We start from the raw sequence: 72,089 nt of genomic DNA on the forward strand, positions 1-72,089 counted from the left end.
AAAAGCAACACAAAGTTATATGGGAAAATATGGTAGAGGCCTATTGGGTTTTCCTTAAATAGCTCTGTAACATGTTTTGTGGGCCACTCGGCTGGGAAGTTCCAGGGAGTGGTTCTGACCAAAGGTCAGTATTTAATATTTAAATAAAGCTTGCTATAAATTTGACTCAAAATTGTTAAACTGAGTTTTCTCTGGTGAATGTCAGGATTAAAAATGTGAAGAGTGGGGCTGGAGAGATGGCTCAGTGGTTAAGAGCATTGCCTGCTCTTCCAAAGGTCCTGAGTTCAATTCCCGGCAACCACATGGTGGCTCACAACCATCTGTAATGAGGTCTGGTACCCTCTTCTGGCCTGCAGACATACACACAGACAGAATATTGTATGCATAATAAATAAATAAATAAATATTAAAAAATAAAAATGTGAAGAGTGAACAGCCAGCATTTATTCATATCCAGCAAGCAACTGTCAAGCTTCTATTTAACATGTTAATTTATAAATCTTTGTTTATTCAAAATTTGCTACTTAACTTTATGCATATATATATTTATCTTATGACAATGTAATTTTTTTGGTGTGCCCCATTTTTCCATTTACAGTGTCTTATTTTATTTACTTATACCGAATAAATTTAGAAATCTCGTTATTAAGCATACCCATATTTTCAGATTTTGTCTTGTTTCATGAAGGGCTATGACCTTTAAACATAACTTTGAGTTATTCCATTTTCTGATTTAATTTTTTACCTGTACAAAATTACATGAGGGCATTTCCATGTATTTATGTAATATAGTTTGAACATATTCTCCTCACGCTCTGTCAGGATCCCCTTTCTCCTTCCCTTTATTCCTGTGAGTTAGTCCCCTTTATTTCCTGGTTAGCTTGCTCCTTGTCATTGGCATGCCTATGCTTCAATGTCCATGACATTTCTCTTTCTGAGATTGATGGCTCATCTAAAATGACTGCCACCAACCTCCTGCACATTTATTTTTTCTTCATGGTTCTGAAAATGTCTGTTGCGCATAAGAGCAACGTTTTCCTTATCCAGTTCTCTGTTGTTGGACATCTAAGTTGGTGCCATTATTTAGTTGTGAATAGCGCTGTATTAAACATTGAGGTCCCTTTTAAAATCAGCTACCTGTAAAGTTCTGTCTCATTTGGAGCACACTGGCATGACGCTGCTAGCGACGTATTGGAAGATGCTGGGATCACGGCTGCAGAGACAAGTTTGATGAACCAGTCACCTTTATTTCTCACAATAAACAGATTCTGAAACACTCATCTACCCAGATCATTCCACAATAGGCAAAGTCATGTATTAGAGGTGAGTGAGTGCCTGGGCTCTCAACAGGGCAAGTATCTAACTGATGTAGGTGCTATAAATACCAATGTTAGTGACAAGGGGGCCTTTATACCCTCTGGCTTTATTACTCAATACACCAATACCTTGGATCAGGTCTTATTTTTATTTATAGATGGAATGCCCAAGTAAGTCCTGTCCCATCAGGATAATCCCAAGTGTAGGTGACAGATGCCAGGCGACAGACAGATGGTCTTGATAAAGTGCCCTCCATGTTTTGCTCATATCCACCTATTCAAACAATTAGCATATGCATTTTTTTACTTCAGTGATGCCCAAGTTGCTTTACCCACCTAGGTGGTGGGTGGCCTGGGTTATTAGCTGGAAGCAGTTGGCATATAAATGTACAATCTCCTTTACAGTTTGTATGCTCCTGCGGTGGGCATGAGATTCACCGGCTCCCAGTTGTTCGTCAGGCAGCTTGAGCTTCGGTCGCCTGTGGTAATGGTTGTGATTTTCATTGGCTGCTTCCCCTTCTGCTTCTCTTTCCATGTCTTTCAGTGATTACCGTTCACAAAAATCATCCCAAATTGTGTCTTGTGGTCCAGCTCTGAGTAAACCTAGAATAAGACCACAGCCCCAATGAACTGAGAGACCCAGGCCTGCAATTGATCAGGGCATTTGTCTGAAAGGAATAGCTCACAAGTTGAATATGAAGGGGTTTTCCTGTGATGAAATGTGACATTTGCATCCTGGGTGGAAGCGCACGTGAGTCCTATTGAGAACAGAGTCTGGCATTCTGACGTTCTGGGGGCAGAATCTCTTTCCCCTGGGTTTGTTGTATAAGAGAATCCTAAAGAACAGATTGAAATTGGGGTCACAGACTGAGTTACTCAGACTAGGGTATGTGGTCTGGGGTATGTGGACTGGGGTACGCAGACTGGGTGCCAGATTAACAAATGTCAGTCTCCTACGGTGTCAGAATTCATCTTGTTTTAATTCAGACACCAAAGGTGTGGCAAGAAAGTGGCACCATTAAAGTCGTGCACCACCACACTTGGCATTTCCATACCGTTTGATCAATGGAACGTTCTTACTATTCTCAACTTTTCCTCCAGGCGAGGCACAGTGAGATTTAGATTGACGTGACTGACCTGGAGTGTGTGCACACCCTTCTCTCGGACATTCTTTCTGGGAATCTCCTAAGAGTAAACCTCGTTCGCTAAGCCAATTCTCTTGCACACCTTGAGTTCTAAGATTTAGGTCTCAAACTGAAGTAACATCTAATGCTGGCCAGGAAATACCCTAACCCAAAACACAAAGCGTCCCTAGATCCCCTCTGAGAGGAAACCTCAGAAGCCTCCAGCACCAGTATCTCCAAAGACACTCAACTCCTACTCTTTCTTGAGAAATACTGATACGCTCTTGAACCCTGGCTCTCCCATGAGAAGCCCCTACACACTCTTGGATTTCTCTTTCTCTTTTTCTGAGCTCCTCTCCTTCTTTTAACCCCCATTTTGAAACCTGTTGAAAAGTCTGCTGAACTCCAGCTCTGCTTCATACTAGTTCACCCTGAAATTCTTTGCTGAGGCAAAACCAAGCCTTCTGCTTTTGCTGGGTGGAGATGTTGGAAAAGCCCTGCTGGGCACTGTAGGAGGCAGCGGGGAACCGTGCTTCTGCTGCTGCCAATGTTGACATCGTTGTGGGTTTGTCCATCATCTGTATGAAGCATTGTTGGTGTGTTTCTTCAGTGGCTGTAGGTGCACTCTCATGCCCTTTGCTTGCATGTCTCTGTTTTCTCCCAGAGGCTCATGTAATGTGCAATGAATGCCATTGACACCAGAGAGAGAAATCCCCTCAGGGCTATCCGTACCATACTCCTGAGGCACATGAAACAGTACACAGAGAGTCCTGAAGGGCATCATTATAAGGACTCTTCCACCAATAGTCTAAAATACCCTTTTGCCTCCAGGAGAACAATTTGAGACTGCTTTGAAGCAAATTGACTTGGGGTGCACCCAGAGGAATCTGTTTTATTAAACAGCACATCCTGGATCCAAAACACATATTGTCTCTAAAAAGAATTTCTTCAGCTGTTAACAACATCATGGAGTCATACCTCATATATATATATCCTCCGCTTCAGTGACAGGTCTGTAGAGGAAAGCTGCAGGCACAGGATGGAGCCTGCTCCTACACAGAGGTTCTGTGTGTGGTAGGAGGCAGAGCTGAAAGGGAGGAGCTACCCAGGTTCCTTGGAGCCCAGACAATTCCATCATAAGCCTCATACTAGACAGGTGGAGCTACTTGACATGCAGGTATAGGATGTGGTATTTGCTACGTTGGTTTGGTCCAGTCTCTCCTTGCTGTGTCTCTCTCTACTTCTCACTGTTGGAACTAGGATTTTTACTCTGGGCTGTTGTGTACTGACAACATATAACTTGTGATTTTCCAATTCACAGACTTAGAGTGTCGTGTAGTTGGTGGACTGCTTAGTTAGCATACATAAAGACCTAGGTTCAATCCCCAGCCCACAGAAATTTAGCATAGAAGACACACCTGTAATCCCAGCATGTCGGATGTGGAAGCAGGAGGATCACAAATTCAAACTCATTCTTGGCTGCCTGGCAAGTTCCAGGGGAGCCTTGGGGTGGGTGGGAGAGAAGAGACTGCCTTGGACCTTTGAGTGTGAGGACTGTTACTGATTGTGGACTTTTGTGGTACAATGTGATTGAAAGCCTGTTGCCGGCAGGTCCCAGACCCTCGTGGAAAAGCTGTTGCTGTTTTGCTAAATGGACGTGACAGACCCACAGAATTATCCTCTACTAACTTGTTCACACCGAGAGGTTAGTGCTGTGTTAGCTTTGCTCAGAGAATCTCTTCTCTGCAGTGGTCAATGGTGTTATGGTTTTGGTCCCTTTAAGAGACAAGCCACACCCATTCCCCTCCCCATCCGCTGAGGCAGGCTGATCTTCAGCTTCCGGCCTGAGCTCTTTCTCTTTTCCATCTTCCTCTCAGAGAGGCAGCTTTGCTTCTGCCTCTCTCCCCACTTCTCTCTTCCCCCTTCTCTGTCTCTTTCTCCTCTTCTCTCTCTCTCTCTCTCTCTCTCTCTCTCTCTCTCTCTCTCTCCCTGTCCCCCCCTTCACCCTTCCTCCTCCATAACCCCCTGAATAAACATTCAACCTCACCCTGCATGTTGTGTCTATCCATGTTTCTGTCTTCTGCCTGCCCGCCCGCCATGTGTCTCCCTGCCTGGAACCAGCCATTGCCCGAGGACTAGCAGCCGTCTCTGCCTGGGGCCCACTGCCTGCTGCCACATGGCCCGCCACCACTGCTCTGAGACCAGCAACTGTCTCTGCCTGGGACTGGCTGCTCCAGGGCCCACTGTCTGCGGCCACATGGCCCGCCGCCACCGCTCAGGCCACCACTCTGGGACCGGCAGCCATTTCTGCCTGGGACTGGCTGCTCCCAGAGTCCACTGCCTGCCACCACATGGCCCGCTGCCACCATTTGGGACCTATAGCATTTCTGCTGCCTACTGCCGCGGGGATCTTGGAGCATTTTTTAAAAAAAGAACAGCAAATGGTGTCTGCCAAGATTCATAGCTGGTGAAAGTACTGGGAATAAGGGACTGGTGGAGTCTTAGCTGTAAATGGCATGCCTGCATCACTCCTTGGAGCTCAGGGAACATCGCAGAAGAGATGGAAAGAATGGAAGAGCTGGAGGGGGGCGGGGATTGGGGAGTGCTATACAACTTCCAGACACAACATAGCCATTGACCTCTTGAACTCCAGCAGCTGTGATTACACTGACAAGATCTGGACAGGACTGGGTATGTCAACAATCCATCTTGGAAGGGGGAGGTCCCCTCCCTCCCTCGCTTTGAGGATTTATATACACTTGATAGTTGATGGGGGAGGGGGAGATGTTGTCTTCAGTGGTGTAGTCACTGGTAAAGTGCCCATGCTCTTGGAAACAAACGTCACCTGTGCTCATACAGCCAAGCCTAATGAAACACACTGGGACCTCCCTCCACCCACCATGAAGTAGAAAGGAGACAGAGGAGAGGAAGGAGATTGGTGAGAGAAGGACTGGGGTAGAGAGGGAAATGGGAGGAGGGCTAAATATGATGAAAAACATTATACATGTATATGAAAATACCATAATGAAACCCAATATTATGTATAATCAGTATACTTTAATAAGAGACATCAAAACCCAAACCAAGCAAACAGATAAGGACAGGCTATGGAATGAGGTTGCAATGAAAGCATCCTCCTCTATGAGCTGGCCACCAGTCCACTGGGGCAGGGGCAGAATGGTTTGTTTTGAATGTGAAATGTCCCCAGGGATTCGTCACGTTGAGGAAAGCCTGATCATAATTTGAAGATGAGCCAGTACGAAGGGGAGCTGCCGTTTATCAAAGGGTGTTTTTCGCAGAGCTAAGAATGTCTGTTCACAGATGGAGATGCTGAGGGAAGAATTAAAGTGAGCCTGAGTGGATGACTGGGTCCTCAAAGGAAAACTGTACTCCATGGTCTTTACAACAGCAATAGGCAGGATTTGGGTCATTTACAACATTATTCTCTTAAATGAATGCTAAGGAATTCCAATGAAATCCCAGGGTGGTTTCTGATGGCCACCTCACAGGCTTGCAGTTGCTGAGGTGAAAGTGCAGACAGCAGGGTTGTAGGAAGCTAGGGTACCTTCACTGTCCACAAGGCTGATAGTCTCATCTGTGAAACTTCCAGAAAATGCCAGGGAGTAAGGGGAGGGTATTAAATACACTTTGGCCTTAAGTGTGGTTTATTGCTGTCGTAATGCTCTTGTTTACAGAAATGTTTCCATATAAAAGAAACACTGCCTCTTAAAAAGTTTAAATGCAAGCCTTATTATTGTACTTCTGAGTGTGGGGAGTGTGCTGGTGACGGCTGCTCTGTGTGGTCACTAGGCAGTGTTGGGAAGAAGACGCCTACCAGTAGACACAGAATGAAAGGAAGCTAAAAAAAGAAGAATGAGAAGATATGTAAATATCGTGACAGTAAAATAATGATCTCCCTAAATATGAAATTAAAATAATAACTGGATTTGATGCACTCTAATTATTTCTTCTCATCTAAAATCTCCCCAAACATATAATTTCAGGAAGAAATAGAGGCATATTCATCATTTATTGTTGCAACTACAACTGTTCAGGAATTGCAAACTGTCTTAAAATAGTCAGCAGATGATGAAGCAAGGAACTAGCACCCATATCATCCCCAAGTGTTTACAGTGAAAGAAAGCACCTTGTCTCTAAACACTGCAAAAGCTGGGCATGAGAATTTAGAAAGCTTGGAAAACAGTGTAAGAAAAATGTGTTAAAGTAAGTACATTTTGGTCAGAATGTGTTTGTGTAAATACAGCTAAAAGGAAGGGAATGTAGAGAATTAAAAAACCAAACTATTCATTTTAAAGTATTTGGTGGATGGTTGGATGATCTCCTTGACCTTTGTCCTAACAAATAATGAGCAATCTGGAGGCAGTGGCAGACTGAGCTTCATGGATGTGAGAGCTGTACTGTGCTACTCCAGGGCAATATGCAGTGGGCCTCCAGACACCAGAACTATCCCAAGGGCTGGGGCTTATTAAACACGTGGGGAAGTGTACTAAGAGACTGTAATATTTTTAAGGTTCTACTAAAGTCATGCAAGTTGTACCTTGGTTGTCAACCAAATCTTGGCATGAATTCAGAAATAAATGGTATAAATGAAAACATCTACTCAATATAGCAGTGTGATTTTTGAAGATATATAATTAAAATTCTGTTAGCACATTACATCAAATGAAATAGGATAGTGAAGTCTTTATACATAATGTTGAACAGATGTCCAGAGGAACTTATATCAAGAATATCAAGAATACTTTTTCTGTAAAATTTTCTGTGCAAACATAGTGCATCCATCAACATTCATGGAAGAGGTAAACAGCACACAAGGACACTTCTGGAGGTATATATCAAAATCAACTGAGCGTGTCGTTTGGTTCATATTCAACAATAAGGAATTTGTGGCACACCTTTTCAGAAAGCCAGATGTTGTAGTATGGTTTATTTTCAAACCACACACGAATAGTATTATGTTTCTATTTGCTTCTTTATCCTTTGGTTGAAAAAAAGCATGTTGGTTTAGGATTCAGCCTGGTTTATGAACCTAAAATTTATCTATTTATTTGTGAGAGGATTCCATGTCCTCTATTGGTGGAATAACACTTGTGATTCAGATTAAATCACTGAAAGAGAGGAGCAAAATCCTTCCCAAAGGCCATTCATGAACAAATGCCTTTCAAGGATGCAATGATTTTTTTTTTAAAAAAAAGCTCTTGTAGAATGAGGGGCTAAACAAAACACTGCTGTACAATCCTGAAAGTAGTTTGATCTGAAGTTAAGTTTCCTAGGAAGACGGGAGATAATTTCTCCATTGAAAATTTTATTTTCCCAGGTCTTATATAAATATAACTAATGAAAGCTAATCACATTTATTAAAGGTGGCCATATTGTCACTTGTTAGACGCCCCTTCCAAAATCTTTGGAATTCAGCAGATACCTAAGTAACGATAGATAGGAATCTTTAACATAACATTAAGACAATGAATACACTTTCTGTAGCCATAGACCTTTCCTTTGGATGAAGTAAATACATAAGTAAAAATATATTAGTTTTATCTGTTCAAACTTCCAAAATGAGGCATCCCAATTATATTTCAGCAAATACCTTTTGAGTTTATTTCTTAAAAATGGCATATTGGGAGGAGGGGAGGGAGTAGAAATTGGGATTGGTATGTAAAATGAAAAAAAGATTGCTTAAGAAAAAGAAAGAAAAAGAAAAAATGCCATATCCTCAGTGTATTAACCTAAATGTTAGAAGAAAACAGAAGACTCCCCCTGAGTGACTTTATTTACACCTTTGCATTTTAGCTTACTTCCAGTTAGCAAAATTTTACATGCATTCTACAGCTGAAATTAGACACACTGTGACGTTTACAATAGTCAGTGCACCTGCTCTTACGTAGAACAAAGTAGCTCATCAACAAGCTGGGCTCATCAATCACTCCTAGATCTTTGACACATGCTGGAAGTTATATACAGATGGTGTGATTCTGTAGCAATGGAGAAATGAGTAGTAAAAGAAAAACAAATCTTTAAAAGTTGCATATAATTCACTACTCCAGGGCCATTGTTTTCTCTCTCTTTATTTTGCCATATCCCATTTCACTTTAGTGCCCTTATTTTAACATTGAGTTTAAAAACAAGAAAAGATTCCTCTACCTTGCCATAGTAAATATACCTGTCTCTTAGAAGGCTTTGGTTCTTCTGAGAGATTTTAACTCAGGTAACACCACATGTCAAACACACAGAAACAACACATCATAAATAGCACATAACTAAATTTCAAAGCTAGAAAAATATATCATACCATAGCTTGTAAACTGTCTTTAAGTCAGAACACTTAGAAGTCAAGAGATTATTGACAGATCAAATGAAGAATTTCTAAGTCGTGTGCAAGAAAATCTTAGTTAAGGAGTGCGTTTGTCTAGCCACTTTCATTCTTCCCAAAACAGCATCTGCTCTGGGAAAGGGTCCTGGATGATCACTCCCCGTGACAGCAGAGCACTATCCGAAGAGAAGCACCAGTCTCTATTATCTCTAATAGTAGGGTATTCCTTTACTGAACAAACAATTCTGCTCTAACATCCCACTCAAGACAGTTTTATGTTCCAAAACCAAACAGGTTTTTCCCCCCTCAGATCCCCTTAAAATATTACCCTGAAGCTTAGCCACACTGCAGGCTCCCCTCCCTCCTCCCCACCCACAGCTCAGCCTTAGAAAACTATTTTATCTTTGAAACTGTGCACTAAAGAGCTGCACAGGAGCGAGTGTCACTTCCTGCTTAGACTGAAGGTTTAATACCGCCCCATCTGCTTACTGAGGAGGGGACTCAACACCAGTGATGGCAGCCGCATCATGGCCGCTTGCTTTGGTCTAAGGTAAACTTGGCAACTTTCCTTTATTATTAATTCACTACAGCAGCAAAGAGAAAAACATGAGCATTTGCCCTACAACCTCCCCAGTAAGCAACACTCTTCAAAATCATACCCATGAAATATAACTGGAACCTGAGACACACCTGTGAAACACAACCAGAGCCTGAAACACCACACTGTGAAACACAAACGGAAGCTGGGAAGTCTTTGACTCCACCGGAGACTTAATGAACTCAGTTTGGGCTAAATAAGTCTCACCCTGTTGCTATTGTCTGTGGATTTCCTTCTAGGACATTATTTCTTAATTTGAAAATTATTCCATTAAGTATATGGATGTGGTCAAGGTAAGGATAACTGGGGTCTTCTACATTTAACTATGTAGTTACAATTTCATTAGCCTTGGCCTGAATCTGTGGGAGGGTTTTTAATTTGGATTACCTCTGAAACAGACAAGGTATATGGGAAGAAAATGTCAGCCTCTCCTCACCTAAGCGAGCACAGCCACACAGCGAAATCTTTTCGGTTACTTTCTGAACAGCAAGAAGAATTCCTCCAGTTGCCACTTAAAGTCAATGCTTTTACACAACCACATTTTATTCATGCAACATGCTGGTGATACCCTACAGGGTACACATATTAAACAAATAAACAAACAAAACCAACCCTGTAGACCACATAGCCACAAATAAGACTGTGCCTCAAGTTCACCGTCCTTATTTCATCAGTGTTAATATAAGAAAAGTTTCCCAATGCGAGGGAGCACTCTGCCCCATGCAATGTTTCCATTATTCTCACTGTGGCTCCTCACCTCGCTCCACAGGTCTCCTATAACCTTCTCTGCGTCATAAATTGCACTCTTAGATTTGTGGGGCAGGAACTGAATGTCAGTCACCATGATGGTGGCGAACACTACTCGGGGACCCTGACTACTTGGTATACTGTACCGTACTGTACTTTGTGATTCGACTCCGAGCCATGCTAGGGGAGGCAGACCCAACTGTCTGGCTAAAGTGATGGTCGGAAGAGCTCCTCATGTGGCCAATAGTGGCTGTCCCGCCCATGCTGCTCATGCCCCCGCCTCCACTATAGCTGGTCAGCCCGGTGCCTCCACCACCTACTCCAGCTCCACTCAGCCCCACGCCACCAGCACCCATGGTACTGCTAACCAGGCCGCTGCTGCCTATGCCTCCAACACCACCTATTCCAGTGGTGCCGCTAATGCCACTTACACCGGCACCGGAAACCACCCTTTCTGTCACAATCACGTTGTGGGCATTTGATAGCTCAGGGCTCATGCTTAGGTTGCCCACCATGCTGGAGGTTGGTTGGATCACTCTTTCTGTCACAACCACATTGGAAGACTCCCTAGGAGCAGGGAGGGTCAGAGAGGTGGGTAGACTCGAGCCTGGGGCTATTACCCTTTCCGTCACTATAACATTGGATCCATCTCTTAAGTCGGGGATCTCTAACATTCCATGCAAATCAGCACCAGAGATGGGGCCCACTACCCTCTCCGTCACGACCACATTTGAAGCCTGTCGGTTATCATGAAAGTGGACAGAGGGCTTCAGAGTGCCAGAGGTGGTATATGACTCCATCACAGTGACATTACCATAGCCTAGAGGGTCAGGAATCTGCATAGGGTGCTGTACACCAGGGCCGGAGGGGTAGGTGTTCTCAGAAATTACTGTGGTCGTGCCATAATGTGGAGAGATGGGTGGGTGTCCACTAGTATGGGGCTCTGTTTGCTGGGGGTACATGGGCTCAGTGCTCTGAGGAGGCCAAGAAGGTTCGGGATCTGGATATGAGTCTATTTCTTTTCCCAGGCTGATGTCTGCCAGTTTCTTAAACTTGGGCCCCAGGGTATCCAGGAAGCTTTCATCTAAATCTTCTCCGATGAAGCTGCAACAGCCCACAGAGCCTGCGGGGGAGCCTACACCTTCGATGTCGTAGATGAGTAAACAGTCATTGGACGGGCGTCCTTCATCTTCATCAGCATAAGCATAAGCTTTCTGAATTTGCACAGGAGAGAGAAAATGAAACAAAGAGTAACAACCATTTTAGAGTTGAATGTATCTAAATTCTAATATTCACTAGAATTACTTTAAACATGATTTCCTGGATGCTTGAAAGAGTTCAGGTCGAAGTTGTTTTAGCTACAATTCCAGGACATTTTGATCTTTAAATTTTTCTGTAGATGAACTTGCCTTAAATAGTGCACTTTGAACACAAAAATCACATTCCAATATCCACATGCTTATTTTAATCAATAACTTAGAAGGAGGGACATAAAAATAGGGAGCACAAAACGTTAGTGGGAGGGACGGTTTTGGTCTAAAGGAATCCTTATAGTTGACGGGTTTCACTCGGGATTGCATTTTTTTTTTTCATTTAGGCAAGATGAATGCAATGATTCTGGATGCTAGTTTTGATATTTTTTGACAAACTGGAACAATTTGATTCTAGATTCAGGTTTTATTGGCAACATCATGAAAATAATTCTTGAGTTGGAATTATAAAAATAGGGGCCATAAACTAACAAACTTTTAGCAATGATAAATTATAAACTGTGTTAAAAAGAGCACAACAAAGTGTGCAATAAAGGTGGATCCTGTTCTGGATGAGAGAGTTCACTGCTCAAGACAACAGCAACAATAGCAAAAACAACAACAACAACCAAAACAAAACAAAAAACAAAAAAGCAACAACAACAACAACAAGCCAGCATTGCACAGTGGACCAGAATGACCAGAGGCTCAAGGTGAGCAGTTGGCTGTGAACAAGGCAAGTGAGCCGAAGCTGAGGGGTAGATGCTGTTGTGAAGTGGCTCCTGGATCATGAATTAGAAATTCATACTAGAGACAAAATAGAGCCCTTGGCAGGAAAGTAAAATGCTCCGGCCAGAGCTTCAGAAACATTCAGCAAAAAGAGGGGCTGTTGGGCATGAAGATTAGACTACTGCCATGGCCCTCGGGGGAGTGGTGGAAGTTTGGAAGATGACGGACGGTGAGAAGCTCGGGACTAAAAGCCTTACCTGACAGAAGTAGCTCTCCATGAAGTTCATGTTGAGACCTCCATCTCTACATTCTCTCATTGAGTTTCTTCTTAATGTTCCAGAATAGTCTTGGCAGATCTCAGGTGCGGCAGATGTTTTAACTCCGTCCATTATTTCAAATCCTGTAGTTCTTTCTCCTCCTCCCAGATCTTGCATTTCTCTGCCACAATACTCATTTGTATAAACTCCTAAAAACATTGAAAACATCAAATTCATTTTTCTAGTGTAATGTAAGCTAAAAACTAACTTGCTATCATGGATAGCTTCTTCATTCCAGGCTGTACTTGCGAGTAGAGAGATGAAGTGATGCACGAAGGATAGATAATTGTGATATTTAATTCCAAATAATATTAATAAAACCTTAATAGTAATTGGCTTGCTCATTTTAATTATCTGTTGGCAGACTTTTCTATATGATGCACTGACAGATGGGCAACGAAGTAATAAACATTTGTGGACTGAATAGTTTGATCTCAAATTGAACTAATTTGAGTTAAGTAGCTCTAAACCTAAAAGTGAAATAACGACCTCAGTGTCCTCCCAAGGGGTCCCTGGATACACGTGGCATCCTGTAGAAGACGTAAGAGCCACTGGGTTTCCAAAAGAGGCCGTAGTTACGATGAGAAGAAAGATTTCTGGAAGTATCTTGGATAAGCTCTTGGGAGTAGAGGGGAAAAGTGTGTTATATGCTTGAGGGGTGAAATAAAAGGTGACCAGAAGCAGGAGATCCACACTAGGATCCACGCCCCGTGACACAGCACTCGAACTTGAGTTTGGGGGAGACACACTTTTCATATTTCAATTATCCTGATGCCTTCCATGCTACTTTAGGAGCTGTGTAAAAATTCAAAGACTTAATGAAAAATCAGTGCATAAATAAATATTGGTGATTTTGGTGAACTGATGGGTCCCAGGAACCAACTGGGGACTGGTGGGGTAGATGTGATCCAGTGAGGACATATTGGCAACACTAACAAAAAATGGAGACACTAGGATGAGAAAATGGGACTGGTGATCCATTGTATAGGAGATATATGGATTATTGAATCCAATTCTACAAAATAGAATCCTTTCTGGTGACTTTTAGAGTGTTCAAAGAAGAAAAGTAATTTTTGACTCATTGGTTAAAAGCACTGGCTGCTCTTGCAGAGGACCTGTGTTTGGTTCCTAGCCCCACATAGCAGCTCACAGCTGTCCAACTATAGCTGCAAAGGATCTGATGCCCTCTTCTGGCCTCTGAGTGCACTACACACATTGTGCAAAGACATGCAAGTAGGCGAGCACTCATGCATATAAAATAAAAATAGCAAAATCTTTAAAAAGTAATAATTTCTCAAAAGATTAAAAGAAAACTGATGGAATAAGTAGCATTTACTGTTGAAAATATAAAATAGTAAGACTATGTCTATTGACAGAAGAAGAAGTTATTTTAATTGTTCTTTTTAATTACAGTAGTAGCTTGCTGGTTTCTCCTTGGAAATTAGTCTATAGATGTTTGGTTCAAGATGAGTTGTAGATACCCAGTCTTAACTCTATGTAAAGAGGAACTTGCTCATGTGTGCACAACCTTAGCTGAAGGCTTTGGAAGGTTTTGAAAGGTTTTGAAAGTGTTTTGTCTACTTGCTTTCAGTTTAATAAATGAAAAAGTTGTTTTATAGGTTAGTGTTTATACTAATGCCAATAATGGACATGTTTTTCTCTGTAAAAAAATGAGTAGGTAGCTGGGCAGTGGTAGCACATGCTTTAATCCCAGCACTTGGGAGGCAGATTCAGTCGGATTTCTGAGCTTGAGGCCAGCCTGGTCTACAAAGCAAATTCCAGGACAGCTAGGACTGTTACACAGAGAAACCCTGTCTTGAATAATAAGGAAAACAAACAAATAAACAAAAAAAAAGAGTAGGTAAAGTAAAACGAAACTAAATAAAACAAAAACTGAACCGTCCTCTTTTTCTTACCTGAGTTGTCAATACATTCTATAATGTTGGCATTACCAGGTGGCATTTGTGGCACACAGATGGTAGCTATGCCCTGAAAGACAGGAGACAACATTTTACTATTAATAATAAGTCTTTTCTTTCTCTACTTATGTATTCTTTATTCTAAAATTGTCACAGAATTCCTAAAAGAACACTATCTAGGAAGCTTTTGAATTCTTAAAAGTCAAATCGCTTGTTTAAGTCTTCCCTGGTGATTTCTGCTGAGTTTTGATGGCTGCTTTTCTTCCTTATTCACTACCCAAGAACCAAGACTCATGTAGACTGAATGATTTCCACCATTTTAGGCCATGTCTGGACACTGGGGTCTAGTGAGTCCCCAAGATCCATTCTTACACATAAGCACTTACATCGTGGGGTTCGGGCTGTGGGCCTTCTACTGCCCATGTGTGAATTGCTCCATCAGAACATTCTGGAACAGGCTCAAAGCCAGCTCCACCACCAGGGGCACCTCCGCAATCACAGCAAAGCAACAGGAATGGGACCACTGTGGAAGAGAGAGGAGTAAGAAATCAGTAGTGGGCTATGTTGAAAGAGAACAATCTGATTTCCAAGCATTAAATGAAAGTATGAGAAATTAAGAATAGTCAGACCCCCAGATAAATATGAGCTTGGAAACACCAGACTGCAGTGGATTTTAGTTTGTTTTATAGTATTAAAATTACAGATAGAATCATATGATTAAGATAGTTGATTCTTTTCCCTACCATCCCTCAGGAATACAAGAAAGACTAAAGAAAGTTAAATTCAGGTAGCTCTTTGGAACCTTTGTGCCTGTACTTACTATTCCAATGTACACATTTTTCTTTCTCTTTTTTTAAGGGAAAATCTCATTCAATTACTCAGTTATCCTCACGAAGGTTATTTTTTTATTCTACACTTGTTTATTTATTCATTTATTTGTTAAAGATTTCTGTCTCTTCCCCACCACCACCTCCCATTTCCCTCCCCCTCCCCCAATCACTCACGAAGGGTATTGTCCCCCCCCCCCCCCATGGAGTCCTCTTTTCTTTAAATATTTCTCGCATAAATAGACACTGTCATACTTTGGCAATGTCTTCTCATTCTAATCTGTTTGGGGTTTCTCTCATGTATTCCCTAGTGCCATAGAACCTTGCTAGATCTTTTTGAATGAATGGATAAGAAGGGAAGGTGTACAAATGGTAGACGGGAATAAAGATGGGCATAGGTAAGAGGGGAGGAGAGGAAGGAAGAGAAGGCAGAGAATTTGATGAGTCTTGCTTATTTAGGATGCCCTTAAAGCTCGGAGAAGCTTCTCAATCCAAAGGCTTATGTATAACATTGAAAGTCTTTATTAGTCACCTTATCTGATGTTGGAAAGTGATATTAGGGAAACTGAAACTGAAAGTTAGCTATTATTTAGGGGGTCACCACCAGCTCTTTGGTATTTAGTTTGTTTCAGTAAAACAAAGACTGGACTAGAAATTGTGAGGATTATCTCAACTCTTGTCCACTTCACACTCACTCTGCATTCTTACATCTCCCTTTATTTGTTTCATTTTGATGAAAAAAAATGTGTTTTAAACTTGTCATCTTTTTCATAGAACTTTTCCTGGTCCTTATTTCTTTTTATTTCTATTTATGATGAGCCAATAGCAATGAATTTCTGTTACTTAACACAGAACGATCATTTTTTTTTGTTGTTTCAAAAAAGCTTTGTTTATTTTACTTTCCTTTATGATTACACTGACCAATAATTAAGCTTAAACAATGATCAAACCCAGAGAAAATTGGGTCCAGGACACACAAGAGACTTATGAATTCTACTGTTGTTCTCACATCAATAAAAGGAACAGAAAGGTAGATAATGGGTACCCTGAACCACAGATCATTTAGCCTTGATCTTAAAAAAATATCTGACAAACTTCAACCAAGCTTTGGGGAATTAGGCCAGATAGGTTTAGAACTTTGTATCAAGATAAATTCTTATTTAGTCAAAAGATTTAAGCTCATGTGTGTAACACTGGTACTTGGGTGTCTGTGTTGGGAGGATTTCCACAAGTTCAAGGCCACCCTAGGCTATAGACTAAAACACTGTCTCAAACAAAACTGGAACAAAATTAGGTTTATCATGTTAAAATTAATCTAAAGCAGAACGATCATTTTATCTTAAGCGTATTTCCAATTCTAGGGACAGTGCTCAACTTTAAACTTCTCTCTCGGCCACCCCAAATTTCTCTGTGATTTAGATGGATCTGTGTCAATGAAAACATTATTTAAAGGCAGAGAAAACCATTTGTAGCTATTTGCGGCTTAAGAGAAAAGAAGAGCAATTAGGGAGGTGGCTGAGCAGCTAAGAGCTCTTGCTCTTGCACAGGACCCAGTTTCTGTTACCAGGTTCTGCACCTCTCAACAGCTTCAGTTCCAAGAGATTTGTGGCACTCTCTATGGCCTCTGCAGGCACCAGGTCCACATGCTTTATGTTTGCATACGTGTAGGCAAAGCAGCCATATGCATAAAATAAGAACAAATATACCTTTTTGAAAGAGAGAAATGATGGCAGAAAAATATTTTAAAATTTTGTATGTGAGTTATCTCAATGAACATTTTGTGAATAACTAGTTAAATAGGTGAGACCTGTTTTACCACCAGTATTTTATGATTCTACACTTGAAAATGGCAATTTTCACATTTTTGTATTTATTTACTTGGAGTTTTGCTCTATATCTCTCATGCTTGTTTCAAACTCATGATCCTCCTGTCTCCACCTCCCAATTGCCTGAATGGCAGATGTGTGCCAGCTCACACAGTTCCAAATGTCAACATTTGCGTTAACTTAATGACAGTGTGTAGGCTTCAAGATAGTACCCTCCTCCCTTTCCACTCCAGCTCCCATCATAATCCAGGGCAATGGTAAAGTCCACCTGGAACATCCAAAGGACTCTGTGTTTGTATTTCTGTCCATAACTAAAGCTACTGTAGTGGCCCCAGAACATGCCATGGACTTCACGTGTGCCAGCTTTCCATCATCTAGTGGTGCTGTGAGGGAAGTAGCAGTAATTATTTTGCAAGAACAACAGCAAAACTCATAACTGTTAGGTAATCCTTGGAAGACATGCTTGCTAAGTTGAACACCTGCCCTGTTTGGTTCTTTTCATTAAACTTTGCCACATTGCATTGCATGCGATCCTCCAGGATCCAGCCTGGCTTCCTAGATGATCCCTTATCACACAGACTGGCACAACTTTAAAGTCTTCGCCATGGGACTTCTCTATTTGAATGTGAAGCTTTTCGTGCTCTTGGCTTTTTATGTAGACACTGCTGTCTCCAGTAAATTCAATACCAAGCACAGATATCTCTGGATGATTGCACACTATAGGAGGATGTAAATTATATTTTATCAAAGAATGAAAATCCTACTTCTTTCCCCATCTTTTTTTTTTGAGAGGCCCACGCCAAAGGACTTGTTGGAGCACTTACATCCTAGGATTAAGAACCCCATGACGAGCAGCCCGATGCCTGCAGGACCCAAGTGAACGTTGTCTCCAGTGGTTGTTTGCTTGTCCATATCACCATCGTAGTTATCATTGCCGCCATTGTTGTTATTGTTCATTCCTGTGGTGACTTGCGTTTCTTCAGTGGAAGTATTTTCATTTGTGCCACCTTCAGAACTTCCGGAAGAGCTACCACTTTCTGTACTGCTTCCTGTATTGCTGCTACCACTTGAATTGTCCTGTGTGCCTGTCTCATCATATCCAGAGCCACTAAGCTCAATGATGATTGTTCCAGTGCAGGTCCTTTGAAGATTATCTGTAACAAGGTTCACAGTGGAATAGCCATCTGTACGCAGCCTAGTAATCGCCAGAAACACAGAGCCATTTTCTTTTCCCACCTCAACTTGTTTCTGTCTTTACTCCCATCAACTCAGTAACTTCCCTCAGTCGCTGTGGCTGTCATGCTGGGTGTGGCTGGAGGGATAATCTCAGGTGTAGAACCACAAGTGTTACCCACTTCTTGTTTGATTGTACAGGGGTCCTTAGCAGCCTGAAACTCCTGGAGTAAGGCTAGGCTGACTGACCAGCAAAAGACTCAGCCAGAGGGTCACCTCCTCATTGCCACTGAGATTACGTGTGGAGACAGACATGCCCAGCTTTTTGCCCAGCTTCTGGAGACTTCATCAACCGATCTGTCTCCTTTGTCCTTCTACTCAGATTTTAAACTAGTATCGACTAGTATTACTTTAACTAACTTAGTCATTATTACCAGCGATATTGTTTACTGGGTAGTTTATAGTGTTGCTGGTTAGATATTACATCTAAACTGAATAATGCAAAACCACAAGCAGATGTGAGTCAAAACCCATAGCATCAGTACATAAGGATAACTTTGTAGATGCTGTCATGATCAGTTGTCCTTATGATAAATCTCAAGTTGCTTATTTAAGTACATTGCTTGACTTATGGTTCATTCTACTTTGAGTGGGATTTGAAGGTTGTTTTATAAACTTTAAGCTGCACACACTCTTTCATGCGTAAGTACTCATTTGATTAATATACTTTCTGATGGGTACATAATTTTGTATCAAGTGGAGACAATTTCTTTCCTCAGATACCTGTACATCTTGCTCTCAAGAGCACCTGGGGAAGACAGTGCTGTCAGCATCTCCGTGCAATCAGACTTCTATATTTAGCTCTTCCCCAAAGATTACTGGAGTGGGATCACCAGAGAGGAATCAGGACATGAGTTGGAGTTGGCGTTGTGCTATTGCAAGGCTATGATATGAGTCTTACTTTCACTGACAGAGCCCCAGAGCCTGGCCCAAAAGCTGGAATGTATTTAGTTAAGACTCAGTCCATACTTTCTGAAGAAAAAAATTAAACCTTTGGAGATGTGCAGCAGGCATAGTTCTAAGGCCTCTTATCTGACCTTGAAGGCTATCCCATGCCTTCTATGACATTCATGCTATTGTTACATGCGTTGCTATTTTTATCATTATCGGCATATATTGTTATTGACCCATTTTATAGAAAGCTGGGTGCAGATGGGTGACATGGCTTTGATAAGATCTAGGAATCAGTAGGTGATGGGACATGACAGCCACCCAGTCTCACCTCAGACTTCAGTCTTAACGCCACACTATTGACAGTTTGAATACACGTTGCTCAACATGACAACTTATATTGAAAAGGGGATTTCTTTAAAATACAATAGTAATTTTTAAATCATATGAGAATATTTAAGCTTGGCTTACTCTGGAAGGAAGTTAAATTGATTTCTTACCATCTATTGACAGTATTGTTCCCTCATATCTTCCGTTAAGCATGTCGTATTGTTTCTTAGTAACTCTGTTTCTTAAAGTTATTATGCCTGATCTTGAGCCAATAGCCAGCAGGTCGGCTGGGTTATTTCCCATTACATATCTGTATTCAAAAGAATACAATAGAAATTAAAGCTACCATTTAAAAGGAAACTATGTAAAATTAATTTTTAAGGTTAGTATAAAATAATAGGTTTATTGATTGTGTCTTTTCATAAGTGTGTGTCACACACTTGGTTCTCCTTCATCCTTCTTTCTGCTCCCACCTCACACCCTGCCATCCTCTGACAGTTCCCCTTCCTTCTCCCAACAGCTCTTGCTTTCATGACACATGCACTCCGTTACCCACCCCTTCCCCACCCCCTTAAGGTTGCTTCTACCCTTCTCACGATTCCTTAAGATGATAACTTTAGCTGGAAAATACCAGCTTACCTAACATTTGTAGAAATTTGGTTGGTGTCCAGGTCGGTGGCTACAAACTCTCCCACTTTGTAGTTTGCTCCCATCTGGCTGTTGATTACAAATGTCTTTGAGCCTGGCCGGAACACTGAGCCCTCGACTACGTTCCTCACAGCCACGGTGATCATAGTTGCTGTGATTCTGTACTGAGAAATGATGGACTGGTGGAACTCAGCTACGTTTCGAACACCAATACTAAGTTGCAGATTCTGCATGGCTTCATAATCTAGTGGCTAGAAAACACAAAAAGAATTAGTTTTTCTGTGAGAATACCCTTCAGAGGACAGAGAAACCCTTCGAGACTAGTCAGAGTAATTTATTGTGCTCTTCTTTCAGTTATAAAATTGAACCTAAATCCATTTGATTTACCTAGTCTACTTTTATTTGTTGGGTATTTAGTTTAAGATAGACACATGCAAATGTAGTAAGGGAAAGATCGAGTTGTCTTGGATCTTTTGTTGAAAAGATTAAAAGCACAGGACATGAATCGTAGTCGCTCAACAAAGCAGTTAAATACTTAAATTCAACATATGATTGAATTCATATATTTGTAGTACAAAGACAATATATGTGAGCTGACAGCATTGCATGTTTCTGAGAAAGTAGCTCTTTTCATAACAAAATATGAGTCAAATATATCAGAGAACTGATCATTTAACTAGTTTTATCCTTGCAGAGTTATTTTTAAAAGTCGACTTCAATGTGACTTCAATATGTGTGGATATATATATATATATATATGTATATATGTATATACGTATATATGTATATATGTATATATATTTATATGAAGAAATATTTATTTTCTTCAATATGTCCTAAAAATTATTTCATACTGTAAAATAATCAAGCAAAGTTTTCTTATGGAAATTGATACCCTAATCCACAATTCATAAAATTTGCCAAATACCTGATGTGTTCCCCATATACTAAATATATTTTTCTTAATGTTTGTTGTTATTTTAAATAAAAATATCCATAAACTAAACTCTCCTATTCATCTAAAATTTTATGTCAAATAATTAGTTTTATTTACAACTTAAAATACCAATTATAGCACATATGTGTGTTCAGCATGAATGCATATACACACACACACATATATACACACCATAATTATATTACCTCTCTATAATTATAATAAAGGATTTAAAGTATACTATCATATTTGGGAGAACTATCCTAGTTTTTACATAGAGATATTAAGAACAAATAAGGTAAATAATTTTTAGAGTGATATCAAATTGAAGTGAAATAGATTAGAGATTATTTCCTAGTATCCAGTCCTAGGTAATATTGCTATACTCATGTGCACACACCCCACAGAGATATAGGGACACACACATGTAATTAAAAATGATAAAAATAAAACTTTAAATAAATACAAATAAACCCTTAACTTTAAAGGTTAATCAAACTTGGTTGTTTGAAAGCCCCTGTTTACAAATCACCCCGATATGATCTTTGGAGAACTGTATTGAAAAAAAATGGTTTCATATTTTTAATGTTTATTTTCCTGAAGCAATATAAACACATACATTCATATTAAAGATATTTGCATTTTATATAATTTTAAAGCACAGCAAATTTATCATTTCACAGACTCATTAATAAAATGTTGATATCATTTTAACTTGAATATTTTGAACAAGAAAAGACCCCAAAGCAAGTTATTTAGGATAATTATGCCATACCTTGACAACCTTCAGAACTCCTACATTTGTTCTTTCATTCATTTCTATTTCAAACCAGTTTCCCTCATTTCCAGAGATAAAAAAAATGACTGCCTTCCAGTTGTCTGAGAACTCCTCGTCCAAATCAATGACTCTGATCTGCATTAGCTGCGAGTGCAGCGAGTTTTCTTCAATTTCGATGTCATACTGAAACAAGAGGCAGAATATCAGAAATACCCAAATCTCCAAGGCAGGGGAGACAACCCGTACCCGGCTGTCCACAGCTTGTTAACTACTCAGAAGCAGCAACCTTGCTTATAAGTGCATACTTCATGGTCCAAACCCACTTTTCTTACTGTTGAAACAATTTAAGGAAAGCGTGTGTCTATACCAGTGCTGTAGACAGCAAATGTAGCGAGCACACCTGAAAACTGAAGGGGCACCTATAGAAATTGGAATGCACTGAATGTAGAGTCATTAAATCTAATTCCCAAGAGCAAATGCTTACTGATGACTTCTCCAAGTATGGGATGTTGTCATTGACGTCCAGGATTTTGATGACGCACTCACATTCTGCAGACATGCCATCTGCCCCACCATCACGGTCTGAGCCTCTCACCGCAAGAGAATACTGGCTGTATTGCTGAAAAAGACACATTACAGGCTATGGCACACTAGGTATTGATAGTCTGTCCTATGCAGGGGTCTTTTGAAACACGGGCTCAACATTTACATACATCCACAATAGAAGACAAGGTAACAGAGACAAAAATAGAGACCTCACATCACTCAATACAGAATTGGTCCCTTCCATTTCCAGTGATTTATCCAGTGTAATCTCAAAGGAGCAACAGTTTTGTTAAAGACTGCATTTGTTGCTCATGGAATTTCCAGAGGAAGGAGAAAGTTCTGAAGGGTGAGACAGGCCAGAATATTCAAAACGAGAAAGCTATGATCCATCAAGGATACATGTTACGAAAATTCCGAACTATGAACAAAGATTCACTGAGTACTCAAGGCAAATCCAGAGTATCTAGTGACAGGTGGAGAGGGGGGAAATGGAGTCATTGATGATATTTCTAGTTTTGGTTCTATTCAGAGGTGCTTCTACACTTAGAAAGTTATGGAACCTTCCTTTGAGTTGTGCATAAATATACTAATTCCCATTTATGGGTATAACTTCAGAACATCTCTTCATGATACCAGAATCCCCTATGATTGTGGAGGGCCATAAAAATCCCCAAAATCCCAGCACTGAGGAGAAGTGGACACAAAGAAGCTATTTACAACTGATATCAGCTGGGAAAGCGAAAGCAGTTTTCTCCGATGGAATGACACTATACACAAGGACAGGGCCCATGTCCAGGACTAGCTGATCAACACAAAACAGACACCTATTTTTGTGTGTGTATATGAATCTTTTATTTTGATACTTTTATCTTATTATTTTGTTTTAATTTGCTTTGATCTTTTTTTCTTTTGAGAGAGAGAAAGAATGGAATTGAGAGGGTAGGGAGGTGAAGAATCTAGGAAGATTTGAAGGAGAGAAAAGAATATGATAAAAATATATTGTGTACAAAAACATTTAAATTTAAAATTTGATATAAAAAATAGGACTAGTGAGAAGGCTCAGCAGATAAACGTAGTTCCCACAGTGCCTGACAACTTGAGAGTCATCCCGTATGCTGGAAGGAGAGATACAGCCCTGAGAAGTTGTCCTCTGATCTTGACAAGCATCCCACCACTGGACATGACCACACTCTCCCAAATAAAGAAATAAATATAATACACATATGCAGCATTTGAACACATTCTTTCAGTTTTTTTCCCTTAAGTACTTTTACCTTCATTACCATCACCTTTTGAATAAAAATCTTTTAAAGATGAAGAATTACCTCTCTGTCTAGAAAATTATTCATTGTTCGTATTTCTCCAGTTTTTCTGTTGATGATGAACATTGGTGACTCGGAAGGTTCCTGTCTTATGATCTTGAAAGCTATCTGTGAGTTCAAGTTATTTGGCTCATCTGCATCGGTAGCGTCGAGTTTCATGACCAACGTGTCTAGAAATCAAGGGCAATTGCCACAATTGGACAATGAACATTATTATGGTCCAATGTGTTATCTGTGATTAGGCAGTGTGCATTCAACTTTCTTTGATTTTTACAACATCAATATACCAATATATTAACTCCTTTCTTTCCTTTTTCCTGATAAAAAGACCACATTTGAATAGGAACCTAGATATTACTGAAGGGAAATAGAGTCTTTTATTCCGACTCTATTTCTCATTCTAATATAACTTCTTTGAAACAAAACACTTATGGTGAAATAAAGTAGCATTAAAACTCAGTTAATGTTTTCTCAACTGTGCTATGTGACCTTATTTCTACTGTGTGGTTCTGTCCTTACTTCCCATAGTTATAAATGAGAATTATAATAACACCACACTCGTGAGAATTCAATAGCAAATGAAGATACTGACTGATGCGTCTACTGAGTAATGCACTTTTGATGAATATTATTGTCCATTTTGGGCACTTAATAAGTGGCATTGTTATTTAGGTTGGAATTGACTCTTGTGTAGGTGCTGTGTATCTAGGAGCTTACATGAAATAATTGTTTAATCACATACACAGCCCTGTCCTTGTCTTCTTTCTTAATCTAATAAAGAATTCTATGAATGATATTAGTGGGCCTGAAAAACTACAAACATTCATTTATTAATTGGAATTCGGCTCCACTTTCTAAATTGCTTCCAAAATAATTGCTAAAATGCTAGGGCATCCATCCCTTCTTTTTTCTCCTCTTTCCCTCTCTCACCTCTCCCTCATAGAGCCACACCTCTTAAATAATCTTCAGTGGTGTGCAAATGGCTAATATCCATTGCAGTGATCTAGAAATAATTTAAAACCCATGGAGGCATGTATGTGAGTTATATGCAAACAAGACATCATTTGGAAAAGAATGCGAACTCCATAGATCTTTCTATGTTTAGGGTCCGTGGAGCCAAACCCAATAGGCAAGAAATGAAGACTGCATTCCTTTAGCATGCAATTATTTCTTGGCCTTTCTTTGTTGTTAATTAAGAAATGTTCTTAGCATCAAAAGAGATGACTTGGAGCAGATGTCTTAGAGTGCCATTAAAATAATAACTTTCTCTTTCCATCACCCGCTGCTCCCTCGTCTCTACTGGCCACTCGTCCCTTCACCCTTCTGCAAAGGTGCTTTGGAAATGAGTGAGAACACATGATCCTTGTCCTTCTGTGCCTGGCTTGGCTTGTGTAAAAACAATAACCATTCAAAAGTTCAGTGGGGTGACCAAAGTTACAATGCATGAGCTCTTTGGGGTTTGTTCTTCTTCAGCGGAATAGGGTAATCTATCATACATATCAGAATGATTATGAAGGATGTGTATGGAATTCTGTGCTTACTGGTTATAGACATAGATATCTCTTGATCGTTATTTGATTATTACGCATTGTACTGAATAATGTACTCCCCAAAAGAGGTACATTTCTTATGTCTGAGTAAACAACAAATTTGAAGTAAGGGTGATGACCACATGTGAGTGGGATTGTTTTCTACAGTTTCTCTCCCAGTTCAGGTTTACCTGGACACAGCTCAGCCCAGTTCCCTAGCAACAGTAACTTAGTCATCAACACATTGTTTCTTTAGTAGTGCAGGTGACTCACTTGCATTAGAATTTTCTTCTATTTGTCCTGTAAATGTAGTCATGGAAAAGACGGGAGGGTTGTCATTTATATCCATAACCCTGACTCGAAGCTCCAGTGGGTTCTCCAAATCTTGGCCTTGGGCATTCAGTGCTCGGCAGTAGATCTAGGCGTGGAAGAAAGGGATCTCTGGTGAGGTATCGCATTTGTAAGTTCTTACAGAATGAAGGTACTGCCCTGCTACCACATAGGATTAAGGGGCACCATATTATTATTTCCCACTAAAATATAGACATGAGCAAAACATATAACCAATAAGAAAAGGCAAAGAAGAGTATAGGTGCCAGTTTAAAAAGGGAACTTGATACATTGAGCAGAGGAAATACTGTGGATTCTCTGTTTAAAATCAAGAAAAAGAGTAGCAGGGGAAGCGCTGGAGGGTGTGGTCAGGGAGGGTCAGGAAAGCGCTTCCAAAGCACTGTGGCATTCTCAAGTGAAGGGGTAACCATGTGGCTTTTTAAAAAAATATTTATTTATTTATTATGTATACAAATTCTGTCTGTGTCTATGCCTGCAGGCCAGAAGAGGGCACCAGACCTTATTACAGATGGTTGTGAGCCAAAAGTGGTTGCTGGGAATTGAACTCAGGACCTTTGGAAGAGCAGCCAGTGCTCTTAATCTCTGAGCCATCTCTCCAGCCCAACCATGTGGCTTTTTATTCATCTTACTACTTCCCTTGTGAAGATGGATAATGTGCATTATTTCACAGAGGTCATCTGTTCTGTGTCACAACGCACTGTGGACTGCTTTACTGATTTGTTGGATTTGTAAAAAGACAGTGGTGTGAAGAAGTCAAGAATACATATTTGGACGTGGAGGCTAAGGAATTAAAGTAATTCTAGAAATGCAGATGAGCAGTGTGAATAAAAACAGCAAGGACTAAATGATATTTGGAGTTAGTTTGAAATATTATTTTTTTTCAGGGCTGGGAAATGAACCCAGGTTTTCACAAACAATAAGCAAATGCTTGATACGGAGGCAACTTATGTTGCATTCTCAGACCTTTGATGGGATTTTAATACAAGAGATTAAGATCATTGAAAAGATTGTTTTTATATTATTATTGTTTGTTGCTGTTGTTTTTGAGGCAGGGTTTCTCTGTGTAGTTCTGGTTGTCCTGGAACTGACATTGTAGACCAGGCTTGTTTCCACCTTACAAAGCTCTGCCTGATTCTGTGTCCCAGGTGCTGGGATTAAAGACATACATCACCACTGCCCCGCTTATTTTTTTTTATTTTTTGACTAAGAAGTGTTAACCGTGATGACAGATGGAAATGGAGGCAGCCAATGGCTAAGAAGAACACAAGGGGAAAAGTAGCTGATAGGATAATGCTCTTCAAGACACAATGGGGAGGCAGACATGTCGTGGAGAAAGAGCCAGGAGAACAGAATGTTGATCATGTTTTCAAACTCAGCGATGAATATGTCTCAGCCAGAAGACAGAGTACTATGTGTACGTATGGGAGGTGTTGTGATAGGTGGCTTGGTTTGGGGGTGAGCTGCTTAAAGAGAAATGAGGCAGACCTATAGAAGAGAGGTTGTTTAAGCTATGCGACAACTTTTACAAGGAATGTGTGTGTGTGTGAGAGAGAGATATTGAGGATGAGTGAGTTTCTGAAGTTCCTTTAGAGCTCAGATGATCTTGACCAGTGTAAAGTTATGATGATTTATGTTCATATGGAAACAAGAGCCTCGAGGAGCTCCAGACTCATAACTTGGCAGTGGAGTGAAAAGGAAGCATCAGTTTCCACTGATTTTCTGTTTTAAGATAAAGTAAAAGTTTGCCCTTCTAAAGAAATACTCTAATTTGTCATGGTGCTGATGCTAACTAGCATTTTTGCGAACATATAAGGGAAAAGTTTCTATATTAATTTTTTTCTCATTTATTGGGGTACCTGTGAATTAAGAAAGATGTCAGAAAACCTGATTTGAGGACTCTTGAAATCAGGTCTGTTATGGTCTAAGGTTTTTCCAAGAATAATTTACACCCTCATACAAATATTGACACAAAGTCCACTTACAATGAAAAAGGGGGTGACTTCACGATCAACGATGGATGTTATATTAATTTCACCAGTTTTTTGATTAATAATGAAGATTCCATAAGGCGGCTGATCAATCCCGACTCCAGAGATGCGATATGTCACTTGCTGGTTTGCGGCACAGTCAGAATGAATCTGTACAGAGACAAAGGTTAAGACATTACAGCGGCTACATGGATTTCTACATGTGCTATATGACAACCGTTTTCCCTGAGAACTGTTGAGTGTGCTGTCTGTGACATCACTTGAGAAGTTTTGAAAACAGGGAAATATACTTGTGGTAGGTCCATGGTCAGTGTTGTATTATTAATGGCAACTAGCAATGGAATAAAATAATTCCATTGCTATGTCTTTTTTTTAATTTTTGTTTTTGTTTTTTCGAGATAGGGTTTCTCTGTGTAACAGTCCTGGCTGAGCTTGAACTTACTTTATAGACAAGGCTGTCCTTGAACGCACAGAGGTCTGTCTGTCTCTGCCTCAAGAAACAAGTATCACCTGAAGAAGTCTTTATAGGTGTCATGCATAGATGCCATAATCATTAAGCATTTATAGTTTTATTTTTGTGTTAGTTTTGAACTCTACGCTAGCTCTTTGTCTACAGTAGGTTATTTCTTACCTTCTTAGAGAATTTTATAATGCTGTTATCACATAATGTTGATCTTTAAATTAAAAAAACTACTTTAAAAATACAAAGATTCAGAAAAAATATTTAAACAGATTTTTATAGTAACAAATTATTTGAAGGTTTTAATTCTGAAAATGGTAAAGAAATAAAATGGAAAGAGCTCACTCCAATAAAGGATCAAAGTCTGGCCTTTTGTCCAAATAAATATTGCATGAGCATAAGCAAATCTTACAAAGGTGTTGCCACATCTCTCTGTATGAATGGCTGTGTTTGCATCTGTGTGTCTCTGTATGTCTATGGCTGTGAATCTGTGTGCATGGAGGAAGTAGTTTCCTGAGTTTGTGCTTTTGTGTACAAAGAAAGGAGGGCAGGGAAAATGATAGAAATTTGAGATTATCAATGAGGCATGCTTTGAAGGCTCATACAGACAAGTAGGAGTTAAGCTCTAATAGGTCACAAAGTAGAGAGCGCCCACACGCTGAGCAAGTTGAATTCTAAATTCATCTGTAAACTATGGTTTTGTGGGAGTCTAGTATAACAAGTGTTCCCGTGCATCACTTCTGTCAATGAGATGAAACAATGTCTGTTTACCCAAGTGCCCAGCTTCAGTGGTTTAAACCTTTAGGAATTTTAGTTTTCATAGTTTAAATGGGGAGGAGCTGTTAGGTCATAACTTTTCGGTAGTACGAGTGCCCTTCCAGAACTGTGACCCTAGCCATTGGGCTGTTTGGATTCATGCTTTGGGGTTCACACTTACTTTGGCAATCGGGTTTCTCTTTGAGTTGTCTTCACCTTCCCGACAAGCTGCCGCAAACTTGATCCATTCACGTTTCTGCCTTTTGATGGAGTACCACTTGGTACCATTTTTGACATTATAGTCTCTCGCCTTGAATAGATAGAGTAAAATAAGGTGTCTATTAACAATGATTTTTTATTGATATTCCACTGGAGATTTGAGAGAAAGAGTAATCATGTCAGGAAGAGAAGATGGTTAAATGGAAAATTAAGAATTTTGATGATTTTAACATTTGCAATAGTAACATTGCAGTAATTTTATAATTAGAAGAATGCAGTTTTTCTTGGGTATAAGTTGTCATTGCTAATCTGTCTTTCCCTTTGGTCTGTTTTCTCTCTTCCTTTCTTCCTTGCCTCCTTTTCTCTTTCTTGATTTTATTTTGTACTGTGTGTTTATTATGTGATTTCCAGACAGGGTTTCTTTATGTATCTCAGGCTGGCTTCTATCTACAATCTTCATGCCTCAGCCTTGGGAATTCAGGGATTAGAGTTAAGCACTACTATACCTGGCCCTTTATTTTTTAGTTTGGAAAAAAAAAATAGATTTGTTTTTTTCTTACCTGGATTTGAAATTCACTGTTAACTTCAAGCACCACCTGCAAAAAGCAGTTGCAATAGTTTATTTTTAATGAATGTGTTCAATTCTAGGTTAATGGATAACTAAAAACACATAACAATAAAACCAAATGGTGCATGTGTGAGCTAAGTTAATGGCAGTAGATGCTCCTTAGCTGTTTTATTCCTGACTAGGGAACTTCTCTCTGCAGTAAAGCATGTACTTTTGAATAGAGCTCTGCTGAAGTTTCAACTTTTGAGTGTTGCACAGAACTTGTGCTGAAGTATCAGGATATATTAAATTATTTTTAACCTAAAAATTGCAGTAATTTCTTAAAACACCAATATTCACATATCAAAGTAATGTGTCTGTATACTTGTTTAAGACATGGAAAATATATCTTTAAAAGTTGAACTTTTTTGCATTCGTTGTTTTAAATTGCATTGAGGATCATTTAATACTAGTGTACACCTTTAAATTTTGTAAATATCTTTTTACATAAGAGGTATGGAACTTGTAATTGAGTTTTTTCATAACAGCAAAGCCTGAAACCCATGCACATGATCAGATGTTAGCACTGGTATTAAAAGCTACAGTGTGCATTAAAATATGAATATTAATAATTTTAAACATGATAATTAGTTTTTCACACCTGGTTTCAGTTTCATCCTTAAGGAAAATATAAATTTCAGTTCCCAAGAGGAAGTTTTGAAAAAAATGTCAAAATGAAAAAGTTAAACAAACACAAGAGGAAGTTTTGAAAAAAATGTCAAAATGAAAAAGTTAAAGAAACAAACATATGTTTATGGTCAACATGAGTAGTGTGAAGAGAATTTTTACCCATGATGCTCTGTCAGTCACTTCAATTGTTACTATTGCCATTAAGTTGATGATAACTAAGTGCAAGGCAATGTGGCCAGAGAACTCTGTCTGTCTATCTTCATCACAAACCCAGTAGTGGCCATTATTGTTATTTCCTTTATACAGGAGAGTTAACTTATGCCAAAATGCAATCTCATACAGTTCAGCCTAAATATGTGTTTATTTTACAATCAAGTATAAGATAGCCTGTTTTCTCAAAAAAATTTATTAAGTTAAAGATTACCAAGAATGGATATTATATCTTTGAGAACTTCAAAGTTGCTGTTTTGATCTGGCCTCACACTATTCTTATTAGTTCCATTTTTGTTGTTTATGCTCTGTGTGTGTATTTGTGTCTGTGTGCGTGCTTGTACGTGAGTGTGTGTGCATGTGTGTGTTTATGTGCTTGTGTGCGAGTGTGTGCATGTGTGAGTGTGTATTTGTGTGTATGTGCGTGTGTATGTGTGTGTATTTGTGTGTGCATGCATGTGTGGGTGTGAGTATGTGTGTGCATGTGTGAGTGTGTGTGTTTGTGCAAGAGTGTGTGCTTGTACATGAGTGTGTATGCATGCGTGTGTGTATGTGTGTGTGTATTTGTGTGTGTATATGTGCATGTGTGCATATGTGTGTGTGTGTTTGGTGTTGAGCACATGTGTTTTCAGGTGTGCAGAGGACAGAGAATGACATTGAGTGTTCTGATCCTAATACTCTCAGCCTTATTCTCTTGATTCAGGGCCTCTCAGTGAACCCGGAGAGAGGCTGGTGGCCATCCAGTACCAGCAATCCTGCTGTCCCCATCCCCACAGCAGTAGGGTCACAGGCATTTGTGGCCATTCCAGCTTTTCATGTAGATGCTGGACCTCAGATCCTCATGGGTGAGTAGCAGCACTACTCTCTCGCCCCGGACCATCTTCCCAGCCTCATAGGTGCTGCTCATATAGAAAGAGCAATCACAACAACAGTTATACACGGCCACAAAGGAGTCCACGCAGTCTAGTGGTTAGGGTGTCCAACTGCAGTGTTGTCTATGGAGCCGAACTTGGTACAGAACTCCCCTATTCCAGTGAGTTCTCGCTGCTGTGGGATTTGGGGGCACTATTCTCGAGCTCTTGCTTGTAGGTGGGACAGGGCTTCAGAGCTGCCTTATCTCTCTCTATGGAAGCATTTCTTCATAGCTACAGCTCTTGTTTTCTTGTTTACTCATCTGCTATCTGGTATTGCACTTCCCTTCCCGGAGTGAAGCGTCAGTGCCTACTGCTTTGGGTAACTAGCCAGATGACTAAGAACTCTCTACAACTTTACGAAGCCAGGTCATCCTCTTTCCCATGAGAAGCAGCTTAGGCAAAAGACCAAGTAGGTTTCACCACAGTGTCAGACTCACAATTGGATGGGTAATTAAAAAACCACCTAGTCTGCTTTTTAAATGTGGTGGGTTGATGAGTTGTTTTTTTTTTTTAATCAGAGTCTAGAATAAATTCAGATACAAAATATCAGGCTTTTACAGACAAAACAATAACATGGAAAAATTATTGAGTAGTCAGAAAAGGATATATATATATAGTGATTCTCTGAGTTTTATCTCATTTGAGATGTGTGTGGACAGACCACACACAAACACTTTTCCAGGTGTAACACCAAATCCTTGGGTGCCGTAGAAGGATGCTGAAGAATTTTGGTCATGGGAAAGGCATGTTGAAATTATAGGTTAGAAAGATTACTTGGACAATAGTCTGTAGGGGCAATGGGAAGACTTAGAAATTACAGTCTGAAGGCTGTTGGGTCTTCTGCACCAATTAAAGCAGAGGTGAGGAAGAGCTAAGTAGATGCAGAGGCAGTGGGAGCCACAGAGAAAGATCAAGGGGAAAGATTCTGGAAAGACAGGATCCACAAGGTGAGAGAACAGATGGGATGAGAGATAAAGAGAAGGAGTGATCCCCAGACCTAGCAGTCCAAAAGAGGCCACAGGTAGGACAGTGTTTGAGGTGCTGGAGGAACGCCACCATTGAGAAAAACCTAGCTTGGCTATAATGTCCAGGTGCATCCACTCTGGTAGAGCTGTTGAAATCATGGAAGAATTCCATGCTCGTAAAGCGCGGGATGCAGCTAAGAAACAACCCGTGGGTGCGGGTGGCACAGGGAACTCCTGCCTTTGTTTAACTGGGAATCAGTGGAAAGTAGGGGTGTGGAGAGGTGGGGCATGGCTTGGTGGTGGTGGTTTTGAAGGGTTAAGAAAAAGGGAAAGAGATACAGAGAGAAAAATAGAGAGGAAGGAGAGAGGACAGGAAGAAGGGAGAGAGGAAGGGGGAAGGAAGAAAGGCAGGAAAGAAAGTGTGCCCTACGGATCGGAGGAAGTAAAATGATGCACAGATGGACCAGAAGGGGCACTGAAAGACCAATGCGACGTGAATGTCCCGTGATCTTCAAAAACTGAACTGTGTAAAATTTGAGGAAATCCCAGAGTGTCAAGTCCTTTTAGAGAACATTTTCAGCTAGACAAGGCAAAGACTGGCCCTACCAAAAGAGAACACTGGCTGGGGAGGAAAGGAAGACATACAGCTTCTTTCCTAGGAATTTTGTTGACAAAAGAGAAGAGAAAGACAAAATGAGTTTTAGGTGTGGGAATTAGTGAAAATTTTCTGTCCTAACTCTGGCACAGGCATGGCTTTTGTGTGTGATGATGATGGGGTAACTTGGGCTCAGAAACAATCTGGATTTTGTGCAGTGTTCCCAGCAATGGCGATTTCCCTTAGAGACAGGGCTTGTCACAGTGTTTAAAAAGACCCTGCTCTCTTGCCCACTGGAAACTTAATCTGTCTGTGACACAGTGTTGTCACAAACATTGAAAACTAAATTCTCTTGGAGCCCAAAAGTTCTGTAACAACAGTAAATAAAACTCATCTCAATGAGCCTTTCTAGTTACACCTGCTTCACAGCCAATCAAAATATGTTTATTTAAAAGCCATAGGATGCACATTCTTGACACTTTCCGTGATCATCCAGCTAAAGTGAATTTAAACAAGTCTTTTGAAGTTAAAATTTGTCTTTTTCACATCCTAAATTTTGACTTGAAGGGTAATTTTTATGAGGAAAATTTGATATAATATTTATATTTTTATAATATATATTTCATAAATTATAATTTTATAATATATATTTTATAATATGTATAATATATAAATATTATAACATTTAATAATAGTGAGGTAGTGGCAATTTGTGAACAAAATGTGAACTATTAGGTACATCACAGGGATAAGCTATAAAGAACAGGTAAAATAGAATTTATTTCTTTACAAAAAATAAACAAAACAACAACAAAACCCCTACTTTGTCTTTCTTTCGGATTTCTCTGACAAAGGATGTGATGTTTGGAATGATCATAACTCAATGATTTCTCATATTTATTCATGAGTTGCTCATTTCTTTGACAAATGTGTGTTACAAATTCTGAGACATCATGATGGCATTAAAAGGGTGGTTCTCAACCTACTGGTTGTCACCCCTTGGGGTTGAATGACCCTTGAAATGGTCTGTGAATAGAGTTCAAATATATGATATCCTGCATATAAGATATTTACATTATTACTCATAACAGTAGCAAAATTACAGTTATGAAGTATCAGTGAAATAATTTTAAGGTTGGGGGTCACAACAACATGAGGAGCTGCATTAAAGGAACAAGGCATTAGAAAGAATGAGACCCTGAAAGTTCTGGTAGGCTTAGAATGAAATGTCAAGTGGGTGCAACACTCTGCCTCAAACCATTAGGGAAAAGGCAACATGGTTATTTCCACACTGATTACCTGGAGAGGATAAATTTTCAAGTGTGTATGGGAAAAGAATTTCGAGCTATCCCCAATTTCCCTTTTGGTGTTTCTGTTCTGTGCGGTGAGACACCGTGGATCCGCCTTGCATTGAGTGTCTTGGTTGAGACAACCGTGAATGACACAAAGGTTCATCAGACATGGAACTTGCCTTCAAATGGCTTAGTGTCAAAGAGTTGCATAAGCAGCAATCAGCTGTTAATTTGTAGGGATATGATTCTAATTAGACAAGTATAAAAGACTGTACCCCATGCTTGTAGAGCAATTAAGGGCATGGATCGCCAGTCATTGGCATGAGAAAAGTTGGACCTGTCTAGGTCCATTACAAGAGTTTGCCAAGCATAACTAGGGTGGGCAGCATGACCCAGCACCCTGGAGGGTGTTAACTCAGCTGAAGGAGCAGAAGAAACCCAACCACAATGCCCAGCAGATCAAGCTTCCTGCCTGAACATTAGACAATGTCTCTTGTGACACCAGGATGTTGGTCACAGGGTCCTTGTTGACTGCAGAGTAGAGAAGCATCAGAAAGTAAGTGATGTACACAGGGACCCAAGTGTCCTTTGTCTGCATTCTCCTGCTGCTCCCAAGATGCACGTCTTGATTCATGCCCACAGCATGCATGCTTCACTTCAGCTTTTCTTGTCACAGAAAGGCCGTCTTTCACACTGTGACGGCCTACTTCAGTGGTGATGGGTGTGACTCCCCACTTGTGCAAAGTTGGAGGACAATTTTACTCCTAAATTTTCAGTGAATAAAGAAAGCTTTCACAAATACCACATCTGTAGAGACGAGCCTGCTTCACTTCAGTTTCTCTCACTAACCAGAGGAATAAACACGGATTTCATTTCCTATAAAATATTGAGTTCAAATGCTATCCTCTGCAATACATAGCAATTTAAGATATGTATAGATAAACATCAAAGTTTCTGGTGAATTGTCTTCTGTTTGGTCTATACTAGCTGTTTAGTACTTTTTTTGGTGTCAGTGAACGTAAATTGAATAACTTACTTTATCAGGTTCAAATAAGCTCATTAACTATGCCATAAATGAGTACCATTTTAACCCCTGCTTGTATTCTTAAAAAGTTTAACAAAGCTCAAATTGTAGGGTTATTTTATTGGGTGTTGGTTAATTGAATGAAATAGTAATCCCATAAAATTCTCATAAAAAGAGTAGACCAGAGCCTGATCTAGTGGTGCATGCCTATAACCCAAGCACTTAGGAGGTTGAGACAGGGAGACCTGGAACTTAAGACCAACTTGGGCTACATAGTGAATACGGGGCTAGCCTGGACTGCAGAGTAAGATCCTGAATCAAAAATTTAAAATCAAGCAAAATCCAAAGCTATGATTAGCATTACTTTTGTTAAAAGATAGGAGATTTTTCTGTTTTTTTGAGCTTAATCTGCTTCTGTTGCCTCTATAGAAAAGGATGTCTTCTGATTTGTATTCATGTTTAGCAGAGTAATCAGATGTGGCAAATTAGCAGGTGATTTTTCCCACAATCACTAGAGTTCTCAGATCTTACTGTCCTTCTCAAGGAGGCTGTGGGTTCCCTTTCATAATAATCACAATCATCTGCACAGATTTTTTTTTCTGTTTGGTGCACAGGTGTAACAGTGTTCTCTGGAAGGAAAGGATTATAACTACTCCCTCTATGTAGATAGATAGACAGACAGACAGATAGATAAATAGATAGATACATGCATACATAAATAAACACATACACACATACAGCTAAATGCATATATACATACATGGATGATAGATAGATGGATGGATGGATGGACAGATGGATAGATGGAGAGATAGTTATCTATCTATCTACATACATACATACACAGACAGATAGATACATACATACTTATACACATGGATGGATGGATGGATAGATGATAGATAGATAGATAGATAGATAGATAGATAGATAGGGGAAGGAAGAGGATGATGAGAAAGGGGTGGAGAAGGAACAAGAGGAGGGAGAAAATCAACCCATGCCTTCAGCTTGTAGTACTGTAAGAGATGTGAGCTACCATCTATCCAGGAGACTTCTGAATTGGTAGAAAACTCATGCAGCAGCCTTGGTCCATTTAGGAACAGTTTCTCTGCCTTAGTCTCTCTGGTCTAACTTACTAATTTGGGCAAGGCTTAACGCATCCACTTCCACATGTGCTGAGCAAGTCATGCAATATACCACCAACACATAGTTGCCAAGTTCTTTAAGTTGCTTTCTATGAAAAGACTACCAATTTAAACATCTTAAATATATTTGCATTTTTTCTAAATGTTCTTTAAATATCTAACATGGATTTTGATCTATTTACTTTGAACAGCGAAGAATACAATGACCTTTTTTTCACCTTTTCCTTTGGTAAATACAAACACACTCAGTGAGGCTAGGAACAGAAAGCTGGAATTGCAAAATCATCTTCTAAAATTAGCAGTGAAAACAGGACCTTCAAAGAGTTCAAAAATGAAACATTTTACCAAAAATATCCTATTAACTTGAAAATAAAGCATTTTAATTAACTATAGTAAAAGTTTCTAAAGATAGGCTGGCAAGATGGCACAGAGGTAAAGAGCATGTACTGCTCTTCCAGAGGACCTGAGTTCAGTTCCTGGCATGCGCGTTCACTGAGTCACCGTCCTAGAGCTCCAGCTCCAAGGTACCCACACACTTCTTGAACACATTTACACAGACTCACACATGTAAGTGAAAATAAAGATACATATTGTAAGGCACTTGAGAAATTTGTGTTAGATTCCACAGTAAATATAGTCACAGACTCTCCCTCTTCCCAAAATCAATTCATAGGTGTGCATGCATGTGTGCGTGAGCATGCGTGCGTGCATGCATGTGTACACACACACAATCCAAGCTTAGAGAATAAAACACAAATCCTCACAATTTTCTCTCTCCAGGCAGACAATTTTATGAGAACTTTGACAGAATGATATATTTTGTTGATAAATGACTAACAAGGAAATAGGCGTTTGGAGGAATTTCGTAAGTTGTGATTAATTAGAAATAATCACATAAATCAAGAAATAAAGAATTACTTATTAATTCAATGAAAATTAGCACATAGGTACTGCATTAGTGAATGGAAGCACTACAATAAGCCTTAAAGAGTCAAATTTATATGAAATTTAAAATTAAAGTATTTCATTATTTAGCAATAGACAGATATTTCTGTGGTCAAATGACATGCTATATAATACTCATCGATCTTTTCCATAGTCCAGGTAGTGACATCAATTGAACCTAAGAATCCATTTAAACACCCATTGAATAAAAGTCACATTTGAAGGGCAGCTTAGAACTAAAACTTTTGAGAGTCACTGCTCACCGTCTCCCTGGCCTTTTCTCACTCATTTCTGGGAACTGAACCCAGGACCTCATGCATGCCAGGCAAGTGCTCCACCACTGAGTGACATCCTCAGCCCTATGACCCCTCTTGATAAACAAACTGAAATCCAATTAGCTAGCATACAGCAAACCAAAACTCTAACTTGTTGCAATACGCACCCAACATTCCAGTTCAAAAATTGAGCAAGTAAAAACAAATAAGAAACACATGCTGCCAAAGCTGGAGGGGGATCTACCTGGACTTGCCTTTCAAGGTTCCATTTATCCTCCCGTGAACTTTGAGAGACCTTTATTGCTGAGCATGAAACTGATATCTTGGTGTGGCACATTTATCAACTCTAAGAGAAAATGAATGACCCGTAGGGGGGCAACAATAAATAATTGCACTGCATGGTCTGACCATCAGTGTACAACTCTGTGCAATATCCTTATTGAAGGTCAAGGGCAGCAACAATTACACTTACCCCTTAATTATGCTCATCCCCTCACCTGCTATATTAGCTATAAGTCTCCTGTACTATCAGGTTTTGAAATTAGCAACGACATTTTAATTCAAATTGTAAAGATTTTGGTGTTAGTTGGATGGAGTCTGACATCTGGAAGGAACAAGAGTGCTAAGATAGCGAGGCTCGTCACTCACAGCTACAATTCTAGTGTATATAAATTCTTTCTCGGCTGTAGAACACACAGTCAGTCTGTCAATCAAACTACCCAAAGAAGGGGAAAGTGTTTAGATTGAAACCCACACACCTGGAAAGTTTAGTTCCAAAGCCCCATCCCCACCAACAAGAGCTTGAACAAGCAAATACAGCAACTTGAGGACTTTCTTAAGTTTGAATATTTTCCCAGAGTGACCAAGCAGTGTCTGGAATGTCAGAGATGTGATATGATGAGTGGACACTGGGACCTTAATATGATCTGGAGTCTTCAATTAAAAAGAGAAACACCGCTTAAAATCCCAGTTCATAAAAACCACCTTGTCATTAACATAAACTTTTAGTGGTTTAGCATAGAAGTGCCTGCAAATAACCCTCTCTGGCAAGCCCTGTTTGGTTATGCTGGGCCTGGAGGGTGGAGGACGCTTTCAGGAGAATCAGCTTACCTGGAAAATGAGAAGCACTGCAGCTATTCTGAGGGACTGCCGGTCCATCGCTGCCACTGGATTCAGTTACATCCACGACCAAGGGAGTTTTGTTTGTTCTCCTCTGCTCTTTTTCTTTCTCCCACTCAGCTGGTGTCTGATTAAAATAATTTCCCAGTAGATGTTCTTACATGCAGGCTTTGAGGTGTTTCTGCCTTCCACTGGAGAAGGAGGGAAGGTACGTATAACCAGTCTGGATCCCCACCCTAAAAACTTGGGCTGGTCTCAGTGAAATGCTTGACAAGATCATCATTGCTCCCAGGTAAAAACTCAGGGACACACCCTCCTGCCAGCTGAAAAGCTGCTCTCTATGGGGTAGGATGTGTCTCTCCTCCACTGACAGCAGACAGTATGGGGGCTACTGTTCATGCCGAGGGCTTCTTGGCTGTTTAGAGGTTAGCTCCTCGTCAGATTAATAGGGCAAGTATGTTAGGAGTGTCTGCATCATTCATAGGCTTGTACAGTTTATGTTCAGAGCCAAACCCTCAGGTCACAATAGAAAATTATAAGCTTTTCATTTTAGTAGATGTTAGGAAAGATGCAGCGATTTCCTAAGTTGTTAAGAGAAAAAAATTGCTAATAATCAGTGAGGTATTTTTTTTTTAATAGCATTTCCGAACAGACAAGACATAACTCTTACCGTCATTTGGTTCTCTGTGACCTGTCTAAGTCCGGGGAGGCCTCCATCTTCCCTCTATGGATTTTTTACTCACTCCTCTTTGAGAGCCTGTCCTCTGAAAACACAGTAAAACAAACTTGAAAATTTAGCCAAGGCAGATTTGAAGGAAACAACCACAGCCCCTAGTCAAAATCCTGTTGAAGTCTAGTGTTGAAATTCTAATGAGAACACGGAAGATGCACTTCAGGTAGGTGGGTTAAAAGTCAGGCACGATTCCCGAGCACAGGGCCAAGACTCTGCACAGTGAGCCAATTAGAACACAGGGAATGGCTGCCCACACATGCAGAGCTGCAAGAGCCCGAGCTTAGCCATGACCCACACAAGGCAACGTTCAAAAACTCTGTTGGGAGATCTTCACTTAAATACTGTCTCGGGAACCCTGTTGGAGCTGGTTATCTTCGGGGTTTGCTATGGCACTCTGAAGCAAGACCTGTGTGATAATATGTAGATTATTGTCAGAACATACTAAACATGTCTCAGGAAAGAGAGAGCTCTCTGGGGGCCAGTCTACAGAATGCTGTCATTCTGCCCTTGGTGTGTGGCAACAGTTACTTGATGGTGGTTTGAAGTGTCACCTGGCTCACTGTAGCACTCAGAGGCGTGGATAAAGGGGTTCTGTGTTTGCAGTGAGTAAAGAGGTTTGTGGTAGGGATTGGTTGGTGTGAAGAAAGAACATAGGAGAGGAGCCGACCACATTCCTCATTAGCAAATGAGAACGAGTCCATTGGTGACACTCCAAACTGTGACTTAGCTTGAATAAGGCATTAATGTGGCTGGAGTGACAGAACCCTCACTGGGCACGCAGGACAGGAGGCCTGGCTCTAGGAGGCTGTCGGTGACAAGGGGATGTTCTTCCACCTGGAATTCCGGGCTCAGTGCCAGAGAGTGCACGGACCTTCTTCATCCCTTGAATTATCTTCCGCTGAGCCCATCCCTGGATCCACCTTAACTTAAGGCCCTAGTCCAACAATGCCAACCAACCAGATGGTTTGGGGGACAGCAGCTTATCTAGCAGCTTTCTGGGAAGGAGGTAGGGTGGAGCCCCAATCTTTCTGAGTAGTGGCAGTCTAAACAGGAGAGCTAGCTACATCAAGCAGAGTGGGGAGAGCGCTTATGAGTCATCACTTCTCTTCCTTTGCCTCTTGTCTTTTCTTTTTAGCTTTCTATGATGTCTAAACTTCTACAATGCAGAGCTATTCTCCACTCTGTACAATACAGCGGCTACTGACTGTTAACTGCCTACTGAGCGTTTGAAATGGGCCCAGTGCAAGTGAGGAAGTGCACTGATTTACTTAGTATGTGGCATAGATAAGCATTTGTACCCGTGTTCTACTTTTGTTCCCGTTTCCAACTAGCAAAGCTTCTTTACATAGCCCAAGACGGCCTTGAACGTAGTGTCTCCTCGCCACAGCTTCCCTAGAAGGGGGCTTGCAGCTGTGTTCCACCATATCCGCTTACCCTTTGGTTGCCTTTCCTTTCAGGAATTCATGAATCGTGGGCCCAGACCCCTTTCCTGACTGTGTACTGCTCCCGTGTCCTGAGGTGGAGGAGAGAAAATATCTTGAAGCGGACTGTGTAGTTCTTTCGTCTCTTTATGTGTTTCCAGTTCCCTCAAGAGGCTCTTTCTCTGCAGTCCCTTCCTCACTGTGGTGGGACCCTTACTAACTTGCACCTGTCCTTCACACACTCCAAATTTCCACTCAATATTGACTATGTAGGAGTATTTCCTTTCACAGAAATTTTAGAAAATTTGGCAGGGGGAGAGGGTATTTTTGAGTTGGAGTTTCCCAAATGAGCTGACCAAGTTCATCAATGGTATCAGAATTTTGGAGAAGGGATTTTCCTTTTTCTTGATAACACACTGTAAACTTTAGATGCCACCTCAAGGGACAACATTTTCTCAGCAAAGTTGGGATAGCATAACCCTTTCTTGGAACACACACGCACACGTGTGTGTGCACACACACATGCACACACACACACACACACACACACACAAATCCTTAAGGATAATAGAGTTTAATGATCTTGAAATCCATTGGCATAATTAATGGAATCCCCTGCTTCTCTAACCTCGTTTTCAGAGTGCCCACAGCAGGCATCACATTCAGAGAAACCTTTGAGAATTTGCTATTTTGACATATGTAAACCTCTAGCTTCAATATGTGTCAAAATTACCCTGCCCAGCCCTACACATTGTCTTAAATAAGATGGCAGATGAGGGGATTTCAACCACAGTGCTACATGAACACAGCCAGCGGTGGAGGCCTGTCCTTCTGAGACTCAGGAGGGACAATCAGGACAGATGTTCTGTCATCCTCAGCTACACAGTGAATTTGAGGCCCATTCATAGGATTTGATTTACATCTGTCCCAACATTCCAGTGATAATAGTGTTTCATAGTTCTCACAATGAGATGATCCCTTAATGAGTTAGCGTCACACACAAAGCTGTCTGAGATAGGCGTCTCTACTGTAGATGAAAAGGACTTCATACATATGTAAAAAATAAAGTGAAACTTTATGCTTCATTAGATTACTAGTTCAACAGAGCAGCTTTGGTAGTCGCTATGGGGATGTTCAGGGAAGTTTAAACAGGATTAGTAGAGAAATAGTATAAGGGTTATTAGGGTAGGTCACGTTACATATTTATTTATACACCCACGTATATATCATATATGCTTAGTTATGAAAGGAACTCTTGTGATAATGTAAATTCCTTCTGGTCATTCAACAATTAAAGTAGATGAAATAAATACAGAAGAATCTTAGCAACTCTTAATGCTCAATGATAGCATAAGGTATTCTCTGTTATTTTTGTTTATTTGAACTTTTCATAGTAAGATAAAAGTAGTAGAGTAGGCATGAAAACTTATAAACTTAGATCAAATCTGGCTCTCTGCCCGTTTTGTCTATAATTGGAATGCACCAGACTCATGGGGTCTTCCATAGGGTCAATGGTAACATCATTCTGCATAGGCGGAATGAGTTTGGTAGGGATCAAGTAGTCTGAGCAACTTAAAAATAACCGTTTAATCTTATAGACAGTGGTGAGTGATGCTTGCCCAGAATAGTGTCATTAAGGGCTTGAGGACCTCCGTGAACAGGTAAACGATTTACTGCAGAAATTGTTACCTTTGCTGTGTTTTAAAAACTCAGTTCCCACAGCATTTCTTCAGGATTTCAGTGGTTGTGGGGGGAGATAAATACAGAACACAGAAGTTCCCATTTATTTACCATTGGTTAGAGTGTGAACTGGTGCTGCCCCTGTGGAAATCAGGGTAGAGGTTTCTCGAAAACCTAGAAGTAGATGGACTGTATAACCCATATATACCATTTCTGTGCATATCCCCAAGGGATTCTTTACCAGCTAAGGAGCTGCTTCTCATTCATGTTTATTGCTGCTCTATTCCCAACAAACAGGAAATGGAAATAGCCTAGTAATCCAGACCCTGAAAAACAAAAGCCTCATGTTCTCTCTCATACATGGATGCCAGCTTTGACTCTTTAGATATGTGTGTTTAAATCAGAGTACATATAGAAGTCAGGAAATTAGTGAGGCCTGTGGGAGGTGGATTTTGTGGGAGAGGGCTAGAACACAGGTATACTATGAAGAGGAAATGGGAATAATAGACAAGGAAGGCCTAAATGGAGTGGGGGTGGAAGGACAGGTTAGAGGATGGAGTTTGGGAAAGTTTTAACACTTAAAATCTTTGAAAAATTCATACGGAAATCTACTGTTCTGGAAACTTCACAAAATACGGATCTATATTGAGGGAACTGTAACTAAGATAGTGACAGACCACTTTATTACTGGATTTAAAATTTACTCCATAAGATGGGACGGACTCATGTGGGTACCATTAGCTGAACCAAAAACCTCTGACTGGCAAGGTCCATAGGTCATAAAACCTAATGCTATTATTCTGCTAAATGGTTATAGTAATAAACTGTCCCCCTAAGTTCTTACCTTTATACATGTTTATCAGTGCATCTCTCTCAGCCTTCATCAAAGTATCTTCCTTTTACAGTAGATGGTCATTAGCACAGAGACACAGAATTGGTCACATGTTGGGACCTTATACTCATGAACATGTAGGAAGCACCAAGTGGACTCAGTGGATTAAAAAACAAAACAAAATGAAAATATAAGAAGCTAGGAGTGATAAGTGATACAAATAATCGAGGAGGAAATGGAAGGCAGGGAAGGGATGATGATTTGATGAAAACATTATAAGTGTGTATGAAATTCTCAAACAATAAAAACAAATTTTGCGAGGTTCTCATCACAAAGATGGTGATGATTTGTCTAGATCTAAAAAGGTTTAGGGGCATAGTTTCCACATGAAGGAAACTAGCTGAAGAAATTTGCAGGGGAGATTTGGGGTTTTCCGTGATGACCGCACACTCACAACAAATGGAGAACAAAGGCAGAAAGAAATGTTATTTCCCAGGCCGTAAATTATGAGAGATAGCAGGGCTGGCAAGGGGCAGAGCAGAGACCAACTCTGAAGGGATTGACGGCCCTGCTGAGGAACGTGTGTGATAGTCTACGGCATTGCGAGCCACTGTGAGGTGTTAGCCTGGCAACATTATGTTTTATGAGCTTGTCCAGGAAGCTTTGTGAGAAACAGTTAGGAAAGGGACACTAGGGAGCAACATTGGAAGCAATCATAACAGTTAAGGCAATGAACCTGAGCTAGGAAAGGATGCTGGAGACGTGATGAAGTTGATACAGATGGTCCAAATGGAGCTTCCATGGGAGTAGAGGAGAAGGAAAATGAGGGTATGGGGGAACACTTTTGTTCTTTAGAAATTAGATTGAAAGGGAAGATAAGTGATTTTAAGTATATTAACATTTTGTCCTGTTAGCCTTTCTGTCTACCTGTCTCTTTCTCCATGTATATATTTCTTGTTTTGATTTTGTTGAAAGATTTGAATATAAGTTGAGGGTAGCGTGTTACTTTAATTCCAAGTGCTATACTTTTTTATCTTTTAATAACAGACTTTTGCTGCATAATAATAGCCTAAGTGTCTTTGATGCAAGAAGTATCAAAAGAAAAATGATGCTTATCACCCCTGGTACATTGACTGAAAAAAGAATTCGCAAGATCCATGAGCTCGTAGGACTCCGGGGATGAAAGTGGTGAAGGAAAGTGAGCTCTCACTCAGAGATTACTGTCGGCTGAGAAAGACAGGGAAAACAGACTTAGAACACTTTGACATTGTTCTTCACTTTCATATGAAAAGCTGTAGTGTAAATAAATAGTATGGTCAGCAAACTAAAACTTTTGCATCATAAAAACAACATTGCTAGTGTCACATTATTCAAGTGGAGGAGAGAGAATTCAGTTATGATACAGTGTATAAGGAAAGAAATACATGCCAACAAAGGACCAATTGGGAGAGCAACCTGATTCTGAGGGAAGCTAAGAAGAGTGGGGAGCTCACGTAATAAAACTTGAAATCTCCTCAGGGACATGGAGGCAACATAAATTTTAAAAACTTGCTCTGATGCAGAGAAACTCAATATTGCAAACAGATCCCAAGTGTGTGTGTGTGTGTGTGTGTGTGTGTGTGTGTGTGTGTGTTAAGAAATGATCTCCTGTCTAAAACAAGGACTACTTGTTAGTGCTGAGAAGCATGGTGGAGCTCTTAGAAGGAAATTAGGTTACTCCTTATACCATAGAAATCTCCAACACAGTAAAGACTTCACTGAAATAGAAGCCCACACTATATTCCCTGCGGAAGCTCAAGCCAGACTCAGTCCCAGCATGGGGAGGGCAGGTGGCCATGAGGTCTCACTTGTAGCTGAGGGGTATTGACAACTGACAGCAGCTGGAGGCAGAGAGTTGGGTTTCTTTTCCTGTCTAGTCCCAGGTAAACTGCTGCACTCGGTGGCAGCAGTTTGTACTTGATGGGTAGAAAGACATACAAAATAAAAGGATACAATGTTGAGTGGGTAGGAAAATGGGGTGGATCCAGGAAGAGTTGGGGGAGGGCTGAGTATGCTGAAAACATAAAAAGTTATCAAAGAATTAATAATGGTTTTTTAGAAACCTACTATAGAGAAAATAACTCAGTGAAGATTTAAGTACTTTGAAATGTGGATTGCCCGTGCAAACCCAGAACCCGTAAAGAAAAGGCTGGTGACTTTTACCAACATAAAAGCTGAAAGAATCTCTGGAAAGTAAACATTAGAACAGAAGAAAAGTAGTAAATTAGGGCAAGATCATATACATGTGTAAAATACAAAGGTACCATTTCCATAAAACAAAATGAGAATTTACAAGCCACCAAGGAAGTCGACGATCCAATCACAGGCAGGAGATGTAACTAGAGATGCCCCTCAGCAGGATGCATAATGAGTAACAGGCAAAAGGAAAGATATTTGACCTCAGTCAGAAACATAAAATAACACAGACACCAAAACAAATAAGAAGTGTCTCACCAATCAGAGGAGCCTTTAGCATCAAAACATTAGACAATACCTTTGCGGAAGAGGATAGGAAACCCGGGAAGTACCTCCCTGCACGTGAGAATTAGTATTGGCTTAATGTGTTTGGCTGGAAATTTGACAAAGTCTAACAAAAATTAAAAGTGCAAATTCTTTGTTGCAACAAGATTTCAAATTATATTTTAATGTTTTTCTCTGTGTGTGTGTGTGAATGTGCACTGAAACCAAAGTGTCAGATACCCATGAAGCTGCTCAATGTGGGTCCTGATAACCAAACTGAGGTCTCCTGATGCAGCAATTTTCATGCTCTGAATTTACCCACAGGTGTAGCAGTTCATAGATTATAAATCACATATGAGAACATTGCTGCATTGCTGATAGAATAGTAAAAAATTATAACAACTTACATGCCAATCATAACAGAGCTGGCAAAATAAATTGTTGTATGTTTGCTTAATGGAAAGAACTAGAAGACATATCTAGTTACCAATAGAGGAAGATGTTCATGTTATAGTAATTGTGGAAACTGAGACAAGATAGAAATGAAAAATATGTTTTGGATACATATTTATATATGCTCAAAACTTTTCTGGAACTTTTCACATAAAGCTTCATATAGGACCAAGGGAATGAACACTCTTATTTTATAATAAATAATGGAAATATTTTATGTTTCATGGTTATCATTCTAGTGTGGCATAAGCAGGCAGTCATGTTGAATGCCCATCTGCCACAGAGAAGTCTTAGAAGATTGTCAGTTGAAACGTGCTAGTGAAATTGCACAGAGGAAGAAACCATCGAAAGAGGACCTAGAGAGAGGCAGAAGGTGGTACCTGAGGGGAAACTCCTGCTTGCACTTGCCTAGAGAAAAAGTCAGCAAAGAAGAAGAAAAGCTGCTGCAAAGGAGTGCTCACCAGCTTTGTCCAGCATAATTTAAATCTCAGGGCTATAACACAACGGTTTCTAGAAGAGTTCAGAAGATCAGAGAACCATGAGAGCGGAGCCGCCACCTCGTGTGTGTGTGTGTGTGTGTGTGTGTGTCTGTGTGTGTGAGCACCTGTGCAAGCTGCATGTGTTGGGAAGGAGGCCGGAGATCCACATCCATTTTCCCCTACTGCCCTTCTCCCTGTTGTTTGAGACAGGATCACCCCCTGAGCTAGAACTCACATGTTTACTCTATTGACTAGTTCGGGAGGCCCAGAAATCTGTGTGTCTGCTCCCTGCACCATCCCCAACACAGGGATGATGGAACTGGGCCATTACACTATGATTTTGTATGGTGGCTAGGAATGGAACTTAGATTATCATGTTTGCGCCACCACCATTTTATCCCCTGAGCCCTGTACGCAGGCCCTCAAGCATGAGCATTTTCCTTCTGAACTCTAGCTGTTAACTTTTTGTTTCTCTGCTCTTATATTTTCCATTAACCAAGCATCTAATGTGTCCCATAAGTGTTGGTTCTCTCTCAACTTATAGTTTCCCCTAAAAGTGATCTCACACAACACCAACCTACAGGATCTGCATTCAGAGCAGTCCTTTGTCCCACACACCAAACTGCTACATCCACAAGCCTCCTTGATAATTCTCTTAGAATTTGCAAATATAATTTGAACTCAGTGGGTCCAAACCTCAGGTTTTTATCATCACCACTGTGAAGACTGGGGATGAAGAGTACCATCCAACTATTTGTTCAAGTCAGAAGTTTAGAAAGCATGAATATTTTTTCCTTATCCTTTCATTTCGATCCATTACCAAGGTCTACTGATTTTTCATCTAAAACATCTCAAGTCATAACCCTTCTCTCCAGCTTGGTGTCTTAACTAAGTAATTGTGTTCCCACCTCTGGGTTGTTGATATAACACACTAACGGGTCTGCTTCTGTTGTGGTAAGTCTGATCTGTTCACCATACTAGTGACTGCAAGCAATGTCAAAGAGTAACCCCGAGATTGCCAGTGAAGAAACTAGCAATTTAAAAAACTCACAGACTTTTAGAATAAAGGGAAACAGGAGCTTTTGTTTGAGGTACGTGGTGCGTGATTGTCTAGCACCTTCCTGACTTCCAGGCTAAATTTATACTTCATCTTTATACCAAGTAAGAGTGACCATGGCCTTGGTACAGTTTTTTTTTTTGTAATTAACATAGAAAATAAGATAATTATATGTGTGATTTCTTAGTGTCTCTGGTTGCTACTGAACTGTTAAGCCCAGTTTCTGGAAACAAAGCAAATGGTACTGCTTCATAAATACTTTTGAACTAATTTACAAACGAACAAAAATAAAGTGAGGGTTCATGAATAAAACTTGCACGTTTCAAATTTTATTGAGAAATATAAGCAGGTGAAATTAAGTACCTAGAAGCAACAAATGAATTTAGCCAGTTCTAGAATCAACTCGAATAATAAGAGGGTAGGCTTTGGAAAGGTACCCCACAGCTGGACTAAGGGCTGCTCCGGCAGGCTAAGACAACGGAGGTGTGATCGGTCTGATGAGTGCTGAATAAGAAGCAGAAGACATGAGGTCTCGAAGGGTAGAAGAAGACATGAGATGTGAACGAGACTCCAGGACAGCAGATTGCAACCCCCAAACCTTCACTTAGAGCTTACATGCTTAGAAGTCAGATCTCAAAAGGCATAGGGTGTGACTCTGAGAACCGGTGTTTATGGAGGCATGAATTATGTTCTGGAACATTGTGTGTGCTCCCTGAAGTGACAAGGTCCTCGGAGAAGCTCCTTCCTTCCCTTGACTTGTCTTGCTTGCGTGTGAATCCAGTAAGTGTGCACAACATATCAGTTAAATTAAGTCCCGTATTTTAGAAATTGATATCATGTTCCTGTAGTATTTACTTCAACTCTGCATTGTGGTAACCTCTATACAAATTTAACCTCATTACAGTTTCTTGAATGAATAAATGAATAACTGGTGTTTATTAAATCATCTGCTTTCTCATTACTTGGTCTCAAACAACAAGATGGGTGTATATAATGTGTATATATCCATTAGTATTATATATAACTTTTCTACTATTGATGACTTGAAGGATTCAGTTGTACTTGCAGCACGTGAGCAGGGAGTAGAGTCTGGCAATTATGACAAGGGTTATAGCAAGAAATCAGAGAACAGGTTTCAAAACATGTTTCTGGCTAGGCAGAAGGTTTTTTTTTTTTTTTCCGACTCAAGCTACTGCAAACATCATCAAAATTCCATGATACCATCAGCAAAGCGCTTTGAAACGCTGATGACTCACCTCTGCAAACTCACATGCAAGCCGCCCAGCTTGTATATTCTGAGTCACAGAGTGGTGGAACCCAGGCAATGGGAAGACACCCAGTGGAATCTGCATATAGTCAGAGACCTTGACGGTGGGACAGCAACGCCCAAGTCTATCCGAATCTTGGGTCTGTGTTTGCCATCAGCTGTAACTCAAACCAAACTCTAACCAAATACAGGCTATACTTATCACTGGAGATATGGTATTAAATGCCTTGTATAAAAAGCACATAGTAACTGCTTCTGAAAGCATACTGAAGGTGCAGATTTTGGGGTGGGGGTAGATTTTACATCATTCAATCCATCTTTTGAGAGAATGGGGCTGAAAAACTATTTAGATGAACTTTCTATAAAGAAATATATATCTTTCAAATTTGAAGACCTTTGATGTGGGAACAGGGTTGTTAGTAAGATGTGCAGCATGATGTCCTGGTATATCAGAAATATAAGGAAAACGATCAGAGACGGCTGATGCTGGGAAAGTCTCTATGTGAGCTGCTCTGGTCAGTTGACAGGATTTTCCACAGTGTGGCTGCCGCTGCTGATTAGAGGAAATCATCAGGTTCAGAGGAAAAACCGAAAGTTTGAATCTCTGTGAGGCTTTGGTCAAATCAATGGGTGCATCAGGGTTTCCTTATTTGAAAAGTGGACATTAATACCATGTTTAGCAGGCAAGCGAGGACTCACGGGGATTAGAGGAAGGGGTGAGAAACCATAATGAATTTGGGTAACTTTCGCAGTCTGTTGAGCTGAACTGAAACATGAAAGGAAGTGGGAAGAGGGAAACTCGTAGATGTGGTTATGATTGGTTTTAGAGCCAAAGGGACGCCTTGAACTTGATGATAGGTTCCCAAATCCCAAAGTGCTCTCATGCTCTTTATCTTACTAGAGCTTTCCAGAGCTATGCTGTGTCCTTGAACAAACTCAGCCTCATTTAACCTCAGCCTCGTCATCTGAGAATCTAGAAAAGGAGACAGCAGCAGGGGAGGAGGGGGCTCGGGGAGGAGGGGGCTAGGGGAGGAGGAGAATCATAGATGGGGAAAGATTTGGAAGAGTAAAGGTTGCCACTGACCGCCTGAGCTCTGCCAGCGAAGAGTGCCTGGGTCACTGTACTTCACGGAGCAGTATGTGTGATCTGCTATTTATCAAACACACTGAGCTAAGATCTGAGGATCAAAGTGAGGCTCGTGGACTCATTCACACAATCTGTTGGGGGAAATACATGGGGGTCAAAGAGAATTAAAATGTTACATGGCAATTTTGTTTCTTGTTTTGGTTGTTGTTTTCAAGACTGGGTCTCATATGCATCTCTGGCTTCCCCGGAAGTCACTCTGTAGACCAGGCTGGCGTTGGACTCTCAGAGATCCACCTGTCTTTGCCTCCCGAGTACCGGGAATAAGGGTGTGTTGGCACTATGCCTGGCAAATTCCATGATAGAAGTTTGCATAGAATTATATAGGAAAAGGCAAGGGGGCCACTAACCAGGGAGAAAGCCTCCCTGCCTCCCCAGAGGACTGGATGTTTGAGCCATGTCAAGAGGGAAGGGGAGAGGTTCTGTTGATGGACCTGGATGGGAGGGGGAGAATGTGTCACCCTGGAGAGAACAGTTGTACCAAGCCTGGCTAATTGGGAGAGACAGACTGGATGCTTGTTGGGATTAACCTTGCTGTAAACGGCCCTGCCTTCTTTATTCCACTGACACTCACAAGTGAACTTCCTTTTCCAGCCAGAGAGTGGGCTGCAGGAGCCTCACAGGGATGGCATGCCGCGTGGGCTGCATTCTCTTCTCTATCCATTTCCTCACCCAGATCCGTCCCTACAGGTGGCTTTGCAATCACTAGCAGCTTGCTCACTGCAGCCCACATCAGTTAGCTTTCTGAAGGCCAAGTATAACTTTCCTGATGCTTGTTCATTCAACAGTTGCTCTTTGTTCATTCGCTAGGCATCTTGGGACTCTCTATGACAATCATTTCCTCTTTAGCTCTGGTTGAGGGTGACAGTCCTAATGGTGAGCTTTCATCTCCCTTTTATTTACACAACTAGAATCCAAAATGCACTTTTTCTCTTTTATTTATTTTAATTTTTATACTCTATTATTTTTAATTGAGCTATACATTTTCCACACTCCTTTCCCTTCTTCCTTCCTCCCCTCTTTCCTTCCCACTCTTCTCCCAACCCCCCATGCCCAAAATGCACTTTTAAAATCAAGAATTCTTTCCCAAATGTTTGCTTAATGTTCATTACTATTACCTTTAGTCACAAATATTCTGTTGGGGGTGGGGTGGGCATCTTCTCAACCTGTCTCTGTGTGTGTGTGTGTGTGTTAGTGCATATATGTTTTTGGTGTGTTATGTGAAGCTCAGTGTGTTAAATACTCATTATCCATTCATGAATATCTTTTGTTTATTATTAAGACTTTGAGATGAAACCAGGTGTGATGGCAAATGCCCTTAATCTCCCAGCACTCAAGAGGTTGAGGCAGCAGATTTCTGGGAATCTAAGGGCAATCTGGTCTACATAATAAATTCCAGGGCAGTCAGAATACATAATAGAGAGAGCATGTTTAAAAAAAAAACAAATAAAACTTTGGGACCAAGAAGGTTTCTTATGCAGTGACATGTCTCTTGTGAAATGTCTACATTTTTTTTCTGATTCTAGAAATGATGGTCTTTTGGCCTTGGATTCTACCTTACCAATAACACTTTGCTCAGGTCACAGGTTTTTTTTAGATCAAGATTCTAAAAATCTTGTTAAGAATCAGTTTGACCTTGAGGGATGTGTTACTTCTTTAAAAAGAAGCCTTTTCCAAACCCACCCCTTTACCTGCAAGTTTCAGTTTTCTTTACAACTGAATAATATTCCATTGTCTCTATATACCGCATTGTCTTTACACATTGATCCATTGATGGGTATTTATATTGGTCCCATTTGCTATTATACATGGAACAGCAATAACCATGGAAGAGCAAGTGTATATGTAGAAGGTTAGGGAGAACTTAGGGCACTGCTCAGGAACATCTGGGTCAGATAGTTCTCATTTTACTTTTTTGAGAAACCTCTGCATGGTCTCATGTGCAGATCATAAGCCTATGAAGCATCCATGTCTGTGTGTTTAAATGGATGTGAGTGTGGATAAAGCCTAAAAATTTGGAAAGGAGACCAAGAGAGAGAGTTAAAACAGCTTATGAGGTAGTGGCTTGGGCAAAGGGACACATGAAAAGAGAAAAAGACAATTGGAGGCTATAAGTCGGGATCAGGGATGGCATAGAATGGGTGAGATTCGGGAAAGAAGAATCATCAAAACACTGAGAACGTCACAATGACATCGAATGCCTTGCACATATTTTTTTAAAAAATTTAAAAGAGAGGATGTTGCTGCTGTGGGCTCAGCTGTGCAGACAGAGGAGGCGCCTCTTGGTGTAAGGGGCAGCACAGGTACTGTGTCTGCTTCAGGGTGAAGGCAGGTGCTCACTATCACACTCTGCCTTCGGGAATGCGCACTTGGAGCAAGAATCTTCGTAGATTACTGAAACGGTAAGGAGAACTTAAGAGCAGAGTAGTTTGAGGAAGTGGTAGGTTTGTAGACTTGCCAGTGTCTGTGAAACTGGTCATTTATTGATTCAGGAAGAAGCTAAATTCCTATTGTCAGGTGCCATGCTCTGTGCTGGGATTCAGTGTACTTATGACGTACTCATGGTCTAGACAGCATTGTTTCATATTTATATCGGTATCATTTGTTTAATAAGGTTTATAAATCTAATGATTAAGCTGGAAATTTGATGGACTGAATTGATTGTAAGGAGCCTTTGCTATCTTATGCTGCTCCATCATCAGAACCTAAATCATTGTTAGATGCAGATCTGAACATTGCCAGCTCACGATGTGGAAGAAAACATCTTAGAAATACTCCCAAGTATTTTCAGAGTGTGCCCTCCTTGTAAAGTCTTGTAAAATTAATAAAATACTAATTAAATCAATTAGTTAAAACTTTAGTCATTGAGAATTTGCTTGACAGATGTTATTGTAATTTGTGCTACCATAAAACTTTTATACAACTATAATGTCTATAATAATTATAAGAGAATTTTTATACATTAAAATGTGCAACTTCCTGAGAACCAATAGCTTCAGAACTTTGAAAGCAAATGGAGGAAACACATGGATTTAAGTCAGTTGGTGAGGGCTGGGGATGCAGTTCAGAGGGTAAGTGACTCCTCAGCCCACACAAATTTCCTGGGTTTGACCACATACACAACATAAACTGACTGTAGGGCTTGTAATCTCAGCAGGAGGAGGAGAAAGTTAAAGTCATCTTTGGCTACATAATGAGTTTGAAGCTAGCCTGGGATACATAACACTATGTGTCAATTAAAAATAATAAGATTTATTTTATTATTTAAATTAACAATCAAGGGTGAGTAACTCATTATTATTATATTTATTCATTCCATGGATATTAGTTTGATACCTAAACCCCAATGCTCACTTAGTGCAGAATACTCTATGGAAATTGATGTATATGAGAGTAAATGAGTAATTTAACAGAATACACAGATAAATTAATTTCTTCACAATGAGTTTTCTTTCTCCTTCATTTTAGACAAAGTTGTAAGTATTGAACTAAAATTTTAATCAGTCATGGTCAAAATAGATCAGGTAAGAGTTTGGGAAACAGTGGCTGAAGCACCAGTGTTTTTGCTGAGAAAAACTGGAAGTTTAGATTTCCTCTGATCTTCTCTTCACTTGATGTCTTAACTACCCTCTCCTATCACAACCATTTTGGGAAATTATAAAACTATTAAGCTTTCCAGTATGGGACACCTTTCCTGTATAAGTGTGGCTGCCAGTCCTCATCACCAAAGCTTTACTGTAATGGGGAGCAGCCCAGAAAAACCACAACTCAACATGACGCGGAGATCAACGGATTTTGGGGACTCCCGCCCCAGTAGATGCGACCGCACCATAATAACTACTGCATCGGGGACGTCGCAGAAGTGGAACAGAAATATCGTAAGAGCCAGAATACCAGGAAGTCTGCTGTGGAACAGATGTCCCAGAAATGCTGCATAAACAAGACCAGGACAACGGCAACATCAACAGACATGCTGGTGTGGAAGGGGGAAATCTCATGGGGTCCCACCTACGATAAAGAACTATAGACGCCTAATGACTGCTGGGAGCCTTTTCCAGGGATGAGTACTAGCTGTTCAGTACAGAGTGGTCAGCCTTGGAACCATATGCACGCAAACAACAAAAATTGACTCAGTAACTTACATTTATAAATACATATTTGTGCAGATGCATATGTATATGTATGCAACAAATAACAATAAAAAACTGACTATTAGTTTGAGAGAGAGGGTATAAGATGGGTTGAGGGAGGGAAGTGGGAAATGATATAATTCTTTTTCAGTTAAACTAGCTTTAATTTAAAAACCCGAAAAATTATCAAACTTTCTAAAATTAAAAAAATCCACAAATATGTTGAAAATTACTTAATATCATTGTTTTATATCTAAAATAAATACATGTTCTGAAAGAGTATAAAATCATTAATATATCACATATATTTTGCTATACTATCGTGATAAAAAGATTTTCAAATTGAGTGAAAATAGTTGAGAAACCCCCTTAGCTTTTAAATTGCTGTATATTTTGCATAAAATGCTTGCTTTCTTTGTAATCATTTTGAAGAGAAATAGTTGCCACCTCTTGAAGCATTTTTTTAAAAAGGACATTCCACATAGTTTAGTTAACAGCTCTTGAAGTTTTGGAAGCTGTGGGACTTGATGGTAAATTCTGGCTGCTTTTATGTTCCAGGACCCATCTAGAAGCAGTCAACACATGATAGCTACGAAGAAATTAGCCAACTGTGACACCTTTGCCCATCTTCTCCACACAACCTGAGCATTTCTTACTTTCTAGAGGCTCCAGAGATATCAATAAAGTGTTCACGGAATCTAGCTAGGCAATGATCCCCTCACCCCAGATCCTGAGCAGGTTGTTGAATTGTGAAGGTGATACATTATAGAATCGTCTAGAACCCTACTTGTGAGCAGTATTGAGATAAAAAAAAATGATACATGGTTACCAAACTCTCTAAGCTGGGGTGACTATTTGGTTAAAATATTAAGCCATTCATCTCAGAGGGATTTGCTTTTAGAGATATTAGTAGAAGCCGAGTCGTCTCCCTTTTCCTGCCTAACGACACGTTCAGTCCTTTGGTGACAACCCTCAGGTAGGACCACAAGTACAAAGCAGACACCTCCCACTGGAGTAATGGTGCATGTTCGTGTTGAAGTGGAACAAGCCTTGCATAACTCGGGAGGTTTTCCCACTGTTTTACAGCCGTTGGTATCTTATCCTACTGGCTACAACAGTTGCTTACATTAATATTACTATTATTTTTCTAAATTAATAGGTCTGGCTCAGGGTGTGCTCAACAAGAACGTGTTTGACTCGTTCTTTCTTTGCGTGGGTGTGCCCTGCTCACGGAGCTTCACACTCTACCTGCTCTCTCTTGAGCAACTGTGAGGCACATGAAACAGTTCGGTCGATGAAGGGTTGCAAACGTTCACACATACAGAAGCATTAAGAAGCTAAGCCAAATTTTTCTCAGTCTCACAGTATTGTGGCACTAAGGAGCAGAGATTTTCTTACTGATCTTTAGGGGACTTGTGGGTAATTTTTATCAATCCTCCCTGCCATTTATCTTCAAATAAATTATGCTTAAGACTTATCGACCCATCTCTGGATTGCACAGTTCTTTCCTCCAAAATGAATTGTTTTATTGGACGAAGTAGGGCTGCTCTTAGCCATAGCAATGTGAGAATCCAGGAAAGAAGTGCCCACAATAAGCACATTTTCTTCTAAATTTCAGAGAAAAAAGAAAAACCCAAAGCATTGGAATTGTGTAAATCAGTGTGGCTCTTAACACAATCTGGTGCTTTTTTTGCCTGCTGAAAATCTTGGTCTGGCATAATAGCAATTTCTTGCTTTTATAAACACTAGTGAGTTTGTTCGACCCAGTGTGTACTCTGTATATTTGAAAAAGAATTAAATCTAAGCTTGGGAACAGCTGTTACTTTAGTGTAGAGCTTCCCCTTTACAGAAGACACTTAGGGACTTGATGGGACAAGAAAGACCAGTCCTAGGTTGACTGAAGTCCTTTGACTCCCGTCATGCATGCTGCCACACGGGGCCCATCTCTCAATTCATTATCTCATAGATATGGCACTTTGGCTTGGGAAAGGATAACTCAGACGTAGTGAGACTGATATCAGTGCTACCTAACGATGGTCAGAATGATGAACCCACTTGTGGGCACCCTCCAAAGGAATAGAGATCAAGATATAACTGTTAGCTTCACAGTGAGACTAGGGGAAACCACAATTAATAGTTAAAATTGAGGACAAAATTTACAGAATTGGAGTTTTATTGTTTTTCATAACATGTGGAAAACATTTCTGTTCAGTTTGCTAATCCTCTTGATTTTTGTTAATCTCAAATTTTACAAGTGCTTTTATTTAACTTTTAAGAATTTCATACAAATATCTTGATAGTATTCTTTCCTCCCCCTTAGTTCCTTTTTTTAATTAAAAATTTTATTAAAAATTTCCACCTCTTCCCCTCCTCCCATTTCCCTCCCCATCCCCTACCCCTTACCCCTCCCTCTCCAGTCCAAAGAGCAGTCAGGGTTCCCTGCCCTGTGGGAAGTCCAAGGTCCTCCATCTTAGTTCCTTTCTAATGCTTCCTCATGTCTACACTCCTAAACTCATGCTCTTTCTCTAAATAATAATATTAATAATAATAGACGAAAATACACCCCAAACAAAATAAAACTGAGCAAACTAACAAAAGATATATTATGGCTTGTGTGGCCCACAATGCTTGAGCATGGGGTGTGGCTGATAAGCCCAGTGTCACCCCATTGAATAAACAGATGTTCCCTCTACCAGTAACTATCAGTTTTAAAGAGGTTCTTAGAGGGGGTGTGGACAAGGCTCTTGACTTTAAGATTTCAGGAAAATGGGTAAATCCTCATTTTTTAGGAAATTTTTATTGCCATTCAAGTTACAGCAATTTTACGAATACCTACCTTTTCCCCTTTAAAGAGTAACAGAAAGATAACTGCAGGCTTAGCTTAGAGTCTTTTGGGTTCTACTTGTAAAATCCATCTGTCCAATCAGCTAGATATGTGATTAATTAAAAATGTGTTTTATAGTTAACAGGAAATTGCTATGGCAATTTGTTGTATGAAGGTGATTACATCATTTCAAAATTTTACAAGAAAATGTCAACAAGAGTATTCCCTGTGAGTAGGGCATTGACTCAGAAGGTTTTCAATCATAAAAACTGTGAAAACCCTCAAATTACCCCAAATAACAATAGACTTCATTGTATGAGCTAATCTTAGGCAGTGTTGTCAATCCGCCCATGTCTGATACCAGGGCCAGGGCTCCAGCTGAAGACTGTGTCAGTGTGGGTTCAGATCCCGCGCCAGTCGCTTCCCACCTGTGTGGCTATGCTGCGTAATCTTTCAGTTTCTCAGGTTCTAGCAGAAAACAGAGCAAATACCCATGCTTCCTTCATACCTGAGAAGATTGTGCAATTCAGCACATTCTCCAGACTCAAGCAAGTGCTGAGCCGAATGTTACTATTGCAGCACACAATTTTAATTTCTGTTGTTTTAAAACATGTAGTTGAGTTAGTTGGAGTTAATTTTGTATATGTACTATTATGTACATTCAGTTATTTCTTCTATTGTGTTGATTTTTTATTTTTCCTGTCTCTCTGTCTCTGTCTGTCTCTCTGTCTGTCTCTCTCTCACTCTCCCCCCCACCCTTGTGTATGTGTGAGTATGAGTGTGCGCGCATGCACACTGGGGCAGAGTGGAAAGGATCAAAGTGGAAAAGGTTATTTCTTGAGCCGGGCTATAGAGAAGAAGAACAGAACTGAAGGCTGCTGTTCTAAGAACGCCAGCTCCTCCGGGACTCAGCCCCTCCGGAGGGAGGGACTGAGTGATCCTCAGTGGTTCCCACCCTCTGGTGAATAATGAGCAGTAAAACTTGCTGGGGGTGGGTGGGGAGGGCAGTGACTAGCTCGGGAGGGCAGGTGAGAACCTCTGGGTGTAGGTGGGGGTGGCGGGTGGAGAGAGATGGCAGGGTGTGGCTGGAGAGGATCCCAGAGCAAGCGGCAGCCTGCTCTCAGACTCTGGGCTGGGCTTGGGATTTACTGAGTGCTGGGGAGGCTTTGCTGAGATTAGGCATGTTTGGGCCTCACAAGGATGGGATGGTGGCTGAGAGAAAGGAGAAAAACACGGGAAAGTTTGCCAAAACTCGCAGGGTATAGGACGCAGTTCTGTGGAGGGTGCTGTGGTAGGGCAAAGACGGAGGGAGGGACGGGGCGGGGCGGATGGTGAGACTGAAGGGATAAACTGAGGAAAGGTTGGCACCAACTGAATAAAGCTGTGGAGGCTGCAGACTCCTCATGACTCAAGGCGGAGCATTAGACTGGGCTCTTAAAGCTTATTAAGAGCTGAGTGGAACAATAGCCACCGACGCCATGCTGCTGTGTATGGTTTGACTGGATCAGAGAGGCCGGCGAGAAGACGGCTGCTGCCTGCATTTGCAAAGTCTGAATTTGGTTTCTGTACGGATGATTAGTTGAATCTCACTGTAGAGTTCATAACAAACTCAAGTCGAAGCTTAGTGTTCCAATTTTTGATGGGATCTGTTTAGGAGATATTGAGTCACATAGGCAGCTTGCTAAGGATTTATGTATCTACTTATTAAAAATGATAAAATGGGGCTAGCAAGATGACTCCATGAATAAAAAGCAAACCAACAAATAATGTAAGGAAAATAGTAAGCTGTAGAGAATCAGGAAATCGTGATTTGTGAGTGAAGGGTGAGCAAATAGCTCTGGCACTTCCGTTAAGGATCTCTTCCGGTAGAGGGAGTACTCCAGACTGCCACAATGACCACCCTTTAACATCCTGTCCAACCATGTCTGGAAGACTTCATGTAAGTGATCACCAGCAGAACTAGCTGGCCAGAAGCCATGCGTTGGATAGATGACCCTTCCCCAGACACTGATCCTTCTGCTATTGGGAGAACAGCCCAAGATAAAACTGTCTGATTTTATTGTATAAAGAATCTCAGATTATTGGTGTGTTATAATAGTTTCTGAAAATGAAGGGTTATGAACAAATATGGTGATCCATGCCCTTACGTCCAGTATTTGAGAGGCAGGGACTGGTGGATATCTACAAGTCTGAGGCTAGCCTGGTCTACACAGATTAGTCAGCTAGGGCTATGGAGTGAGATCCTGTCTTATGTAAATAAATATTTTTTTTTAAATGAAGGGTTTGGAGCACTGTCTACCCAAATCTCAGGCATAAGTGGAGCAGGAGGTGCTCTGTTGATGTCCAATACTGTGTGCTCAGTAGGCTCCATCCTCTCAGAATCCAGACTCTGATGATGGACCGAGCTCTGCCTGTCTCTTAGGATGAGGCCTCTGCCTGACTTCACAGCCGTATGTTGGTTACTTGACCTCTTGACTATAACTTCACCTAACTTAAAAACTTCAGTGTTTCAGAGCTAGAGAGGAAAAAACAGGTACGGATTATTTCATTTTAGAGATGCTAAAGTAGAGAGAGCTCTTTCGGTACTCAATCACATAAAATGTATTCTCTCTGTGTGTCCTGTTGACTTGTGAGATATAAGAACATTCATACCAGAAAGCCTCTTTTTCTGCTACCCAGCTGTGTACCTCTGGGTTCAGTGAGGGTTGGCAAGAACTAACATGCATGCCAGGCACTGATGAGCTACATGAGAAAATCCTGTTTGGGAAAAGAGTGTGGAAAAAATTATTCAATAAAACGGAAATTGTTTATATCTGTACCCCATTTTAAAATTGCATTATTTGATTTGTTGATGCCTAGTTTCTTGAGTTCTTCATATATTTTGGATATTAGCTCTCTGTCAGATGTGGGGCTGGTGAAGATCTTTTCCCATTCTGTAGGCTGTCGTTTTGTCCTGTGGACAGTATCTGTTGCCTTACAGAAACTTTTCAGTTTCATGAGATTTCCTTTATTAATTGTTGACCTTAGTGCTTGTGTTATTGGTGTTTTATTCAGGAAGTTGTCTCCTGTAACAATGTGGTCAAGGCGATTTTCCACTTTCCTACCAGGCTCAGTGTATATGGATTTATGCTGAGGTCTTTGATCCATTTGGACTTGAGTTTTCTATAGGGTGATGGAATCGATTTGAATTTTTCTATATGCCGATATCAAGTTAGACTAGCACTATTTGCTGAAGGTGCTTTCCTTTTTCCATTGTATAAATTCGTCTTCTTTGTCAAAAATAGGTGTGTGCCTCTCAATTGGTTTCTCCTCTCTGCAGTGTTTCCTGACTCTGAGAAGAGGTCATGGTACCCAGCATTCCCTGCTGTTTAATTGGCTGCTTATTTGTCATTCATGGGGACTGCATTTGATTTTCTTCCCCAGAATTGGAGGCTGAGTGAAGGGCTCTCAATGAGTGTTCTGCCTCTGTGTGATGTCCCCAGTCCTAGACTGTATTCTACTTTCCAAAGATGGGTCAGTGCTCACAGGAAGGGCTTTTGACTGACTGAAAGAGAAAATGCAAGAATCAATTAAAAATATTTGTATTCTCTAATTCTTGCCTAACATTTTTTTTTTGAATTTTCGAGACAGGGTTTCTCCGTACCTTTTTGGTACCTGTCCTGGAACTAGCTCTTGTAGACCAGGCTGGTCTTGAACTCACAGAGGTCCGCCTGCTTCTGCCTCCCAAGTGCTGGGATTAAAGGCGTGCGCCACCACCGCCCGGCTTGCCTAACATTTTGAACGGGGCATCGACTCTATTTTTTTTTAAATAGTATTTTCTCTAGGGCTTGAAATGATGAGTCAGGGAAATTTGGTAAGACATTTCAATAGAAATAAATGAAATTTATACTTAAATGAAAAAGGAGTTACTTTTTTCTCTCCCTATAATTCTAAACCATTGAGTAAAAGCTTTTATAAGTAGATTCTTGGCCACATGGCTAACTGAAGACCAAGGATTGTTTTCCAGTGTAGATTCTACAGTTGCAAAGCAGAACATGGCTGCTTTTTAGATAACATTGTTTTGATTCTTATTAAAGTATCTAGTTTGGTTCAAATTTCCAGGAGGATCTATATATTTTTTCTTTGGGTTCACCCTGTTATTTGTCTTCTCTAGGCTTGTGAACTATAGGCTTAATGTCCTTTGTTTATGGCTAGAGTTCACTAACGAGTGAGTACATACCATATTCATCATTTTGGGTCTGGGATACCTCACTCAGGATAGTGTTTTCTATTTCCATCCATTTGCATGCAAACTTCAAAATGTCATTATTTTTTACCGCTGAGTAGTACTCTAATGTGTATATATTGCACACGTTCTTTATCTATTCTTCCATTGAGGGGCATCTAGGTTGTTTCCAGGTTCTGGCTATTACAAATAATGCTGCTATGAACATAGTTGAACAAATGCTTTTGTAGTATGATTGAGCATCTCTTGGGTATATTCCCAAGAGTGGTATTGCTGGATCCTGAGGTAGACTGATTCCCAATTTTCTGAGAAACTGCCACACTGATTTCCAAAGTGGTTGCACAAGTCTGCATTCCCACCAGCAATGGATGAGTGTTCCTGTTACTCCACATCCTTTCCAGCATAGGCTATCATTGGTGTTTTCGATTTTAGCCATTCTGACAGGTGTAAGATGGTATTTCAAGGTTGTTTTGATTTGCATTTCCCTGATTGCTAAGGAGGTTGAACATGACCTTAAGTGTCTTTTGGCCATTTGAACTTCTTCTGTTGAGAATTCTCTTTTCAGTTCAGTACCCCATTTTTTAATTGGTTAATTGGAATTTTCATGTCCAGTTTCTTGAGTTCTTTATATATTTTGGAGATCAGACCTTTGTCTGATGCAGGGTTGGTGAAGATCTCCCATTCAGTAGGATGCCTTTTTGTCTTAATTACAATGACCTTTGCTTTACAAAAGCTTCTTGGTTTCAGGAGGTACCATTTATTCACTGTTGCTCTTGTTGTCTATGCTACTGGGGTTATACGTAGGAAGGTGAACCCAAAGAAAAACTATATGGATCCTCCTGGAAATTGGAAGCAAACAAGATTGCCAGGCAAAAGTTGGGAGCATGGGGGTGGGGATAGGGGTGGGGTGGGGTTGGGGGAAGGGGAGAGGGGGAGAGAGAAGGGAGAAGGAAAAAAGTGGTGAGAGCTTTGGGGAGTGGGAGGGTGGAGATGGAGGAAGGGCAGATATAGGAGCAGGGAAGAAGATATCTACATTAAGGGAGCCATTTTAGGGCTGGCAAGAGACTTGGCTCTAGAGGGGATCCCAGGTGTCCACGGGGATGTCCCCAGCTAGGTTCTTGGGCAGCAGAGCAGAGGGTGCCTGAACTGGCCTCGCCCCACTATCAAGCTGATGATTATCTCGATTATCACCATAGAATGTTCGTCTGGCGATGGAGGGAGATAGAGACAGAGACCCTCATCAGAGCAATGGACTGAGCTCTCAACATTCAGTTGAAGAGCAGAAAAAGGGAGAAGATGAACAAGGAAGTCTGGACTACGAGGGGTTGGTCCACCCACTGAGACAGTGTGCCTGTTCTAATGGGAGCTCACCATATCCAGCTGGACTGGGTCTGAATGAGCAGGCAATCAAACCGGACTCTTTGAATGTGGCTGACAATGGGGTCTGACTGAGAAGCCATTGATAAAGGCACTGGGACTTGTTTCTACTGCATGAACTGGCTTTTTGGGACCCTAGTCTATTTGGATGCAAAGCTTCCTAGGCCTGGATGTAGGGAGGAGGGCCTTGAACTTCTCACAGGGCAGGGTTCCCTGCCCTCTCTTAAGGAGGGAGGAAAGTGAGTGGGGGATTGGGAGGGTAATGGGAGGAGGGGAGGAAGTGTAAATTTTTGAATAGAAAAAAATTAATTAATTAAAAAAATAAAGTATCTAAAGCCGTTATGGTTGAATGGTGTGGGGAATTAGACTAATGAGTGTGTGTGTTTGTGTGTGTGTGTGTGTGCGTGTGCATGTGTGTGTGTGCGCGTGCACAAGTGCTGGGGGAGAGATGGGGGGTAGTTTAATGCATCTTGACACAAACTAGAGTGATTCTGGAAGAGGGAACCTCAACTGAGAAAATGCTCCCAATGTACCAGCATGTGGCACACTTTCTTGACTGATGATTGATGTGGGAGAGACCAGCTTGCTGTGAGTGGTGCCATCCCTAGTCTGGTGGTCTGGTTGTTATAAGAAAGGAGGCTGAACAAGCCATGAGGAGCAAGCAAGCCAGTAAGCAGCACTCCTCCATGGCCTCCACATCAATTTTTACCTTAAATTCCTCCATAGGCTGAGATATGTAAGATGGAATAAATCCTTTCCTCTCCAAGATGCTTTTGGTCATGGTGTTTTCTCATGGAAATAGAAACCTTAACTAAGGCATAGTCAACATATATTTCTGAAATCTTCTAGGAAACTATTAGTTCCCTATTCATTATACATGTGGCTCAGAGGAGTCTGATCCTCTTCCTGATTCAGTATTGGGGCCAGAGAGAGTACCTGCTTGAATGATGTCAACAGCAGCGATAAACAAAGGGTTAAAATATATATGGGAAGATGATGAAGCGGGGAGAAAAAATAAAAGGAGAAGAAAGAAAGATTGATCATGTACTGATGGCACCATTGGACATCCTTGGACAGACTCAAATTAACTCATAGATATTTCTTATTATAAGTCTAAAATTTTATTCACAATAACCCAGTCTTTAAGTTAATTTAAGGTAATTTGTGTTGTTTCATAATCTAAATCTCCTATTCAATAGGTTTACAAATTTGAAATGTAAATTAGAGTCAAGAATCTTATAGCCTGTCTATGGACAGCCAGTGAGTGAGCTAGAGTAAGCTAGAGATATTCTCTGTGAGTTTATATCTTTAATTAGAAGGAGAGAGAGATGTCAATAATTCACTTTCTCTACTTTTCCTTTTTTCACACTAGTTTCCCTTAAAACACCTTAACTAACCCCTCCCACACAAACATACACATGGGTGGGGGGGTGGGGGGAGAGAGAAATCAAGGCCAAAGGAAACCAAGCAAAGAACTCTGACAAACAGGAATCATTTATTTAGTAGTGGCACATTTTAAATCCATGGGGTTATAAAACGTATCTTTGAATGTATAAATGAACATGGAGTTCCAAACTTTGATACTTTGCAAGTTTTGGGCAATTAAAGAAAGTAGGACCATGAATCTCGCAACTGTAAAGGAATTCTGCGGTCATTAAATTGAGATCTACACTGCTGCTCTCTGCATGCAGTGGACCTAGAGAAGAGAAATGACTATCTTATTTTGGCATCAATATTGAGAGAGTGTTATCTTACTCTTTCAAGTACTCTATTCATTACTCCATAAATCATTTCAGAAGAGAATTACTCACAAGAGATGATATGTAGCTAGAGACTTGGCTTGCTAAGCAATCTCAAATACATTATTAATTACAAGTATATAATATGAATGCTAGATTGAAAATCCTTCTTGCAATCAATGTTAGGAATTGCTGTGTTAGGCGTGGGGCACCATTCACTGGAGAAAGAGAAGCACTGCCTAGGTACTTGACTTAAACACTCTCTGCACATTATAAATGGTTTCTTAGACTCCTAATATCACTGCCATGTTTAGCCAAGGAGGCTGAATTAAAGGGATTAAGTTCCCTGGGAACAGAAAACTTGGCTCTTAGTTAACTACTTTAGTTGAAAAAACACAGGAGAACTGTTGTAAAATATTTAAGTATTTGTTGAATAATAAAGTAGTGTATATGACATTGAAATCAAATTATAAGACTGATTGATTTCAACACGCATGCCTCATGGACCCTGATCTCTGATTTGAATAAAGGTTGCTAGCGATGAACAGAGGACCTGTGCACCGCGTGCTGTCTCTGAGAAGCAAGCCCTCTTGTAAGCCTTCTCTTTACAGGGAAATGAGTGTGTGTTTTAGTCAAATACAAACACACCAAATTCTGCTGTCAAAAAAATCATACAATAAATGGAATCATCAACAAAATTGAGAAATAATAGATCGTTTTGCTACTCCTCTACAAAATAACCCCCCTAAAAGTAGATGTTGTCCTATGCCAACCACCTGGTCCCAAATAAATACACAGAGGTGTGTATATGAATAGAAATGCTTGGCCAATAGCTCAGACTTATTAATAACTAACTCTTACATTTAAATCAACCCATTTCTTTTAATCTATGTATTGCTACGTGGTTCGTGGTTTTACCTGTCTTCTAGCATCTTGTGTCTTGAGTGATTTGCTGGCAACTCTCTTGACTCTACCCTTCTTCATTCCAGTCCTCAGTTTGATTGTCCCACCTAACTTTATCCTACCTTGTTATAGGCCAATCAGCTTTACTATTAACCAGTGAGAGCAATACACAGTCACAGCATACAGAATGATTATCCCACAGCAGCTCCCCTTCCAAATAAAAAAAAAATGTTTTTATAATAACTGAGTGCTGAAGATATTTAGGGATACTAACATAAAATCATTCTAGAGGTTTGGTAGTTGTCATTATCTCTAGTTTGGTGTACAGTCCCTTTGACAGTACTAGGGTATATCACCTTCCCATTGCAGAATAAAACCCCCAAATGTCCCCAGAACAGGCCAAGTGCTTGCTGCCAGTTATAAGAGAAAACCAAGACAAAATGTCTTCTGTTCTTTTGAACTACAGACTTAGAGTATAGTGTGGCACTTGAAACCCACAGCTGAAGGTGTTATGCTATACACAAATTTATAAGAATAATGCATACCTGTAATTGCAGCATAAAGAGGTGGAGGCAGAAAGATTGGGGGTTCAAGGTCTTCCTCAGGTACACAGAAAGTTCAAGGACAGACACCCTGTCTAAAGACAACAATAACAGCAGCAACAGTACCATCAAGAGCAGAAACTAAATCTGCCATGATGTCTGCAAGGCAGGTAAGAGGTTGTCCAAGTGAGCAAGCAACTGGTCACTCGCGTGATGCTGCTGTCAGAGGCCAGACCTATTCACCACGAAAGGGCTCAAGCTTATTGCTTTTCCTCCTACAATAAACTAATTTTAGATTTGGGGATATCATAAATAAAGTTGCAACTGTATGATAAACATTGAAGCCTAATTTGGGGTTTAAAAGTAGACTTGAAGCAATGAACTGCGCAAACCCTGAAGTGTAATGAAGGCAATCATTCTCAGATCTATTCATTCAGCATCTGACCATCAGTTTCCACCATGTGCAAAGAACCATTGCAGGCCTTTGGAATGTAAGGAAAATATCCCTGCATCCCTGAGTTACTGGAGCTTATTATGGTCTTGTGGAGGGAAGCAAACAAATATAATAAAATAAATAGTTTGACAGGTAAGAATGTGTGAATCACTTTGGGAAAAAGTAAATTGAGCAAGGGGAATATAAAAGTGGAACTTCTTATGGTTAAATAAGGGGACTAAGTTAAGTTGTATTGAGCCCATGATTGTTGAGTGGAACTTTTAATAAAAATGGGGCTGTCTATGCAGGTACCTGGGAAATACATATTTCATCTGGTTGAAAGAGTCAAGCAATTATCTTTGATGTTTTCTTTATTTAAGACAGTGTCTTCTATAGCCCAGGCTAGTTCCAAACTTACTATGTAGTCTCTACCACTTAGTCCTAGGATTACAGAATACCTGCAGGGCACAGAAGGAAAGGAGGAATCACTGTTCCTGATGGAGAGATGGAGTTACAAATAACAACTGTATTATTCCAATGTGGGAAAACTCTGGATGTGGTAGTTTCATGATGAGTGAGTGCATGTGTCAAGAATTTAGTTTAAATGTTAAGCTTGATATTCTGATGAAGTTTCTAAGAGAAGATATCAAATTCTCAGTTGGATAACTCCATTTAAACTCAGAAAGACTGGGCTGGATACAAAACCCTGGTAGTCACTGCTGTCACGATTTTTCAGACCATGAGTCAAGAGGAGAATGCCTATAGCATGTAGGGAGAAAGAAGAGAAACAGAACTAGGTCGGGTGAGTTCAACAAACAAACAAATAAACAAACAAAAGAAAAACCTAAGAGTTCAGGAAGGGGAGACAGTGCTAGGCAATGAGTGTAGAAATTGGTAAACAAGTAAGGAGGAAACAGGAAGTATGCACACTAGGACCACACACTTCCTATACTGAATGCTATTGCATTATACTGAGCATGAGAACCTGAGGGATGGAAAGTTGGATGGTGGAGGGTTTAAGGGAAAACAGGAGTGAGAGAGAATACAGAGAACTAATTCTTCAGCAGCTTTGCCTAAAACGAAAGGATGACAGAGAGAGGCTGAGAATGTGGCTCAGCTGGTAGAGTGCTTGAATCCAGCATGTAAAGAGTTCCAGGACTCGTCTTCAGCAACAGTGTAAACCATGGCACACACCTATACACTCTCTGAGCTGTGGAGGCGGAGGCAGGAGGATGAGAGTTTAAGGTCATCCTCAGCTACATAGTTGAAGTTATCCTGGACTACACATGTACATAGGATCTTGTTCCCTACCACACACACACAAAAAGACTTTTTGGGTTTGAGAAAGGAGCATTCATTTGTGTGGTTAGGAATGATTTGCTCCAGAAAGAAAGTGTTTTAAATATTTGCTTTTATTTTATATGTATAAGTGTTTGTTGTCATGTATGTGCATGAGGCCAGAAGAGGGCATTGGATCCCCAAGACCTGGAGTTATAGATATTTATGAGCAACCATGTATGTACTGGGAACTGAATCCTTTTCTTTTGCAAGTGATTTTAACCACTGAACCACTTTTCCAACTATGTATGCAAGTATGTGTGTGTGTGTGTGTGTGTGTGTATGTGTGTGTGTGTGTGTCTTATTTGAGACCAGTCTGTGGCAATGCCTCCCCATCACATAAAGGGAGATTCAAGATAAATATTAGGAACAGCCTCCTGGCCATCTGGTGGTGAGACCAGCATATACGATCACAGGAAATTACCTAAAGTTATCCACCAATGATCAAAAGATAAGATCACAACACAACAGATGATTTTGAATGTTTGCAGTGCCAAGTGAGCTACCGAACCCACAACGGTCAGAGACACTCAGGCTTTTGTTTGCAGGATGTCTTCATAGAAGATTGGCTACGAGTCTGTACCCTGTGGCCAGGCTGGCTGGCGTAGGTGCAGCTGTGCTGCAGGACTTATTAGCTATGCGGTCAGCGGCAGGCTACCTGAACTCTCTGTGTCCAAGTTTACGTAGCTGTAAAATGTTAACAAAGTGTTCCCTTTGCCAGCTCTGAGAACTAAAGAGAACAAGGTAGCTTGACAATGTGTGCTACAGAGCAAGTGTTCTCTGCAGATCTTTATGAGCAGCGCGATGACTCCTGTCTTGTGTGTGCTTGTTTAATTCAGATAGGCCTAGAGCACCAGGGCAGTCAAGAAAAGACCTGACTTATTTATTTAGTACTTCAAACATTTTTATTACATGTAGTTGTTTTGTGAATGTGTGTATTTATAGGTGCAGGTTTGTGGAATATTATTTTAACTTGGCAAAGATGTGTTACATCTGTTTATGCTGTAGAATATTACTTTAACCATGTAAAGGTGTGTTACATCTGTTTATGCTGTAGAATATTACTTTAACCATGTAAAGGTGTGTTACATCTGTTTCTGCTGTAGAATATTACTTTAACCATGTAAAGGTGTGTTACATCTGTTTCTGCTGTAGAATATTACTTTAACCATGTAAAGGTGTGTTACATCTGTTTATGCTGTAGAATATTACTTTAACCATGTAAAGGTGTGTTACATCTGTTTATGCTGCGTTTAGTTAATGATATGAAGATGTGTGTTTAATTATGTAAAGATGTGTTGCTTTTGGTTCACTTTGACTGCCTAAGGCACCTGATTGGTCTGATAAAAAGCTAACTAGCCAATAGCTAGGCAGGAGATAGATATGTAGGGCTGCTGGACAGAAAGAATAAATAGGAGGAGAAATCTAGACTCAGAAGAAAGAAAAGAATGAGAGAAGAAGAAGGAAGAAAGAGCTAGGAACACACTGGGGCAAGAAGCCAGGCAGACACAGAGAAGCAGTAAAAGTAAGATATTCAGAAGTAAGAACAGTGATAAATCCCTAGGCAAAAGGTAAATAAAGAGAAACAGGTTAGTTTAAGTTAAAAGAGCTAGCCAGAAAAGAGCTAAGCTAGGCCAAGCATTCAAAACTAAGGATACATCTCTGTGTCATGATTTCGGTGCTGGTTGATAGCCCAAAAGAAAAAGCCTGGGGCCAGGTGTGGTGGCTGATGCTTTTAATCCCAGCACTCACTTAGGAGGCAGAGACAGGAGGATCACTGTGAGTTCAAGGCCAGCCTTGTCTACAGAGCGTGTTCCATGACAGCAAGGACCATTGCACAGAGAAACCTTGTCTCAAACAGCAACAACAACAAAAATAACAACTAAAAGAACCTGGAAGCCTGGGAGCCTGGGACATGCAGGGTGTGTGTATAGCATGATGGGGATGTGGAAGTCAGAGGTCACCTTTTAGGAATGGATTCTCTCAGTTAAGTGAATCCCAGGGATTAAACTAGGGTTATCTGGCTTGGCTACAATGACTGCAAGGGCCTTTAGAGTTGTTTATTTTCATGTTGGGATTATCACGAATTGCAGAGTGTTGTCATAGAAGACGTATTTAAAGGAACCCACAGAAAGGGTCAGACTTGGCCCGCTGAAGCTGAACAGAGATTCTGTAAGGAAAAGCCAGGGTTTGCAAGTGCACCATGGTGAGCTCCCGAATGGAGCTGGAGTTGTCTGGGCTGGTGTTGAATTGGCTGGAAACAGAGTCCTGCACTGGTACTTACGCTTGCTCTTTCTGCAGGGAGCCATGGCAGTCTTCATACTCACTGGACCTTGTAAAACCCGAGTCAACACGGAGCCCCCCTCCAGCCTCACTCACATCCCAATGGGAAGCTGACCTCCTTTCCCGCATTGCCATGGGTTCACCCCACTCCACCTCTGCTTTCTCCAGTCCTGGTACACCCGTCAATCAGCTGCAGAGTCTCACTTTTGCATTGTCTCCTTGCTTTTGTTTCCTCTGCTTCTTGTCCTCAGGGCCAGCTTGCGCCAAGGTCTGGGGCATTCCTTGATTTTTAGGCAGGCAATATGGCATTCCCAGGCCCTCCGATGTGCTCTAGGTTCTCCCAAGGGAACGTTTAACCGGCTTTCTTTCTTTTTTATTTTTTAGCATACAGTGAGAAGGAAGATAACTCACAGCACTAGAAATGCCTGCTAAATGTCTTAAATTCTCCCACAATTCCTGGAGCACAGCATGCTATCACATATGCTGAAAATCGATAATTGAAAGTATTAACATTTTTTAATTATGTAGAAAACAAGCTATCAGGCCTGGCATGGTGTCTTATGCCTGTGGTCCCAGCACTTGGAACGTGGAGACAGGAAGGCCCAAGATTATCCTCAGCTATAATCCACCCCACTAAAAATAAAACCTTAAAAGTTATACATTTGTTAAAGATTGCATAATGCCTATTGCCTGATTAAAACGTCATTGATCACGAAGAAGTGGAAAGTTTCAGGCTCAGGGTTATTTATCTTGTCTTATCTTTAGCTTCCGAAATAGATATTTATTAACCACCCCTGTGTTTGACTTAATATCCTTGTGATTTTTCAGTTAGAAATCCCCTTTTCTGGAATGCATAAACAGATGCGCTCACTTCCAGCAACCCGAAGGCTGAGAACACTATCAGATAACATTTGAGGCTGTAACGGAAACCTCTGCTTTGCCCTCACTTCACTCCTCCATCTTTCTCCCACTGAACTTTGACTCCACCAATGTTTTGGTTCCTAACTTTCTTTGTTCCATTTCTATTAAACCTTTGAAACTGCTGCTGCATTGGAGCATGCCATTTGGGCAGCCTGGACCAGGCTCCTGATACACTGGCATTACTCTTCCTCGCCAGGATGATTGACCTCTTCTTCCATTTGAAATGGGAGCTGTGTTTTGTATAAGTAAAACCTTCCTGGCTGTTTGAGACTGGCTTCATTAAAGAAAGAAAGGAAGAAGAAAAGTGGCCAGTAAACGAGGTGAAGGTGGCACCGAAAAGCTGTAAAATGGTTTGAGGAGAAGGCCTCAGGGCTCACCAAAGAGTCAGTGCCTGGGCCATCATCTTATGTTCTCTGAATTCATTGTTAGCTATTTTTAACTTTGATTAATTTTATTATGTTTACTGATTAAATAAATGAATATTTGAAAGCATATGAACATAAAGGCTCAAACCGAGACCCAGATACCATATTTGTCAGATCTGAAGTAAATGTTAACTTTCAACACGGAAGAGTGCTTGCTCGAGAGGCTGGCCTCTTCCCTACAGATGCAATCCTTCTTATGAGGGACCATGTGCATCCCAGAACACACTTGACATGATGTGTGAGCACATGTCAACCCTGGAAGACAGGCAGGAGGCTGGTCATTTCCCTCATGGACAGTGGCCCCACCCTTGCCCTAAGCTCAGCTTCTGCAGAGAGCACCTCCTCTACTCTGCCCATCAAGGTGCCACCAGTACCTACCCATGGGGAAGATGTCGCCATCCATGTACCTTTTGGATACGTTCTTATAAGCTCACAAACCTCCTCCTCATTCTGACCTGGGTTGCAGTTGATTGTTTATGTAATGCCCCTGCTTGCTTACTGTGCTCCGTTGCATATACACTCACACACACACACACACACACACACACACACACCTCACCCCCACTCCACACCTCCATCCCCATACTCACACATACCCTGCACCTATCCACACACATACTCACCCCTCCATACCCCACATCCACAACCAGTCTCTCACACACACACACTCACATCCAGCCACACAGCC

The 72,089-nt window shown here is 40.6% G+C and overlaps 1 protein-coding gene across 1 annotated transcript; it reads right to left on the bottom strand.

Moving 5' to 3' along the window:
* Positions 1–10,225: 10,225 nt before the first annotated feature.
* Positions 10,226–38,735, bottom strand: LOC121441877 (desmoglein-1-alpha-like). Its single transcript, XM_041643212.1, has 16 exons — positions 38,688–38,735; positions 29,536–29,571; positions 28,938–29,066; positions 27,535–27,690; positions 25,475–25,619; positions 23,676–23,842; positions 22,289–22,423; positions 21,802–21,987; positions 20,081–20,340; positions 19,612–19,751; positions 17,812–18,141; positions 14,721–14,857; positions 14,332–14,404; positions 12,356–12,564; positions 10,451–11,333; positions 10,226–10,399 (listed from the first exon to the last, which is right to left on the bottom strand). Exons 1-16 carry the CDS (start codon positions 38,733–38,735, stop codon positions 10,248–10,250), a joined length of 3,186 nt encoding a protein of 1,061 aa, XP_041499146.1. The 3' UTR covers positions 10,226–10,247.
* Between the last annotated feature and the right edge of the window lie 33,354 nt (positions 38,736–72,089).

The sequence above is a fragment of the Microtus oregoni genome, unplaced genomic scaffold, assembly GCF_018167655.1.
Source record: "Microtus oregoni isolate MIOR12 unplaced genomic scaffold, Mior012 000082F_ref0000272, whole genome shotgun sequence".
Taxonomy (NCBI): domain Eukaryota; kingdom Metazoa; phylum Chordata; class Mammalia; order Rodentia; family Cricetidae; genus Microtus; species Microtus oregoni.

Excerpts from the sequence above, each read along its gene's own strand:
- LOC121441877 (XM_041643212.1), bottom strand. The coding sequence starts at position 38,735 with ATGGACCGGCAGTCCCTCAGAATAGCTGCAGTGCTTCTCATTTTCCAG. Across the intron at positions 20,341-21,801 it reads GAGTTCTGAAGGTTGTCAAG|CCACTAGATTATGAAGCCAT; the intron begins GTATGGCATAAT and ends TGTGTTTTCTAG. Across the intron at positions 18,142-19,611 it reads AACAATACTGTCAATAGATG|ATAATCTTCAAAGGACCTGC; the intron begins GTAAGAAATCAA and ends ACCTTGTTACAG.